The following is a 69,879-nucleotide window of genomic DNA, read 5'->3' on the forward strand; positions in this document are numbered from 1 at the left end:
TGATGAGTAAAGTGGCAACCCCAGACTCAGATCAGTTCCCCAAGGACGTCTCCCATGTCAGTGGGAAGGAGGCAGATGCATGGCCATTTCCTGTTCTCCAGTCCTGCTTGGTGTCCTCCATGTTGGGGAGCGTATGGGGTGCCAGGGGCAGCTGTGGAGCAGAGGTCCTGCTGCTTCTAGAGTACCACAGGACTGAATCTCTTGGAGGTCAGAGAGGCCACTGCACCTTTGTTTCCCATCCCCAGGTCAATGACCCAATACTCACAGCTTTCCTAGTTGAGAAGCTGAGTCAGAGGAAACCTATGTGACACGAAAGAGCCCAGGAGATACAACATAAATAGGAGGGCGTGGGTTTGAAAATCAGGATGAGCTCATCAGCAGTGGTGTTGCATGGGTACATGACAGAGAGCAGTGGGGAAATGTGCTGAGGATGTGGTGGGGGCTCCAAGAAAATCGCCCAGCACAGCAGCCCATTGATCACTGACATCCCAATGTACAGGCACGGTGTACACAGGCTGTCTCACCTGGGAGATGCAGATAGGTTGTGGGGAGCATTTTCCCAGGCTGCCTGTCAAATCCCACGCACAGAGGATCTAAGGTATGGAGGTGCTTTGTCTCCACCCTGGCTGTGGGCCTCTCTGACTGCAGTCCTGAGGGAACAGGAGCCGGAGCAAACCAGCGAAGGACAGGAAATTTGTCAGTGTTTGCAATTTCTGCTGCCTGAAGTTCCTAAGAACCTCGAGTGTGGTCTCCCTCTTCTGGGCAGACAGATAGAACTATTATGAAGCCAGGCTCTGGAAACAGTGGTGGTGTCAGCTCACCCTACCATGTAGATGCAGATGACACCAGTGGACGCTTTACCTGCCGTGCACACCACCCATGCTGCCCTGGGCTTCCTGATAAGGTGTATTGATGTGGGGAAGCAGGTGTGGGTCAGGAAGAGAAGGCCGTTTGTGTCATTATAATGTGCAGTGTGGGAGCTTCACAAGTGGTTCAGTATTTGGGAATCGTCCATAACTGTGAGTCTGAGAGGGCTTCCGGAGCAAAGTTGTCAAGTTACCTTACTCGACAGGCTACAAGTCAAAGCAGTGTCCGTGATCCCTGTCCTACTGACTGCCTTTATTAGTCAAGGGGCTACTGAGGATGAAGGGTCCTCACCATTCCTTGAATGGAGCCACTGTCAAAAAGGCCCATGTATTCCATTCTCCTGGTATTTTCCTTCTCCCCGAAGTTGGGATTTTCCAACCTTGAGTTCTTTCCTGCCTAGGGATTTATCTACAGATCACTGGGCAGCAAGCTAATGCTGGCATACATGGTGAAGCTCTCACTTGTGAAGTGGAGCTCAAGTCAGCTGGGCGGCATCAGGTCAGCAGTCAGGATGTTACATTGCTTCATTTGCTTAGGACACCCTGAGCTCACATCAGGTACTGGAGCAATTTTCGCCCGGGATGCATCTCGCACGTGGAAGAAAGGATTCAGAAATAGTGAGGTGGGAAGGACCCAGGAGACCTTCTAGGCCTGTCCCTGAGCAGGGAACATAGCTAATGCTCACTAAGGATGTGAAAGAGAAGGTAGGATTATATTCCTACAGTTATTTTTATTTTCCTGAGCTTCAGAAGGAACTCAAGGCCCCGTGCAGCCTGGGCCTGTGGTCCCCCTCTGATGTCCACCCTCAGTCCTCTAAGCTGTTCCAGTCTTAAGAAAGTAGATTGCAGGACATAATCTGCTTTGTTGAGTGTACCAAACTGTGCAGCTTGCCTGCTACAATCTAAGTGTCAGCACCATAGATATTTATATGGTGTGTTTCTTCCTTTGTGGTGACAATTTATGTTTTCTGTCTACTTAGACAATCAGTTTTGCCCTCTGCCCTCAGGCTTGGTTTAAGACTCGGAGAGCCAAATACAGGAAAGCTCAGAGGGAAGCTCTGCTCAGGAGTGTACCACCTGATCCCCAGGACCCCACTGTCACTGAGAAGGAGGAAGAGCTGCTCTAGGATGCCGTCCTTTTTGAAGAGGCAGACTGTGCTTGGAGTTTTGGTGTTCTTGTTGTTTTTATTGCCAACAATATTTGTTGATTCTGTAGTTCCTTCATATCACTTGTATTCTCACTAAAGTTGTGTATTCTTAACATTTGTGTTTTCCTGTTCTTTACGGGGTTTGTTACAGCTGGATAAAATGTGCTCAGCAAACGTCATTTCAACAGAATGATGATGAGGTCTCCTGTGATGAAATGCCTTCTTGAGTCACCATCAAGAGGCCTTGGAAATCAGTCTTCTAAGTGTCGTGGAGAGTTATTCATGACACATATTTTATAACTCATTCTCTATCTCTGAAAGACCACCTTCGGTCTCCCCAAGACACTGTGCTGTCATTTCCCAGCCTCGAGTGTATGTAAGAGAGGTTGGGAAGGGGCCTGGTGAGTGGATTCTGGGTGCACAGAGTGCTGGGTCTCACCCATCCTAAGGAGTTCAGTGGAAACCTCGGACTCTGAGAGTAGATCCTCAAGTGGTGACTCCTGAGTGAGTGGCAAGGTGGCAGAGGCACAGCCATGTCCTGTCCTCCCAGTCCTGCTCTGTTTCCTCCTGCATGGGGAGCACATAGGGTGCCAGGGGCTGCTGTGGAGCAGAGGTCCTGCTGCTTCTATGGAACCACAGAACTGAATCCCACGGAGGCCAGAGAGACCACTGTACCTTTCTGTCCCATCCCCAGCCAGTGGCCAAATCTTCAACCTGGCAGAGATGCTGAGAATCTCTCCTCATCTTGTCCTTGGTCTTTGTGAGCCGTGTTGCGGATCTCCACTTCCTGGTGGCTTCAAGTTGAAAGCAGGTCATTTCACCAGAGCCACTGAAAGCCAGAATAAGAAAGCAGGGGCTGGGGATTTAGCTCAGCAGCCTAAGCACCTGCCTTGCAAGCAGGGGGTCGTGAGTTCGATCCCCGGTACTGATACAAAGAAGAAAAAAAAAAAAGAAAGAAAGCAGCTCCATGAGCACTGGTTTGGGGAAAGCAGCCTTTGGAATCAACTGCTGGCTGCAGGAGTTCTCATCCTCTGGTTTGGGTAAAACTACAAATGTAGAGACAGAATCAGAGGAGGGGTAGGCAGAGGTGAGTACCACTGTGCTAAAGCAGTAAGGTGTTCTGAGATGAACCTTTGCTTTCAGGTAATCTTTGGCAGGGTGAGAGTCCTGCAAGGAGTTTTATGTTAAAGGTCACAAAGTGTGGAAAGCCCAGTTCCAAGGGACAGTGAGTGCAGGACCACACACAAGGTACAGTGGTGACTGCAGGTGCCCTCTGCGAGTGGCTGTGTGTTCTGTGCAGCCTTTCCTTTTTGTTCTCAAAGGTCTGTTAGTCCTAAGCCATCAACAATCTCTGAATGATTCTCGGACTTTCAGCTTCTCAGGGGCCCCGGTGGGTGACTGTCTTGGTCCATGATCCAGTCTCCCAGTGAGCTAAGAGTTAGGACCGTTGGACTCTGGAAGATTCTCTCTGGGTTGGATGCCTTCCCCCATGGGGTTAGAGCCTCTCCCAAGATGCCTGTTCACTGGCCCTGCGGTGCGAACAGTGTGTATATAAGGGACGATGCAGTTTGCTTTCTCAAAGCCTCTGATGGGGGAATTGGTCTGGTGGTTTGCACTTCACTTTGCCTTGCTCTGTAGCTCCTCCCCGTTTAATGACCCACCTGTGCAATGGCTGCTCTGACCCCTGGGTTCCTTTTGTCCAGGTTTGTACACCTTCTGCATAGAGCCTCAATGTCTCTTCTGTGCAGAACACGTTATTCATACGGCGATGTAGTTTTTGCTGAGTGTACCGTACAGTGTGGTACCATAGTTTTATGTTCTATTATATGCTGCAGTACCGAATTTAGGATTCATAGTTCAAAGCAAATCCATCGAGTTGGAGTTTCCTTTGAGCATTTCCTTGTCTGAATATTGGAACACACATCGTGTACCCAACTCCTCATTTGGAAACCAATTCCATGAACATCCTTGTCAAGGAAACAGAACGTTGTCCTTAAATCAGGAGGGTCTGTGTGTGGATCTTGGTTCCTGTGACTTCACCCCTCAGCTTTGGAGCCCAGGAGCTTTCTGGTGCCCATCTTCTGAAGGTCCCATGAGAACCAGGCAGCCAGGATTGAATCATCCCTCCAGTGACCTTGATGAGTTTTGCAAGGATGTTGCTGGAGATCAAACCCAGGACATCATGCATTCTGGGCAAGTCCTCTATCATTGAAGTACACCCTATTCCTAGTGTTCTCCATTGTGAATATCAATGTTTAAAATTTCTTTTTTGCCTTATAATCCCATACTTGATATAGTATTACATAATTTGAGGGAACACCACCCAGAGTTTGATGCCACTGACTCCTCCTTACTCCTCATTTTACGCATAGTAGTTCCTTCAGGGAAGAATTACCTTTATTTAAGAGTTCACTGAAAGTCTTCCAATGTTCCCTTCCATGTAGCCAGAGCAGTAGAGTTCTCCCCAGATAAGAGAATCCTTCCCTCATCAACAACTTTTTCTTAGTACACTTACCCTGATTTTCCTTTGTGTAATGTACACAAGATCATTATTATTTGGCCACTGAGATAAATGTACATGGATCTTGCAGCGATTCCTAGGAAGGAGGTTCATCATTTTATCCTGCTTTTGCAAGCAGAAACCTTTTTCTTTTGGGAGACTTCTGTGTTACATGAATATGATACTATCCTCTTTCTGTACTCTAGGGCGTTTTGAATAACAGCCAGCATGCTGTCATTTTTTTTTTCTTTTTGGAGGACTGGCTTTTGCTATGTAGTATATGTGGGCCTTGAATTTACTAAGTGGATTTGGCTGGCCTGTGACTCACAGAGATCCTCCTGCCTCAGCCTCCAGAGTGCTGGATTGACATCTTATGTTATTGCGCCAGGCCTCTGTTCTTTTGATCGACAAGGGTGTATAAGTCTATAGCAGTGTGGTGGCTTGGGAGGGAAAACAGAGAATTCACTCAGAATAATGTAATCTCTTAGTGACTGAACCCTCCCCTAGGCCTTGGATCACTTGCACTGGGCTGTGTGCAGCAGCCATGTTAAACTCCTCTGGCCTTTCTCAGCACTCCCTGCCGATCCCACACAGGGCTCAGCTGGAAGGGGCTGCAGTCTCTGACCTCGCACTCAAGCCCCACAGCTGGGTCACATCATCTGTAGGAAAACAACCAGCCTCCCTGGAAAATCACTCAGTATTCCCATGTCTGTGCTTCCAGGTCTAGAGGGGTTCAGCCATTTTCACCCTGTTTTAAAGCCCAGGTGTGTTTTCTCTACCAGGTCTCATGTCCCCCAACATCCTTGCAAACCCAGTCTTCTGGCCATACATAAACCAGGAGCAAAAGTCATCGGTGTCTTTGTTGTGCATTAAGCCTTTAGGAAGCAGGCTCGTCCCATCGATAGTCACTTACAATTTGGAATTTTATGTTTTACTTAATCAGTGTCACACTCCTTTGTGTGTTTGTTTGTGTTTTTATGACAGGGTCTTGCTATGCACTTCAGGGTAGACTCGAGGTTACTTTTTAGCCTTGACTGCTCTCAAACTTGCAGAGATCCACCTGTCTCAGCCTCTTCAGTGTTCCATACTCAGTCATGTTAGAGTGTGTGTGTGTGTGTGTGTATGTTTGCCTTTTTGAGACAGGGTCTTGCTATGCAGTTAAGGCTGGTCTCAGTCTTACTTTGTAACCCAGGCTGGTCCCAAACTTGCACTGATCCTCCTGACTCAGCCTCCCTGGTGTGCCACAGACATTCTTGCCCATCATTCCAGAACTATGGGCAAGGTTAGAGCTCCGGAGTAGAGCTGTGAGGCCAATGGTCTACATATTATTTTCAGTAGTACCTCAATGAATTCTGTTTACTGAAATACAAATCTTAAAGAGATTTTCAAGGGTGACATAGAAGGGCTTTTGCAGTGAGCCAAGTTCAGAGCTTGGACTGTCCAGCATGTGTTCCTTGTGGCTTGAGGTGCTGCACCTTTGTGCCGAAAACCTCCTGAAGGAGTACACACGATGTAACCACTTGGACCTGCTAAAGCCTGTGTTCAGAGCAAAGGACACAATTCAAGGCCATGGAATCAAGTATAAAATGTACTTTAGTTACACTGTAGGAAACAGTGGGATTATTGAACCTGTGAGCTTTGAAATAGCAAATCTCAGAGGCAATCATTAAGGTACAAGCAGAGGAATAATGGTCATTGTTTAGATGATTTTGTCCAGCGCACTGAACTCAGGACCTTGTTCCTGCTAAGTAGGTGCTTCTGTTGAGGAGCGATATCCATGGCATTAGTCGTTGCTTTTCTTCTGTCACTGCTGTTTTGTGTTGAGACACGGTCTCTCTACATAGTTCAGAGTGAACCTGAACTCATTAGAAGCCCAAGCTCTTCTTGGACTCATGGTGATCCTGCTACCTGAGCATCTCTAGTTGGGATTAGAGCCATAGGCTTCCAGGCCTGGCTGGATAACTTTAAATGGTTTCTGGAATATATGTTTGATAAGTCTGGATGCAAACAAATGGTTCCTACTTTGGTTTGTATCATCAGACAGACTAATGAAGCCTAATTCTACTGTAAACTCGCTAAAATTTGGGTAATGAAGGAAAAAAACCGAGAAAAATCAAGCTGCTTCTATTCTAGGTGCACAATGAAACTGATGTATGTGGGTGTAATGTGGAGAGCCGTAATTCTAGAAATCCATAATACATGGGCCAGCACTTTTGATATATATCCACTAAGTTAACGTCACCAGTTTGTAGATCTGGGTCCTGCAGGTTGACCTTTTTATTCACTCATTCTGGGGCTTACTGTGTTCTTTACAATATTCAAAAGGGGGCAGGAAGTTGCAAGATTGAAAAGGGTTTGTTGGTAGGACATTATTGGAAGTCAAGCCTACCTAAGAAGTTTGGTAAACATGCATGAGAGATATTTCATTCCTCACTTTTTTCTTCAGGTGTTTTTCTATTCTTTGTGGCACTGGGCATAAAATCCTGTGCCTCACACGCAAAAGTCTCAGGCGCTACCACTGAGCTGCACGGCCATCCCCAAATGCACACATAGTGAGAGGCGAGAGTAGGTTTTCAAACAAAGTACTGTTCAAATGTCTGAGAGTGTTTAAGGAAGTTAGCTGAAATGGTCAGTGTCCTCGTCTTGCATTCCTTACAAGTTTTGGTAAGGAGAGGGAGAGCGGGGAAGCTCACAATTTACATTTCACTACACGCAGCACAAAATCCATGTCAATCAATTGCCCCAAATACAATCTTGCTGCAATAGGGAGTATGACTGCAAGGTTTGGAAATGGATTGAAGGAATTAAACAGGCAAAAAGGGTAGTATAGAATTGCTATTGGTTAACCTCAGAAAGATGAAAAGTGTAGAGAAAAATGAAAAATAGCCAAAGATGCTCATAATTAAATTCATAAGGGAGTCTCCTGTGAGTATAGTATTCTTTTTGGCTTGGAAAAGTATTCTTTTCTTTCACTGTGGTACTATTTTGTGAGGGTGGTTTTTGTTGAACAATCAGTGGAGTGGCCCTCATTTGAAAGTAGATGTGAACCAGCCTTAATTTCAAGCACCTCATACTCTTTCTGGCAGTGCTGAGCAACTTAAGAGTAGGTTGTGGGGTCAGAGGAAACTTATGTGAGACGGAAAACCCAGGAGATACAGCATAAACAGCAGGGCATGGGTGAGAAAATCAGGATGAGCTCATGGACAGCGCTGTTGCAGAGTGCATGACGGACAGCAGTGGGGAAATGGGATGAGGATGTGTGAGGGGACTCCAGGAAAGCAGCCCAGCACAGCAGGCCACTGGGAACTGGCATCCTAAAGCTCAGGTTATGTCCATGCAAGCTGTCTCAGCTGGGAGCAGTGGGCTGGTGGGGGAGAGCGTTTTCTCAAGGTGCCTGAGAAATCAAAAGCCCTGAGGACTGAGGTGGGGTGTGGCTTTCTCCCCACCCTGGCTGTGGGCTTCTCCCACTGAAGTCCTGAGGGAACAGGAGCCACAGCAAACAAGTGATGGAGAGGGAAGTTCTCATGTGCCCAATCTCTGCAGCATGAAGTTCAAGAACCTCATGCGTGGTCTCCCCTCTTGTGTAGGGTGATAGGACGGGTAGGAATCTATGCTGTAGAAACAGACCTGATGTGAGCTCCCATGTGACAGTGAGCTGTGCATGCTGCTGTGTAGATGCAGATGCCAGCAGTGGACAATTTGCACCTTGTGTAAGCAGCTCTGCTGCTATGGGCTGCTTGAGAGCTGTATTCATATCACAAAGCAGGTGAGAGCCTGGGAGAGAGAAAGCCTCTTGTGTCATCACAAGTTTGCATTGTGTGAGCTTCACAAATAGTTAAGCCCTTGGGAATCGACCGTGCAGAACTGGGTGTCTGAGAAGGTATTCAGAGCAAAGAGATATGTGACACAGTTCTTGGTCAGCTTGCAAAGGAATCGGTGGCAGAGCTTTGCACAGGAGCACTTCTATGACTCTGTCACTGCATGGAGGGGTCTGTCTTCCTGGAAAGCCCTTCCACCTTTGTTCCTTGGGAACCAGGGCTGGGCTGTGCATGTCTGGGTGATGCAACAAGAGCAGAGCTGCTGCTGAGCAAATACAATGGCAGTGGCCTGTGAGCAGCTGCTCTGTCCTTCCCTTGCCCTGGCTCAGCTGTAACACTCCTGTGAGGTCAGCAGGGGGCGCTAAAGCATACCTGAGCAGAGAGGGACTTCCCACCCATCTCTGTGTTCACTCTCCTTTTCATTCTTGCTTCACTCAGAGCTCAGGAGTGGCAGCTGTTGAGTCCCGTGACCTTGGAAAGCATTTAGATTTTTCTCTGAAGCCCTTGACGTTTAGGGATGGTTCCCTTTACAGAACTGATCATTTTATTTCTAAAACTAGGATGAAGAGAAATTCATTACCGAACTTTGTAAATTCATTTGTTCGTAGTATCCACAAGGATGATACAGTTATATGGAGATACTTAGACCAAGATACTGAGAAGGTTTCAGGATGCTAAGATATTCACAGGCAGCATGGAGTGAGTGGTGGGTGCAGTCTCCCAGCATTCCCAGAAGACATGTGGTGTCAGTGTGAGTTCTCAGCCCCTCCCCTTCACTTCCTAATCAGCTTACAGGGCCAGCTAGTCCCTTCCTCACATGCCTCTGTGAGGCATCCAGTGCATTGAGCTAGCTCTGGGATTAGCTGCATGCTTCTTGTGCACACGTCCAATAACAGTACTTGTTTTTCCATCTCTGGCCCCTTTGCTGGCCACACCCCTTCTGTTTTTGCTACACTGTGATGTGAAGCATTGAGGCGGGGTGGTAACCAGACAGCCTCGGGCAGACATCACGAGAGCTCGTGCAGACTGAACCCTCCAGGTGGGGGGGCAACATTCCTGTAACCAATTGCAACCTCAGGCTCCACCCCTTTTCCGTGACGCTGTTGCCAAGAGACTCTGCCTTTAAACGCGGTTGCGGAGTAGGAGGCCTCGTGAAATGGCGGCCATGGAAGAGGAATACCAAGACGGTGTTATCCGCTCCCTCAGCCCAGAGTACTGGAAAATGGAAGTCGAAGTGGATCCTGCACCAGAGGTTCCCGCAGCAGCCGAGGGTGCTGCCTGCAGTGCAGGAGCTGCCGACTTTGCAGCGGATGACCCCCTCAAGGGCCACCTGGATGAGGATGAGGATGACGACGATGAAGATGGCCACATTCTGACCCAAAAGGTCCACGTGAGCCAGGGAAGTGACACCAAACACGACATGGATCAGGATGAAGCTGAGCCCGATCAACTGCAGCCGGCTGCGCAACGTCTGGCCGATGCTGGGGGTCGAAAGAGGGGCCGACCAAGGCGGCGACGAAAGCAGTTTAGCTTCACAGACGGGCAGGTGGAGGTACTGGAAACTGTTTTCCAAGACACGCAGTACCCAGATGGCCTCAGGAGGTAAGCTGATATCTTGGGGGTGCACCCAGGCTTTAGGGGGAATGGGCTCTGTTCCAGCTGACTTTCTCTGTCTCTCCTGCTGCCCTCTTTCTGCTCTTGAGCTGAGAGCACCTGGGCTCTTCTCCTGCCTGTGTTTGAGCTTTAGTGGGATGTCGCCTTGTGAAGCAAGTTCAGACCCTTCTTATAGTATTGTTGTGATTCCAGGTTGGAAACTGGTTGGTGGAGACTCCACTTTGTTTTGCTTGCATTTTGTGGTATGAGACGCACACACTAGGACTTTGCTGTGAGAACCACTGTGAAGCATAGACATCAGCAGTGCTGGGTATTTTCATGTCATGGTTTAGTTGTCAGCAGTGTCAGCTATGTTCATCTTGCTGTGAAACAGATCTCCGGAACACTGGTCACCTTACAAAAGCAAACTATGCACCTGAAACGCCTCCCATTTCCTCCATCCCCTCAGTTCCTTACAATCATGATTGTAGATTTTTGGACTGTAAGTTTGAGTTCTCAGAAACTGGATCTAAGTGCAACCACAGCCTGTTAGTGCTTTTGTGCCTGCTTGTTTCAGTTCATTTAACCCTACTGTGCAGCCTTGCTTCAGCATGTGATGGCCATTCCTTTTAAATGGCAAGAAATATTCCCCTGCATATAAACCACCTTGTTGCTCATTTCTTTGGATTGAAGTTGATTTTGTGAATAGTTGATTTTGTGAACTTGTCTGACAAAGAACTGTGAACATCCAGATTTCAGTGTTTTGGAGACATGCTCAGAAATGTCAACACTGAATCATAGAATTGTGTATTTCTGTGTTTAGGCCTCAGCCACCATTTTCCAGAGTGGCAGTGGAAGCTGACATTTCTTGTCACGAAGACTGAGGGTTCCAGTTTCTCTCTGAGATCAGCACATTTATGTTTTCCCAGCCTTTGTTAGTGGTTCACATGATGGGGTGGTGGACATACCTGTGGGTGGTATAACCCTTAGAGGCTAGTCATTTGTAGAGGGTAGTAATTTGGAGAGTGATTTCTTCTGTTTCCTGCTCCTTCCTCGAGCTTCTTTTGGAGAAATAGCTCACTGAGCCCTTGCTGATGCCCAATCCTGGTGGGTGTGTTTTAGTTATTGACTTTGGGGGATGTTACTGCATGTCTGTATGAAGTGCGTTTTGCATATATTTTTTCCCTTCCTGTAGATTTCTTTTCAATGTCTTGATCTGTTGACTCACAGTAATCGTTATCTTCCAAACTGTCAATTTTTAATAACTTCTTCTTCCTCCTCCTCCTCCACCTCTTCCTCCTGCTTCTTCTTCTTCTTTTTTGTCACTTTTGAGACAGGGTCTCGCCGTGCAGTTCATGGTGATCTTGGCCTCACTTTGTAACCCAGACTGGTCTTGAACTGGCAAAGATACTTCTGCCTCAGCATCCAAGTGCTAGGATTACAGCCATGCACCACCAGGCTTGGCTTTGCATTTCTTGCTTGCATGGCTTGTATTGTAAATCAAATTCCCTCAGAGAAAGAGTTGGTAGAACAGATACTCCTGTGCTACAGGCTTGCTCCTCACAAGGAGAGAGGAGCTAGGGTGGGGGAGGGGGAAAGTGAGGAAGAGGAAGAAAACAATACAAGACAGTTCTACTAGGAGTTTGTATTAGTTCACAGAATGAAAGTGTTGTCCATTGTCATTTGGAGAATTAGTTTTGCCAATGTGTTTTAGTGTGTGAAACTACTTTGAAGATAATAATACCCAATGTTTTAACTATTGTTAGTCTATGAAGTTTTTCAGCTTTTGTTTTAATTTTCCATAACATAAAATTTCTATTCTTTTTTATCATAGATTTTTGCTTTCAGTTTTATTTTTTCTATATAATACATTAAAATATCCATGACACGGTAGCAATAAGTATGACCAGAGAAAGCCTTGCTGATGAGAGGCTTTTCTTCGGGAAAGAGAAAAAAGTTCTTGGGGCACTGGGAGGGTGATTGCAGTGTGCAGCCCACCACACAGTGGGTGTGTGATATTCCAGTCGTGCAGAACACTGCCTGCCTCATCCAGATCACTGAACGTGGAACATTTGTGGTTTTGTCTCCACAGAATGGAGCTGGCAAGCGTCCTGAGTGTGCCTGAATCCAGAGTGAAGGTCAGTAAGTCCAAGAACAGCCCATTGGCAGGGCAGCCAGTCTCCATCGTGTTTCAGGACATGGCTTTTCCTGGACGCTGCGAAACTGGTGTCATTTCTTGTCCTATCTTACTTGCAAACAAGATTTGAACTTAGGAGGACTCATAGAGAGAATATCAAATGAGTAGACGTGGGCTTATGGTTCCTTCCCATTACCAGAGGGAACATGCTTTTGTAAAGGAAAAACAAAGCCTCAAGCTGACTCTCTTGTCCTGTGTGAGCAGTGAAATGTGTATCTGGGCACAGAAAATAGAGCAGTGTAATCAGACAGATCTTAATACATGGACATGTGTGCAGATACTCCTTATTTAATGGCCTACTTGTTTAATGACTGGATTTAGGCCTGGGGCACGTACTTGGTCTTATGTCCTGTCAGGTTCTGGTACAGTTTCCTCCATTTTCTTTACAGTGTTTCAGTGATTTCCTCTTGTGCAGTGCACCTTTTGCATAGCAGACAGTAATATTTGCCAATCGTGCTGTGTGGTATTGTGTTTAGATGTTCTGTTATCCCTTACTGCATGTAATAGTTATGCACAGAAAAGCAAAGACCTCAGGTTAGGTATTGTTTTGCCCTGAATATTGCAGTGTACATACAATAACAAATTCCCTACATAGCAAATAATTCATTTCACAACCTAATCAAATGCATATATCTGACATGGTAATTGAGAAACGTCTGTATGTCTGGTTTTGCTAAACCAGATGATCCTCACTGGAGGACTGGTGTGCTTTAGGGTGCATTTTGGCATACAGTCATGTTGGGGGTAAGTCTCACCTTGAAAGTATCCAAATAGGTCCAGGGAGAGACAAGGTTAATGGAGGGTTCCGTTGTAGTCAACTATTTGAAACTAAGCCTAAGAACATAGGTAAGCATGAGTGTGGTAAGAATCATTTAATGGTTGCGTCTTTATGCCCTTTGATTTTCTTTTTGGTGCTGGACGTAGAATCCAGGAGGTCACACGTCAATGCCTAGGGCCCTAACACTGAGTTCTTTCTCTAAAGCTAGCATTCATAAATACTGGGAAGAGAGCCTAAATGCACACAGAAAACCTTCTCTGAGCAAGTAACAGACGTCTAGTTGAGCTGAAAGTTTTGAAGGAAGTTAGTGTGAAGATTAGTTTCCTGGTTTTCTTTTCTTTGTAAGTTTTGGTAAGGTCAGGAGAGAGGAGAAAGTCACAATTTACCCTTCTCTGCCTACAGTGCAATTTCCATGTGAAAATCTTTCTCAAATAGAGGATGACTGAGTAGTGGCTCTAGGAGTGTAGGTTTAAAAATCGATATCAAGAATGCTTCGAGGAAAAACATTGCTATGGTACAAAGTTTGGATAACTCAAGAAAGATGAAATGGATAGAGAGAAATTCAAGCAGTCAAGTGATGCCTTGAAATTCACAATTAAATTCGAAAGTGAAACGTGTTTGAGAATAATTTTTAACATGCAGAGGTGTGGTTTTCCTTTTATGGTGCAATGATTCAGGGAATGGGTTTTGTAGAACAATAGGTGGCAGGGTCCTCATTTCAGGGTTGACTGGAACCAGACATAATTTCACGGAGCTCGCCCTCCTTGAGACAATGCTGAGCAGAATGAATGTAGGTTCTGGGGCACAGGAAACCTATGTGAGACGGAAGAGCCCAGGACACCACATGAACATCAGGGTGTGTGTGAGAAAGTAAGGATGAACTCATCAGCAGCGCTGTTGCAGCATGGATGACAGAGAGCAGTGGGGAAATGGGCTGAGCATGTGCTTCCGGGGCTCAGGGAAAGCAGCTCAGCACAGCGGGACACTGCGCGCTGACATCCCAATGCACAGCCCTGGTCCACACAGGCTGTCCCAGCTTGGATATGCCGAGAGGGCGTGGGGAGCATTTTCTCAGGTGCCTGAAGAATCCCAAGACAGACGATCTCGGTGTGGAGGGGCTTTCTCCCCACCCTGCTGTGGGCCTCTCTGACTGGAGTCCTGAGGGAACAGGGGCTGCAGCGAATCAGTGAAGCAGGGGAAAGTTGTCAGTGTGTGACATTTCTGCTACCTGAAATTCCCGACAACCTTATTCACGGTCCCAGTCTCCTGTGCATGGTGTTACACTGGTAGGAAGTGAGGTACTTGATGTAGACCTGATGTTAGCTCACCTGTGACACTGCACTGTGCACGCTGCTGTGTAGATGCAGGAGCCACCAGGGGACAGTGTACCTGCCATGGACACCAGCCCTGCTGTCCTGGGCTTCTTGAGAGGTGTAACCTTGTGGGGAGGCAGGTGTGAGGCAGGGAAAAGAGACCATTTGTGTCATTAACATGTGCAGTACTGCAGCTTCACAAATGTTTAAGTCCTCGTGAATCGTGCAGAACCGGGAGTCCTAGAGGGCCCCAGAGCACAGTGACATATGGCTCAGTTGTTGGTCTGGCTGCAGAGGACTGTGTAGCAGAGGTTTAGAGAGGAGCAGTGCTGTGGCCCCTTCTGCTCCTCATCACTGCTGGGGACTCCTTTTCCTGGAAGCCCTTTCACTTTTGTGTCTTGGGACCAGGGCCGGGCCGTGCTTGCCCAGGTGGGGCAGTGGGACTGTGGATGCCAGGCAGGCTGATCCAGGACTTGGAAGAGTTGATGAAATGCTGTGAGCTGACTTTGTCTTAGGGGTGTGGCAGACTGGAGGGAGAAAATAGAATGTTGGTTACTATGGTTATGTTTTCCTCCTATAGCCTTGAATGCCAAGGACTTGGGAGTTTTAGTTCACTTGGAATGATGGGTTGTCAACTCGCCCTATTGGACAGGTACAAGTCAAAGCACTGTCCAGGCTCCCTGTCCCACTGACTGCCTTTAGCTGTCAAAGGGCTACATGGGATGGAGGGCCCTGACCTTTCCTTGAGTGGAGCCTCTTTCAAAATGGCCCACATATTCCATCCTGCCGGTACTTTCCTTCTCACTAAGGTGGGATTGCCAAACTGGGAGCTGTCTCTCTGCTTAGGATATTAACTACAGATCTCAGGGTGACATGCTAAAGCCCCCACGCCTAGTGGAGCTCCTCCTTCCTAGCAGGAGCCAGCTGGCCAGCATCAGGTCCGAAGTCAGGCTGCTAAGTTGCTTTATCTCTTAGGAGCCCTGGAGTTCTAACCCATCACTGGAGCCACTTTTCATTGGCTTATGTCCCACAGCTGGAAGAAACCATTCAGGAATATTGAGCTGGGGAGCACAGGGCAGATGTTCCTGTTCTGTTCCTGCCCAGGGCATGGAGCTGGTGCTCAAAAAGGATGTGGAAGAAGAGGTGTGATTATGTTCCTACAGTTATTTTTATTGTCCTGACCTTCAGATGGAACTCACGGCCCTGTGCAGACTGGACCTGTTTCCCCCTGTGCTGTCCACCCTCACTCCCCTAAGCTGTTCCAGTCTGAAGAAAGAAGCTTGCCTCCTGCAGTCTTAAGTGTCAGTTGCATAGGAAGTTTTATGGTTGGTTTGTTTTTTTCTTTATGACACTGATTCCTGTGTACTAACCCTGTCAGTTTTCCCCTCTGCCCTCAGGTTTGGTTTAACAATCGGAGAGCCAAATACCGGAAAGCCGCGAGGGATGCTCTGCTCGGGAGCTCACCTCCTGATTCTCAGGACCACGCTGTCACTGAGGAGGAGTAAGAGCTTCTCTAGGATGCTGTCCTGTTTGAAGTCGCAGATTGTGCTTTGAGTTTTTTTTTTGTTGTTGTTCCCAAAACTGTTTCTCTATTCCATCATAGTGCTCATGGCACTGGTATTTGCAATAAAGTTGTGTGTTCTTAACATTGGTGTTCTCCTAATCTTTACGGTGTTTCTTACACCTGGATAAATTGTGCAGAGCTAAGGTCATTTCAGCACAATGTTGATGAGGACTCCTATGACGAAATGTCTTCTTCAGTTAACTTAAAGAGGCCTTGGAAATCAGTCTTCTACATGCTATGGTGAGTTATGAATGACCCATATTTAATACTTAATTCTCTTTTCCCGGAAGCTGGGCAATTGCTACCTCAAGAGTGTTGTGTCATTTGGGAACCTCTACTGTGTGCCAGAGAGAGCAGGCAGTTTCCTGGTGAGAGGACACCATGTGCGCGCCTCGCTGGGTCTCATCCACACTAAGGAGTTCAGTGGCAACACAGGACTGTGAGAGCGGCTCCCCAAGAGAGGAGTCCTGGGTGAGTGGAAAGGTGGCAGAAGCACAGGCATGTGCTTTGCTCAAAAGTGTGCTTGGTGTCCTCCTGGCTGGGAGCACATAGTGTCCCAGGGGCAGCTGTGGAGCACATGTCCTGCTGTTTGTTTGGAAAGTCAGGACTCTGTCCCACGGAGGCCAGAAAGGTTGCTGCGCCATTTCTGTCCCATCCCCAGGCCAGTGGCCAAATCTTTGCCATGGCAGAGATGCTGAGAACCTCTCCTCATCTTGTTCTTTGTGAGCAGTGTTGCGGATCTCCACTTCCTGGTGCCTTCAAGTTGAAAGCAGGTCATTTCACCAGAGCCACTGAAAGCCAGAGTGATAATGCAGGTCCATGAGCACAGGTCCTGGGAAAGCAGCCTTTGGAATCAACTGCTGGCTGTAGGAGTTTCATCCTTGGAGTCAGGTAAAACTACAAGTGTAGAGTCAAAATCAGCAGAGGGGTACGCAGAGGCTAGTACCACTGTGCTAAAGCATTAAGGTGTTCTGAGATGAATCATTGTTTTTAGGGAATCTTTGGCAGGGTGAGTGTCCTGCAAGGAGTTTCACGTTAAAGGTCACGAAGTGGGAAAGCGCAGTCCTGAGGAACGTTGAGTGCAGGGCCCCATACTAGGTACAGTGGTGACTGCAGGTGCCTTCTGCGAGTGGCTGTGTGTTCTGTGGGGCCTTTCCTTTGTGTTCTCAAAGGCCTGTTGGTTCTAAGTCAATCAACAATCTCTGAATGATTCTCTGGCTTTCAGTTTCTCAGGGGCCCTGTCAGTGACTACCTTGGTCCATGACTGAGTCTCCCACTGAGCTAAGGCTTAGGACAGGTGGGCACTGGATTATTCGTTCTGGGCTCGATGCATTCCCCCATGGGGTTTGATCTTCTCCCAGGATGGCTCCTTCACTGGCCCTGTGGTGGGAGCAGTGCAGAGTACAAGGGAAGATGCAGTTTGCTTTCTCAAAGCCTCTGACTGGGGAATTCTGGTGGTTTGCCCTTCACTTTGCCTTGTTCTGTGGCTCTTCCCCGTTTAATGACCTCTCTGTGAAATGGTTGCTCTGACTTCCGGGTGCCTTTTGTCCACGTTTGTACATCTTCTGCATAGAGCCTCAATGTTTCTTCTGTGCAGCACACCTTGTTCATACGGTGGTGTAGTTTTTGCTGAGTGTACCGTACAGTGTGGTACCGTAGTTTTATGTTCTATTATATGCTGCAGTACCGAATTTAGGATTCATAGTTCAAAGCAAAACCATCGAGTTGGAGTTTCCTTTGAGCATTTCCTTGTCTGAATATTGGAACACACATCGTGTACCCAACTCCTCATTTGGAAACCAATTCCATGAACATCCTTGTCACGGAAAAAGAATGTTGTCCTTAAATCAGGAGTATCTGTGTGTGGATCTTGGTTCCCGTGACTTCACCCCTCAGCTTTGGAGCCCAGGAGCTTTCTGGTGCCCATCTTCTGAAGGTCCCATGAGAACCAGGCAGCCAGGATGGAATCATCCCTCCAGTGACCTTGATGGGTTTTGCAAGGATGTTGCTGGAGATCAAACCCAGGACATCATGCATTCTGGGCAAGTCCTGTACCATTGAAGTACACCGCATTCCCAGTCTTCTCCATTGTGAATAGCAGTGTCTAAAGTTTCTTTTTTGCCTTATAATCCCATACTTGATATAGTGTTACATAATTTGAGGGAACACCACCCAGAGTTTGATGCCACTGACTCCTCCTTACTCCTCATTTTACGCATAGTAGTTCCTTCAGGGAAGAATTACCTTTATTTAAGAGTTCACTGAAAGTCTTCCAATGTTCCCTTCCATGTAGCCAGAGCAGTAGAGTTCTCCCCAGATAAGAGAATCCTTCCCTCATCAGCAACTTTTTCTTAGCAAACTCACCCTGATTTTCCTTTGTGTAATGCACACAAGATCATTATTATTTGGCCAGTGAGATAAATGTGCATGGATCTTGCAGCGATTCCTAGGAAGGAGGTTCATCATTTCATCCTGCTTTTGCAAGCAGAAACCTTTTTCTTTTGGGAGACTTCTGTGTTACATGAATATGATACTATCCTCTTTCTGTACTCTAGGGCGTTTTGAATAACAGCCAGCATGCTGTCATTTTTGTTTTTCTTTTTGGAGGACTGGCTTTTGCTATGTAGTATATGTGGGCTTTGAATTTACTAAGTGGATTTGGCTGGCCTGTGACTCACAGAGATCCTCCTGCCTCAGCCTCCAGAGTGCTGGATTGACATCTTATGTTATTGCCAGGCCTCTGTTCTTTTGATCGACAAGGGTGTATAAGTCTATAGCAGTGTGGTGGCTTGGGAGGGAAAACAGAGAATTCACTCAGAAAAATGTAATCTCTTAGTGACTGAACCCTCCCCTAGGCCTTGGATCACTTGCACTGGGCTGTGTGCAGCAGCCATGTTAAACTCCTCTGGCCTTTCTCAGCACTCCCTGCCGATCCCACACAGGGCTCAGCTGGAAGGGGCTGCAGTCTCTGACCTCGCACTCAAGCCCCACAGTTGGGTCACATCATCTGTAGGAAAACAACCAGCCTCCCTGGAAAGCACTCAGTATTCCCATGTCTGTGCTTCCAGGTCTAGAGGGGTTCAGCCATTTTCACCCTGTTTTAAAGCCCAGGTGTGTTTTCTCTACCAGGTCTCATGTCCCCCATCATCCTTGCAAACCCAGTCTTCTGGCCATACATAAACCAGGAGCAAAAGTCATCGGTGTCTTTGTTGTGCATTAAGCCTTTAGGAAGCAGGCTCGTTGTCCCATCGATCGTCACTTACAATTTGGAATCTTATGTTTTACTTAATCAGTGTCACACTCCTTTGTGTGTTTGTTTGTGTTTTTATGACAGGGTCTTGCTATGCACTTGAGGGTATACTCTAGGTTACTTTTTAGCCTTGACTGCTCTGGAACTTGCAGAGATCCACCTGTCTCAGCCTCTTCAGTGTTCCACACTCAGTCATGTTAGAGTGTGTGTGTGTGTGTGTGTGTGTGTGTGTGTGTGTGTGTGTTTGCCTTTTTGAGACAGGGTCTTGCTATGCAGTTAAGGCTGGTCTCAGTCTTACTTTGTAACCCAGGCTGGTCCCAAACTTGCACTGATCCTCCTGACTCAGCCTCCCTGGTGTGCCACAGACATTCTTGCCCATCATTCCAGAACTATGGGCAAGGTTAGAGCTCCGGAGTAGAGCTGTGAGGCCAATGGTCTATATATTATTTTCAGTAGTACCTGAATGACTTCTGTCTAGTGAAATACAATCTTAAAGAGGAGACTTTCTGTGTCCCCAAACTGACATGCCAATATTTTACATGTATGACTGAAAAAGACTCCACTTGAAAGCATACTGCTGTCTTCCTCAAAAAAGAATTTAACCGGGTTTCACAAACAAGGGACACAAAGTAGTCATGAAGTTGCATTCAGGGCCTGGCAGCATGATTGGTCCTCCTGAACCCCAAGAATCATAGCTTCCAAACAAAGCCAGATCCACAAAGAGAAGGACAGAACGGAAATTAACTTTTCTCACCCTCCAAATCCAAGAATCTTGTCTCTGTCTACTTGTCATTCTTCTCTTCCCCCTCTTTTCCTACTTGTCAGTGTCAAACATGTGCAACACGGTTGCTTATTGCACAAAGCAGAGAGACACACTTAATTTCAACAAGCATCCAAAGAGGGAATACTTTTATATGGGAAGTGCAGGAGAAAACGCAGGGGAAAAGAAGTCCAGCATCAGAGCTGGCCCAGGGATGCTGCAGGGCTGTGGGAAGCTGAGTGTTGCGAGGGAGAGGGCAGGTGGGTAGTATTTCTGGGAGGCAGCCAGGGGAGCAGGAGTGGTTTTGGACAGATGAACTTTACAAACCCAGTGAAAGAGGCAGGCACCCCAGGAGGCCAGTGGTGCTGCAGGGAAGAGATAGGGGGGAAGCAGAAGCAGAAGGGAGGGCAGGCCTGCAGGGAGAGCTTCTCTATGTGGTGGCAGTGTGTGGAGCCTGGATGTGCACCTCCTGTGCTCTGGTGCTGCCTGCTCCTATGGTGCTGTGTCTTGTGCATGTGTTGAAATGGACTCCCATAGGTAGTTCAGACTGTCACTGAACTCACTGTGTAGTCAAAGTCACAGAGACAAAGTCACAGGGACTCCCTTGCCTCAGTCTACTGGGTACTGAGTCTACTGGTGTGGGCACATTAGCGGGTCTTTTGCAAGGGGAGACCTGCCTGCTGCTCATTTTCTCCCTGGTTTGGCAGCGGCACAATGAGTTCCCCTATCTCTTCCTTGTGTCTGCCAGGATGCTCAGTGTGTGGAGCCCCTGAAGGCCATTCCTTCCTGAAAAATGTGTCACCCTGGGCGGTCCACAGAAAGCACACAAGGCCTGATGGTCACAGGTGAACCTTGGAAATTGCATGGCCCCATCCAATGGGGAGAGAGGAGAGAACCAGGACAGACTGTCTGAGGAGGAGTGTGCAGAAGGGAGGCCCTTGCCCTGAAGATTAGTCTTCCAGGCTGAGGGCGCTTGCCTGCCATGGAAGGGATGCAGTTGCACAGACCAGAGCAAGGAGGTGCAGAGGCCGGCCTGCTGCTTCCCACCTGCGGTGACTGCGGTCTCCTGGAGTTGAAGTGCTCCTTGGGAAGAAATTCAGCCAGTACAGTGCTGCTCAGACAGCCACAGAGGACAGTTACTCCAGCACAGAGCCCGGGTGTCAGCACTGCCAGGCCTCCAGCAACCATGGGAAGTGGAAGTTTTCAAGGGTGACCTAGAAGGGCTTTTGCAGGGGACGAAGCTCAGACTTGGAACTGTTCAGCATGTGTTCCTTGTGACCTCAGATGCTGCACCTGTGTGCTCAAGACCTCTTGAAGGAGGAGACACGATGTGACACCTCGAACTGCTAAAGCTTGTGTGCAGAGCAAAGGACAGAATCCAAGACCATGGCATCAAGTATAAAGTTTACTTTAGTTGCTCTGCAGGGAACAGGGGGATTATTGCCTCTATGAGCTCTGAAATTAACAAATCTCAGAAACAATCATTAAAGTACAAGCAGAGGAGTAAAGGTAATTGTTTACATGATTTTGTACAGGGTTCTGAACTCAGGACCTTGGTAGGCAGGTGCTTTTGTTGAGGAGTGATATCCCTCTCATTAGTTGTTGCTTTTTTTCTGTCACTTTTGTTTTGTGTTGAGACAGGGTCTCTCTACATACTTCAAAGTGAACCTGAGCTCATTAGAAGCCCAGGCCCTCCTGGGACTCATAGTGATCCTTCTGTCTGAGCCTGTCTAGTTTAGATTAGAGTCATAGGCCCCCAGGCCTGGATGATTAACTTTAAATGGTTTCTTGAATTATTCGTTTTTGCATCAATTCTGAATGTCAACAAATAATTTCTACTTTGTTGTACGTAGCCAGAGAAACTAATAAAGCATATGTTTGCTGTTAATTCGCTAAGATCTGTTTGATGCAGGAAAACAAAACAAAAATCAAGCTGCTTCTCCTATTCTAGGAGCACAATTAATTTTATATATGTGTATATCATACAGAGAGTTATAAGTATATAAATCCATAATAAGTGGGCTAGCAGATTTTATTATATACACTAAGTTAAGTTCACTTCTTTGTAGAGCTGTGTCCTATAGGGTGCACTTCTGTGTGCATTCATGTTGTGGTTTCGAGGAGTTTTTAAATTATTCAAAAATGTGCATGAAGATGTGAGGTTATAAAGCGGTTAGTTCTCAGTGTGTGCAATTTCTGCAGCATGAAGTTCCCCAGACCTGGCACGTGGTCTCCCATCTCCTGTGCCAGGTGCTAGGACTGGTAGGTAGTGAGGCTCCAGAAACAGACCTGATGTCAGCTCACCTGTGGCAGTGCGCTGTGTACCCTGCTGTTTAGTTGCACATGTCAGCATTGACCACTGTTAGTCCTCTCCACATTAGCCTGCTGTGGCTTCTCTCTCTTTTTTTTTTTATTTAAAAAAAGGAAACGAAAAAAAAATACATGGAGATTTAAAAAAAGGGTAGAAATAATTCTAAATTACAGACAAACAAAAGGTAAGAAATTGCCAGTTGATAAGTTACAAATTGTCATCTTCGAAATGGCTGTTCAGGTTATAGAATTAAAGTATATAGAATGACATTCAAAAAAAAAATGACCCTACAAAACCATTCTGCTCTATGGCCGAACAAAAGCTCCGTAATATGATTATCAGTCCCACCTATTTGTTTTACATCTCTAAGAGGATAAGGTTAACCATATCAAAACAGAACAGAACATTTAAAAAAAAATAAAAAACAATTTAAAGAAATACAGATTTCAAAGCAAGTCCACTGGAGATCTACCTTATCTAACTGTCTCTAGCTTCTTACAAATAGTTGTCCCTAACTTCACCCACTTTATATACTTATTGCATATTATAGAACTAATCAAATCATTACAGGATGATGGAGTCTTTTTAGGTCCTCAAGTTCCAAATTAGGGAAGACAATACCAACTACCATCGCATCTCTCATTCTCTTTGTGATAGCCGTCCCCATCTCTGCATATGCTGAAGTTGAGCTGAAGAAACCAGTCCAGAGTCATTTTAATCAGCAAGCAATAGATTGCTAGAATTTATATTATAATGCTACAAAATAAGCCTCGGGTTTTTCAGGTCTCTTCCTCAGAGTATTTGTTCCTATCCTCTCTGTATTATAGGGAAAACCAAGTCATAACAAGACAACGAAACAATTTCCTAGATAAACATGCAATGGATAGGACTTATAAAACTATAATATAAATGATCTTCCGTAGCTACTATGTTTTCTCTTGTTATTTTCAATAGATTTGTCGACAACACTGGCTTATTATATTTAAACATACTATCACCTATTTTTATAAAAACTTATCTTTGACTGCATTGTAGTATTTGAGAGCTGTTACTGATTCATACCAGTATGGATATCCTTTACATCTTGTCATGCTCAGAGTAGTTTCCTCTACTTTTAGGGTTGATTCTAACACGCATACCGATTTCAAATAGGATCAGTCAAGGCCAACCAATAGTCTTATGATTCAGATACAATTAAGATCAGTCATAGTAAGACAATGTAAGTAATACAGAATTTCAGCCTAAGTCAATAGGAAAGTAAGGATAGTTGCCGTGGTATAACCTGCTATTTTTGGTTCTAGAGGTCTGTGTCCTCAAATCTGATATGAGTGGACAGACCAGAACAAATTTAATTCAATCTAAATATGTCACTAGGACTATTGTGTCTTTTAAATCGTTATACACCATTAGCAATGACCTCTGCTTTTTTTTTTTTAATATAGTTTCAGAGCTGTCTCTACTAAAGACTAGCTTACCGTCTCTGCCTCATGTCTGCTACTCCACTTTTCTGCTATAATTTGTCCACCTTATTCCCTCATTCCATGGTCTGCCCCGTTCACTGAGGCTTCTCTGCCACTGTAGCTGTAATCCTGATATCTCTTCCTCTCTTTCTCTGTAATGTCCTTCAGCGCTCTCTGTAGGGTTGGATTGGTGGCCACGAACTCCCACAGTTCCTCCTTGTCTTGAAAGTATCTTATTTCTTCATTAATTTTTAGAGAGAGTTTTGATGGATATATGAACTTAGGTTGCATATTTTTTTCCTTCAGGACTTGGAATATTTCTCCCCACTCCCTTCTTGACTTAAGAGTTTGTGTTGATAAGTCTGCTGTTATTTTGATAGATTTCCCGTTATAGGTAACCTGCATCCTTTCTCTGGCTGCTTTTAATATTCTGTTTTTTTGGTGGATTTCTGGGATCTCGATTATTATATGCCTAGGCGTAGATCTGTTTTGGTTGTAGGTAGCTGGCGTTCTGTATGCTTCTTTTATCTGGATATCATTTCTTTTTGCTATACGTGGGAAATTTTGCTTTAATATCTCTGTGAATATTTTTTGTATTTCATTTTTGGATGTTCCTGCTTCCTCACTCACATTCTTTATCCTTATGTTATGTATCTTTTTATCATCTTCCAGTTTTAGAATTGCTTCTTTCTGGTTCCTTGTTATTTTTAAGAGGCTTTTTCTTTCACGTTCATAAGCCCTAAATCTCTCTTCAAGTTTCAGAAGGTTGTCTTTAGTTTCTGTCAAGGCATTTTGCCAATGTTCAATGGAGTTCTGAGTTTCCTGATATTCTCGTTGGATCTGTTTCATGTATTCTAAGTTATGCTTAAATTCTTCTTCAGATGCTTCTCTTTCTTTTCTGATTTCCTCAGTTCTTCCATCTGTGTTCTCTTGGGCGGGGCTTGTCATTTCTTTAATTAATCTCTTTATATCTTGCCTCACTTGGATCAGGAGTACATCTTTAAATTCCTCTATGAGATCATGTAAGTACTTTTTAATTTCGGCTGATGCTGTGTCGAGTAGAGGATGGTTACTGTGCTTGTTCTCTTCAGTGTTTAGTTCTCTTGGGTTTAATTTCTCCTGTTGAACAGCTGGAGGTTTTTTTTTATTTTTATCTCTTGTCATGTTTCTGGTTTCTTTCAGACTGTCCTGGAGTTCTCTGGCCCTCTCTGAATTGCTTAGGGCCTTTCAGAAGCGTGCTGGCTTGAGTTTTTGCTGTCCTCCCCAATTTGCTGTTATCTGGGGTAGGCTGGGATGTAGGGGCGGTACAGTCTAGACTCTAGCCTCTGTGTCAGTTAGTTCATAAATTAGGCTGTGCTTTCTGGTTGTCACTGAGTTGTGACTATTTTGTATCTGCTTATTTGGCCCCAAGCAGAGGCTTGGTTTAGCCCCAGTAGCTCCTGCCAGTTCTCTTTGAATCAGAAGCAGCTGAGTAATGGTACAGGATTCTGCCCAGGTCCCAGCCGTTCTCTTCCAAACCTCTCTGTGATAGGTGCACCAGAAAAGCAGATCTGCCCAAAACAAAGATGGCTCCCACTAAGTTCTCTGTGTGGAGCTGAAGCCAACAAGTAATCAGGCTCTGCCAGGACTCAAGATGTCTTCCACCAGCCCTCCCTACAGGGCGACCTGGTGATGTCACTAAGCTGCGATTTCTGCCGCCAGGCTAATATGTCTGCACCAGATTCTGTGTTATTGATTTCCCCGTGGTGGCGGGCCAGCTGTTCTCTGGTCAAACCCAGCAGCGGCGGGGTTCTCTGTACTCACCAGAGTCCGGTGCAAGTCCTCGTTCCGGGACCGCCGCACACCAAGCTGTCCACTTTTCCCCCACTCGCGGCTCAGCGCTGACCGGTCAGATTTCTGTGCACCGTTTAGATTTGAATTGCCAGAGCTTTGTACATCCGCTCTGGTGCAGCGGTGCAGAACTGGCTGCTACTTGGAGTCTCGATCTGGGTCTCAGTTTCCCGCGGTCTCCAAAAGCAACTCAGCTTTTCGTGCTGGGTCCACGAGTCTGTTTGTTGATTTAAGGGCGCGGGATTTGTAGCCTCCGGTCTCAGCACGACTTTAAATCCTCCAGTTGTACTGTCTTGGTTAATAAGAATCGCTATCGATTTGTCTGGTCCTCTCCATGCTGTCTTTTTTTATCTTTGAGTTTGAATTCTCTGGAGAGATTCTTCGCTCGATCCCCTAGCTCGCCGCCATTTTCCAATCCGTGTCCCTCCTTTGATTTTGTCAGCCTTTGTCCAAAGTGTACGTGATTCTGAAGAGCCTGCTGTGGCTTCTCAATACAGAGTGTTGATGTCAGTAAGCCCACGTTAGGCTGGGAGAGAAGGCCCTTTGTGTCACTACAGTTTTCAGTGTGGGAGCTTCGCAAATGATTAAGCCCGCTGGAATTGTCCAGAACTGGGCATCTGTGAGGGAGTCCAGAGTACAGAAATATGTGGCACCGATCTTGGTCTCCCTGCAGAGGAATGGGTAGCAGAGGTTTAGAGGGAGCAGTTGTGTGAGCCCTTCCACTGGTCACTGCATGGTGGGGGCCCTCTTCCTGGAGAGCACTTCCCCTTTTGTGTCTTGGGAAGGAGGCCGGGCTGTGGGTGCCCAGGTGGAGCAACAAGAGCAGAGCTGCTGCTGTGCAAATAAAATGGCCGAGGCGTGTGAGGTTCCATGAGGAGCCTTCATTGTGACAGCGACTCTTCTGTGCACTAACCCAGGCCTCTTGTCCCGAGTGCAGAGTTGGTTCAAGAATCGGAGGGCCAAGCACAGGAAACTTCAGCGGGAAGTAGTGCTAAGTGAAGCCCCACCTGCTGACCAGCACCAGGGGGACGTCCAGGACCCGCAGTAGCGCTCGCCTGTTCCCCTTCTCTGAGGCCACAGTGCACATGGATTTTGTTCTTGGCATTAAGTCTGGGCCATGTGTTGCTGCCTATGTCAAGTTGAGGTTTAGTAATCAGCACTTATATTACCAATAAACACTGAGTTTTCAGTAGGTTTATTTTTCTGGCAACTCTAGGGAGAGTAAAATATAAATATCAGTTGACCTGGGAATGTGACTTCATCAGAGTGATGATGAGATCTCTTGTCATGAAGACACTCCCTTGAGCCACCATCAAAAGGCCTTGGAAATCCACATTCTTAGTGCCATCGTGTCTTAGTTACTTTTTACTCGTTAAGACAAAATACCTGATGACCAACATTAGGAAAGGAAAGGTTTATTTCTTACACTTTTTGAAGGTTTCAGTCCATACTCAGTTGGCTCCATGGCAGGCTGGCATGGCTGAGCCGCAGTTCATGGCAGCTGCAAACAACAAGGCAAAAACCCGCAAAAGAGCAAGACACACCTACTTCTTGCCATTACATTACATCCTGGCTCCACCCCCAGATGGGTGTAACACTGACACCATCAATCCAAGCGCTAGACAATGAACCATCATAAATGCACAATGCAAACTCATGAGGCATGGGGGCCAATGACATAAACCACAACACATGGAAAGTTTTTAATGATCTGTATTGTAGACTTAATTCTCTGTCCCCTGTGGCCCCATGGCTTTCTCATCAGTGTGCCGTCATTTGGGGATCCCCACTGGGTCCAAGGGAGCCCAGGAAGGACCCTGGTTAGAAGACACAGTGTGTTCTAACACCACAGGCTGGGTTTCACCCAGGCTGAGGAATCTGTGGCAACCCTGGACTCTGAGAGCAGCTCCCTAAGGGCATCTCCTGGGCCAGTGGGAAGGTGGCAGTGGCACAGCCAGGTCCTGCACACCCAGTCCTGCTTGGTGTCCTCCTAGTTGAGGAGCACATGGGGTGCCGGGGCACCTGTGGAGCAGAGGTCCTGCTGCTTTTGAGAACCACAGGACTCAATCCCACAAAAACCAGAGAGGCCATTGTGTCTGTCTGTCCTATTGCCAAGCAAGGGGCTCAATCCTTACAGCTTCCCCAGCTGAGAAGCTGAGTCTGTACTTCCCTTGCCCTGGCTTAGTTGTAACACTCCTGTGAGGTCAGCAGGGGGCGCTAAAGCATACCTGAGCAGAGAGGGACTTGCCCCTCATCTCTGCGTTCACTCTCCTTTCCATCCTTCATTCCCTCAGAGCTCAGCAGTGGCAGCTGTTTGAGTCCCGTGACCTTGGAAAGCATTTAGATTTTTCTCTGAAGCCCTTGACGTTTAGGGATGGTTCCCTTTACAGAACTGATCATTTTATTTCTAAAACTAGGATGAAGAGAAATTCATTACCGAACTTTGTAAATTCATTTGTTCGTAGTGTCCACAAGGATGACACAGTTATATGGAGATACTTAGACCAAGATACTGAGAAGGTTTCAGGATGCTAAGATATTCACAGGCAGCATGGAGTGAGTGGTGGGTGCAGTCTCCCAGCATTCCCAGAAGACATGTGGTGTCAGTGTGAGTTCTCAGCCCCTCCCCTTCACTTCCTAATCAGCTTACAGGGCCAGCTAGTCCCTTCCTCACATGCCTCTGTGAGGCATCCAGTGCACTGAGCTAGCTCTGGGATTAGCTGCATGCTTCTTGTGCACACGTCCAATAACAGTACTTGTTTTTCCATCTCTGGCCCCTTTGCTGGCCACACCCCTTGAGTTTTTGCTACACTGTGATGTGAAGCATTGAGGCGGGGTGGTAACCAGACAGCCTCGGGCAGACATCACGAGAGCTCGTGCAGACTGAACCCTCCAGGTGGGGGGGCAACATTCCTGTAACCAATTGCAACCTCAGGCTCCACCCCTTTTCCGTGACGCTGTTGCCAAGAGACTCCGCCTTTAAACGCGGTTTCGGAGTAGGAGGCCTCGTGAAATGGCGGCCATGGAAGAGGAATACCAAGACGGTGTTATCCGCTCCCTCAGCCCAGAGTACTGGAAAATGGAAGTCGAAGTGGATCCTGCACCAGAGGTTCCCGCAGCAGCCGAGGGTGCTGCCTGCAGTGCAGGAGCTGCCGACTTTGCAGCGGATGACCCCCTCAAGGGCCACCTGGATGAGGATGAGGATGACGACGATGAAGATGGCCACATTCTGACCCAAAAGGTCCACGTGAGCCAGGGAAGTGACACCAAACACGACATGGATCAGGATGAAGCTGAGCCCGAGCAACTGCAGCCGGCTGCGCAACGTCTGGCCGATGCTGGGGGTCGAAAGAGGGGCCGACCAAGGCGGCGACGAAAGCAGTTTAGCTTCACAGACGGGCAGGTGGAGGTACTGGAAACTGTTTTCCAAGACACGCAGTACCCAGATGGCCTCAGGAGGTAAGCTGATATCTTGGGGGTGCACCCAGGCTTTAGGGGGAATGGGCTCTGTTCCAGCTGACTTTCTCTGTCTCTCCTGCTGCCCTCTTTCTGCTCTTGAGCTGAGAGCACCTGGGCTCTTCTCCTGCCTGTGTTTGAGCTTTAGTGGGATGTCGCCTTGTGAAGCAAGTTCAGACCCTTCTTATAGTATTGTTGTGATTCCAGGTTGGAAACTGGTTGGTGGAGACTCCACTTTGTTTTGCTTGCATTTTGTGGTATGAGACGCACACACTAGGACTTTGCTGTGAGAACCACTGTGAAGCATAGACATCAGCAGTGCTGGGTATTTTCATGTCATGGTTTAGTTGTCAGCAGTGTCAGCTATGTTCATCTTGCTGTGAAACAGATCTCCGGAACACTGGTCACCTTACAAAAGCAAACTATGCACCTGAAACGCCTCCCATTTCCTCCATCCCCTCAGTTCCTTACAATCATGATTGTAGATTTTTGGACTGTAAGTTTGAGTTCTCAGAAACTGGATCTAAGTGCAACCACAGCCTGTTAGTGCTTTTGTGCCTGCTTGTTTCAGTTCATTTAACCCTACTGTGCAGCCTTGCTTCAGCATGTGATGGCCATTCCTTTTAAATGGCAAGAAATATTCCCCTGCATATAAACCACCTTGTTGCTCATTTCTTTGGATTGAAGTTGATTTTGTGAATAGTTGATTTTGTGAACTTGTCTGACAAAGAACTGTGAACATCCAGATTTCAGTGTTTTGGAGACATGCTCAGAAATGTCAACACTGAATCATAGAATTGTGTATTTCTGTGTTTAGGCCTCAGCCACCATTTTCCAGAGTGGCAGTGGAAGCTGACATTTCTTGTCACGAAGACTGAGGGTTCCAGTTTCTCTCTGAGATCAGCACATTTATGTTTTCCCAGCCTTTGTTAGTGGTTCACATGATGGGGTGGTGGACATACCTGTGGGTGGTATAACCCTTAGAGGCTAGTCATTTGTAGAGGGTAGTAATTTGGAGAGTGATTTCTTCTGTTTCCTGCTCCTTCCTCGAGCTTCTTTTGGAGAAATAGCTCACTGAGCCCTTGCTGATGCCCAATCCTGGTGGGTGTGTTTTAGTTATTGACTTTGGGGGATGTTACTGCATGTCTGTATGAAGTGCGTTTTGCATATATTTTTTCCCTTCCTGTAGATTTCTTTTCAATGTCTTGATCTGTTGACTCACAGTAATCGTTATCTTCCAAACTGTCAATTTTTAATAACTTCTTCTTCCTCCTCCTCCTCCACCTCTTCCTCCTGCTTCTTCTTCTTCTTTTTTGTCACTTTTGAGACAGGGTCTCGCCGTGCAGTTCATGGTGATCTTGGCCTCACTTTGTAACCCAGACTGGTCTTGAACTGGCAAAGATACTTCTGCCTCAGCATCCAAGTGCTAGGATTACAGCCATGCACCACCAGGCTTGGCTTTGCATTTCTTGCTTGCATGGCTTGTATTGTAAATCAAATTCCCTCAGAGAAAGAGTTGGTAGAACAGATACTCCTGTGCTACAGGCTTGCTCCTCACAAGGAGAGAGGAGCTAGGGTGGGGGAGGGGGAAAGTGAGGAAGAGGAAGAAAACAATACAAGACAGTTCTACTAGGAGTTTGTATTAGTTCACAGAATGAAAGTGTTGTCCATTGTCATTTGGAGAATTAGTTTTGCCAATGTGTTTTAGTGTGTGAAACTACTTTGAAGATAATAATACCCAATGTTTTAACTATTGTTAGTCTATGAAGTTTTTCAGCTTTTGTTTTAATTTTCCATAACATAAAATTTCTATTCTTTTTTATCATAGATTTTTGCTTTCAGTTTTATTTTTTCTATATAATACATTAAAATATCCATGACACGGTAGCAATAAGTATGACCAGAGAAAGCCTTGCTGATGAGAGGCTTTTCTTCGGGAAAGAGAAAAAAGTTCTTGGGGCACTGGGAGGGTGATTGCAGTGTGCAGCCCACCACACAGTGGGTGTGTGATATTCCAGTCGTGCAGAACACTGCCTGCCTCATCCAGATCACTGAACGTGGAACATTTGTGGTTTTGTCTCCACAGAATGGAGCTGGCAAGCGTCCTGAGTGTGCCTGAATCCAGAGTGAAGGTCAGTAAGTCCAAGAACAGCCCATTGGCAGGGCAGCCAGTCTCCATCGTGTTTCAGGACATGGCTTTTCCTGGACGCTGCGAAACTGGTGTCATTTCTTGTCCTATCTTACTTGCAAACAAGATTTGAACTTAGGAGGACTCATAGAGAGAATATCAAATGAGTAGACGTGGGCTTATGGTTCCTTCCCATTACCAGAGGGAACATGCTTTTGTAAAGGAAAAACAAAGCCTCAAGCTGACTCTCTTGTCCTGTGTGAGCAGTGAAATGTGTATCTGGGCACAGAAAATAGAGCAGTGTAATCAGACAGATCTTAATACATGGACATGTGTGCAGATACTCCTTATTTAATGGCCTACTTGTTTAATGACTGGATTTAGGCCTGGGGCACGTACTTGGTCTTATGTCCTGTCAGGTTCTGGTACAGTTTCCTCCATTTTCTTTACAGTGTTTCAGTGATTTCCTCTTGTGCAGTGCACCTTTTGCATAGCAGACAGTAATATTTGCCAATCGTGCTGTGTGGTATTGTGTTTAGATGTTCTGTTATCCCTTACTGCATGTAATAGTTATGCACAGAAAAGCAAAGACCTCAGGTTAGGTATTGTTTTGCTCTGAATATTGCAGTGTACATACAATAACAAATTCCCTACATAGCAAATAATTCATTTCACAACCTAATCAAATGCATATATCTGACATGGTAATTGAGAAACGTCTGTATGTCTGGTTTTGCTAAACCAGATGATCCTCACTGGAGGACTGGTGTGCTTTAGGGTGCATTTTGGCATACAGTCATGTTGGGGGTAAGTCTCACCTTGAAAGTATCCAAATAGGTCCAGGGAGAGACAAGGTTAATGGAGGGTTCCGTTGTAGTCAACTATTTGAAACTAAGCCTAAGAACATAGGTAAGCATGAGTGTGGTAAGAATCATTTAATGGTTGCGTCTTTATGCCCTTTGATTTTCTTTTTGGTGCTGGACGTAGAATCCAGGAGGTCACACGTCAATGCCTAGGGCCCTAACACTGAGTTCTTTCTCTAAAGCTAGCATTCATAAATACTGGGAAGAGAGCCTAAATGCACACAGAAAACCTTCTCTGAGCAAGTAACAGACGTCTAGTTGAGCTGAAAGTTTTGAAGGAAGTTAGTGTGAAGATTAGTTTCCTGGTTTTCTTTTCTTTGTAAGTTTTGGTAAGGTCAGGAGAGAGGAGAAAGTCACAATTTACCCTTCTCTGCCTACAGTGCAATTTCCATGTGAAAATCTTTCTCAAATAGAGGATGACTGAGTAGTGGCTCTAGGAGTGTAGGTTTAAAAATCGATATCAAGAATGCTTCGAGGAAAAACATTGCTATGGTACAAAGTTTGGATAACTCAAGAAAGATGAAATGGATAGAGAGAAATTCAAGCAGTCAAGTGATGCCTTGAAATTCACAATTAAATTCGAAAGTGAAACGTGTTTGAGAATAATTTTTAACATGCAGAGGTGTGGTTTTCCTTTTATGGTGCAATGATTCAGGGAATGGGTTTTGTAGAACAATAGGTGGCAGGGTCCTCATTTCAGGGTTGACTGGAACCAGACATAATTTCACGGAGCTCGCCCTCCTTGAGACAATGCTGAGCAGAATGAATGTAGGTTCTGGGGCACAGGAAACCTATGTGAGACGGAAGAGCCCAGGACACCACATGAACATCAGGGTGTGTGTGAGAAAGTAAGGATGAACTCATCAGCAGCGCTGTTGCAGCATGGATGACAGAGAGCAGTGGGGAAATGGGCTGAGCATGTGCTTCCGGGGCTCAGGGAAAGCAGCTCAGCACAGCGGGACACTGCGCGCTGACATCCCAATGCACAGCCCTGGTCCACACAGGCTGTCCCAGCTTGGATATGCCGAGAGGGCGTGGGGAGCATTTTCTCAGGTGCCTGAAGAATCCCAAGACAGACGATCTCGGTGTGGAGGGGCTTTCTCCCCACCCTGCTGTGGGCCTCTCTGACTGGAGTCCTGAGGGAACAGGGGCTGCAGCGAATCAGTGAAGCAGGGGAAAGTTGTCAGTGTGTGACATTTCTGCTACCTGAAATTCCCGACAACCTTATTCACGGTCCCAGTCTCCTGTGCATGGTGTTACACTGGTAGGAAGTGAGGTACTTGATGTAGACCTGATGTTAGCTCACCTGTGACACTGCACTGTGCACGCTGCTGTGTAGATGCAGGAGCCACCAGGGGACAGTGTACCTGCCATGGACACCAGCCCTGCTGTCCTGGGCTTCTTGAGAGGTGTAACCTTGTGGGGAGGCAGGTGTGAGGCAGGGAAAAGAGACCATTTGTGTCATTAACATGTGCAGTACTGCAGCTTCACAAATGTTTAAGTCCTCGTGAATCGTGCAGAACCGGGAGTCCTAGAGGGCCCCAGAGCACAGTGACATATGGCTCAGTTGTTGGTCTGGCTGCAGAGGACTGTGTAGCAGAGGTTTAGAGAGGAGCAGTGCTGTGGCCCCTTCTGCTCCTCATCACTGCTGGGGACTCCTTTTCCTGGAAGCCCTTTCACTTTTGTGTCTTGGGACCAGGGCCGGGCCGTGCTTGCCCAGGTGGGGCAGTGGGATGTGGGTGCCAGGCAGGCTGATCCAGGACTTGGAAGAGTTGATGAAATGCTGTGAGCTGACTTTGTCTTAGGGGTGTGGCAGACTGGAGGGAGAAAATAGAATGTTGGTTACTATGGTTATGTTTTCCTCCTAAAGCCTTGAATGCCAAGGACTTGGGAGTTTTAGTTCACTTGGAATGATGGGTTGTCAACTCGCCCTATTGGACAGGTACAAGTCAAAGCACTGTCCAGGCTCCCTGTCCCACTGACTGCCTTTAGCTGTCAAAGGGCTACATGGGATGGAGGGCCCTGACCTTTCCTTGAGTGGAGCCTCTTTCAAAATGGCCCACATATTCCATCCTGCCGGTACTTTCCTTCTCACTAAGGTGGGATTGCCAAACTGGGAGCTGTCTCTCTGCTTAGGATATTAACTACAGATCTCAGGGTGACATGCTAAAGCCCCCACGCCTAGTGGAGCTCCTCCTTCCTAGCAGGAGCCAGCTGGCCAGCATCAGGTCCGCAGTCAGGCTGCTAAGTTGCTTTATCTCTTAGGAGCCCTGGAGTTCTAACCCATCTCTGGAGCCACTTTTCATTGGCCTATGTCCCACAGCTGGAAGAAACCATTCAGGAATATTGAGCTGGGGAGCACAGGGCAGATGTTCCTGTTCTGTTCCTGCCCAGGGCATGGAGCTGGTGCTCAAAAAGGATGTGGAAGAAGAGGTGTGATTATGTTCCTACAGTTATTTTTATTGTCCTGACCTTCAGATGGAACTCACGGCCCTGTGCAGACTGGGCCTGTTTCCCCCTGTGCTGTCCACCCTCACTCCCCTAAGCTGTTCCAGTCTGAAGAAAGAAGCTTGCCTCCTGCAGTCTTAAGTGTCAGTTGCATAGGAAGTTTTATGGTTGGTTTGTTTGTTTCTTTATGACACTGATTCCTGTGTACTAACCCTGTCAGTTTTCCCCTCTGCCCTCAGGTTTGGTTTAACAATCGGAGAGCCAAATACCGGAAAGCCGCGAGGGATGCTCTGCTCGGGAGCTCACCTCCTGATTCTCAGGACCACGCTGTCACTGAGGAGGAGTAAGAGCTTCTCTAGGATGCTGTCCTGTTTGAAGTCGCAGATTGTGCTTTGAGTTTTTTTTTTGTTGTTGTTCCCAAAACTGTTTCTCTATTCCATCATAGTGCTCATGGCACTGGTATTTGCAATAAAGTTGTGTGTTCTTAACATTGGTGTTCTCCTAATCTTTACGGTGTTTCTTACACCTGGATAAATTGTGCAGAGCTAAGGTCATTTCAGCACAATGTTGATGAGGACTCCTATGACGAAATGTCTTCTTCAGTTAACTTAAAGAGGCCTTGGAAATCAGTCTTCTACATGCTATGGTGAGTTATGAATGACCCATATTTAATACTTAATTCTCTTTTCCCGGAAGCTGGGCAATTGCTACCTCAAGAGTGTTGTGTCATTTGGGAACCTCTACTGTGTGCCAGAGAGAGCAGGCAGTTTCCTGGTGAGAGGACACCATGTGCGCGCCTCGCTGGGTCTCATCCACACTAAGGAGTTCAGTGGCAACACAGGACTGTGAGAGCGGCTCCCCAAGAGAGGAGTCCTGGGTGAGTGGAAAGGTGGCAGAAGCACAGGCATGTGCTTTGCTCAAAAGTGTGCTTGGTGTCCTCCTGGCTGGGAGCACATAGTGTCCCAGGGGCAGCTGTGGAGCACATGTCCTGCTGTTTGTTTGGAAAGTCAGGACTCTGTCCCACGGAGGCCAGAAAGGTTGCTGCGCCATTTCTGTCCCATCCCCAGGCCAGTGGCCAAATCTTTGCCATGGCAGAGATGCTGAGAACCTCTCCTCATCTTGTTCTTTGTGAGCAGTGTTGCGGATCTCCACTTCCTGGTGCCTTCAAGTTGAAAGCAGGTCATTTCACCAGAGCCACTGAAAGCCAGAGTGATAATGCAGGTCCATGAGCACAGGTCCTGGGAAAGCAGCCTTTGGAATCAACTGCTGGCTGTAGGAGTTTCATCCTTGGAGTCAGGTAAAACTACAAGTGTAGAGTCAAAATCAGCAGAGGGGTACGCAGAGGCTAGTACCACTGTGCTAAAGCATTAAGGTGTTCTGAGATGAATCATTGTTTTTAGGGAATCTTTGGCAGGGTGAGTGTCCTGCAAGGAGTTTCACGTTAAAGGTCACGAAGTGGGAAAGCGCAGTCCTGAGGAACGTTGAGTGCAGGGCCCCATACTAGGTACAGTGGTGACTGCAGGTGCCTTCTGCGAGTGGCTGTGTGTTCTGTGGGGCCTTTCCTTTGTGTTCTCAAAGGCCTGTTGGTCCTAAGTCAATCAACAGTCTCTGAATGATTCTCTGGCTTTCAGTTTCTCAGGTACCCCTGTGGGTGACTAACTTGATCCGTGATCCAGTCTCCCAGTGAGCTAAGGGTTAGGACAGGTGGGCACTGGATTATTTGTTCTGGGCTCGATGCATTCCCCCATGGGGTTTGATCTTCTCCCAGGATGGCTCCTTCACTGGCCCTGTGGTGGGAGCAGTGCAGAGTACAAGGGAAGATGCAGTTTGCTTTCTCAAAGCCTCTGACTGGGGAATTCTGGTGGTTTGCCCTTCACTTTGCCTTGTTCTGTGGCTCTTCCCCGTTTAATGACCTCTCTGAAATGGCTGCTCTGACTTCCGGGTGCCTTTTGTCCACGTTTGTACATCTTCTGCATAGAGCCTCAATGTTTCTTCTGTGCAGCACACCTTGTTCATACGGTGGTGTAGTTTTTGCTGAGTGTACCGTACAGTGTGGTACCGTAGTTTTATGTTCTATTATATGCTGCAGTACCGAATTTAGGATTCATAGTTCAAAGCAAAACCATCGAGTTGGAGTTTCCTTTGAGCATTTCCTTGTCTGAATATTGGAACACACATCGTGTACCCACCTCCTCATTTGGAAACCAATTCCATGAACATCCTTGTCACGGAAAAAGAATGTTGTCCTTAAATCAGGAGTGTCTGTGTGTGGATCTTGGTTCCCGTGACTGCACCCCTCAGCTTTGGAGCCCAGGAGCTTTCTGGTGCCCATCTTCTGAAGGTCCCATGAGAACCAGGCAGCCAGGATGGAATCATCCCTCCAGTGACCTTGATGAGTTTTGCAAGGATGTTGCTGGAGATCAAACCCAGGACATCATGCATTCTGGGCAAGTCCTCTATCATTGAAGTACACCCTATTCCTAGTGTTCTCCATTGTGAATATCAATGTTTAAAATTTCTTTTTTGCCTTATAATCCCATACTTGATATAGTATTACATAATTTGAGGGAACACCACCCAGAGTTTGATGCCACTGACTCCTCCTTACTCCTCATTTTACGCATAGTAGTTCCTTCAGGGAAGAATTACCTTTATTTAAGAGTTCACTGAAAGTCTTCCAATGTTCCCTTCCATGTAGCCAGAGCAGTAGAGTTCTCCCCAGATAAGAGAATCCTTCCCTCATCAGCAACTTTTTCTTAGCAAACTCACCCTGATTTTCCTTTGTGTAATGCACACAAGATCATTATTATTTGGCCAGTGAGATAAATGTACATGGATCTTGCAGCGATTCCTAGGAAGGAGGTTCATCATTTCATCCTGCTTTTGCAAGCAGAAACCTTTTTCTTTTGGGAGACTTCTGTGTTACATGAATATGATACTATCCTCTTTCTGTACTCTAGGGCGTTTTGAATAACAGCCAGCATACTGTCATTTTTTTTTTGTTTTTGGAGGACTGGCTTTTGCTATGTAGTATATGTGGGCCTTGAATTTAGTAAGTGGATTTGGCTGGCCTGTGACTCACAGAGATCCTCCTGCCTCAGCCTCCAGAGTGCTGGATTGACATCTTATGTTATTGCGCCAGGCCTCTGTTCTTTTGATCGACAAGGGTGTATAAGTCTATAGCAGTGTGGTGGCTTGGGAGGGAAAACAGAGAATTCACTCAGAATAATGTAATCTCTTAGTGACTGAACCCTCCCCTAGGCCTTGGATCACTTGCACTGGGCTGTGTGCAGCAGCCATGTTAAACTCCTCTGGCCTTTCTCAGCACTTCCTGCGGATCCCACACAGGGCTCAGCTGGAAGGGGCTGCAGTCTCTGACCTCGCACTCAAGCCCCACAGTTGGGTCACATCATCTGTAGGAAAACAACCAGCCTCCCTGGAAAATCACTCAGTATTCCCATGTCTGTGCTTCCAGGTCTAGAGGGGTTCAGCCATTTTCACCCTGTTTTAAAGCCCAGGTGTGTTTTCTCTACCAGGTCTCATGTCCCCCAACATCCTTGCAAACCCAGTCTTCTGGCCATACATAAACCAGGAGCAAAAGTCATCGGTGTCTTTGTTGTGCATTAAGCCTTTAGGAAGCAGGCTCGTTGTCCCATCGATCGTCACTTACAATTTGGAATCTTATGTTTTACTTAATCAGTGTCACACTCCTTTGTGTGTTTGTTTGTGTTTTTATGACAGGGTCTTGCTATGCACTTGAGGGTAGACTCAAGGTTACTTTTTAGCCTTGACTGCTCTCAAACTTGCAGAGATCCACCTGTCTCAGCCTCTTCAGTGTTCCATACTCAGTCATGTTAGAGTGTGTGTGTGTGTGTGTGTGTGTGTGTGTGTGTTTGCCTTTTTGAGACAGGGTCTTGCTATGCAGTTAAGGCTGGTCTCAGTCTTACTTTGTAACCCAGGCTGGTCCCAAACTTGCACTGATCCTCCTGACTCAGCCTCCCTGGTGTGCCACAGACATTCTTGCCCATCATTCCAGAACTATGGGCAAGGTTAGAGCTCCGGAGTAGAGCTGTGAGGCCAATGGTCTATATATTATTTTCAGTAGTACCTCAATGACTTCTGTTTACTGAAATACAAATCTTAAAGAGGTTTTCAAGGGTGACATAGAAGGGCTTTTGCAGTGAGCCAAGTTCAGACCTGGGACTGTCCAGCATGTGTTCCTTGTGGCTTGAGGTGCTGCACCTTTGTGCCGAAGACCTCCTGAAGGAGTACACACGATGTAACCACTTGGACCTGCTAAAGCCTGTGTTCAGAGCAAAGGACACAATTCAAGGCCATGGAATCAAGTATAAAATGTACTTTAGTTACACTGTAGGAAACAGTGGGATTATTGAACCTGTGAGCTTTGAAATAGCAAATCTCAGAGGCAATCATTAAGGTACAAGCAGAGGAATAATGGTCATTGTTTAGATGATTTTGTCCAGCGCACTGAACTCAGGACCTTGTTCCTGCTAAGTAGGTGCTTCTGTTGAGGAGCGATATCCATGGCATTAGTCGTTGCTTTTCTTCTGTCACTGCTGTTTTGTGTTGAGACACGGTCTCTCTACATAGTTCAGAGTGAACCTGAACTCATTAGAAGCCCAAGCTCTTCTTGGACTCATGGTGATCCTGCTACCTGAGCATCTCTAGTTGGGATTAGAGCCATAGGCTTCCAGGCCTGGCTGGATAACTTTAAATGGTTTCTGGACTATATGTTTGATAAGTCTGGATGCAAACAAATGGTTCCTACTTTGGTTTGTATCATCAGACAGACTAATGAAGCCTAATTCTACTGTAAACTCGTTAAAATTTGGGTAATGAAGGAAAAAAACCGAGAAAAATCAAGCTGCTTCTATTCTAGGTGCACAATGAAACTGATGTATGTGGGTGTAATGTGGAGAGCCGTAATTCTAGAAATCCATAATACATGGGCCAGCACTTTTGATATATATCCACTAAGTTAACGTCACCAGTTTGTAGATCTGGGTCCTGCAGGTTGACCTTTTTATTCACTCATTCTGGGGCTTACTGTGTTCTTTACAATATTCAAAAGGGGGCAGGAAGTTGCAAGATTGAAAAGGGTTTGTTGGTAGGACATTATTGGAAGTCAAGCCTAAGAAGTTTGGTAAACATGCATGAGAGATATTTCATTCCTCACTTTTTTCTTCAGGTGTTTTTCTATTCTTTGTGGCACTGGGCATAGAATCCTGTGCCTCACACGCAAAAGTCTCAGGCGCTACCACTGAGCTGCACGGCCATCCCCAAATGCACACATAGTGAGAGGCGAGAGTAGGTTTTCAAACAAAGTACTGTTCAAATGTCTGACAGTGTTTAAGGAAGTTAGCTGAAATGGTTAGTGTCCTTGTCTTGTGTTCTTTACAAGTTTTGGTAAGGAGAGGGAGAGCGGGGAAGCTCACAATTTACATTTCACTACACGCAGCACAAAATCCATGTCAATCAATTGCCCCAAATACTCACAATCTTGTTGCAATAGGGAGTATGACTGCAGGGTTTGGAGATGGATTCAAGGAATTAAACAGGCAAAAAGGGTAGTATAGAATTGCTATTGGTTAACCTCAGAAAGATGAAAAGTGTAGAGAAAAATGATAAATAGCCAAAGATGCTCATAATTAAATTCATAAGGGAGTCTCCTGTGAGTATAGTATTCTTTTTGGCTTGGAAAAGTATTCTTTTCTTTCTCTGTGGTACTATTTTGTGAGGGTGGTTTTTGTTGAACAATCAGTGGAGTGGCCCTCATTTGAAAGTAGATGTGAACCAGCCTTAATTTCAAGGACCTCATACTCTTTTTGGCAGTGCTGAGCAACTTAAGAGTAGGTTGTGGGGTCAGAGGAAACTTATGTGAGACGGAAAACCCAGGAGATACAGCATAAACAGCAGGGCATGGGTGAGAAAATCAGGATGAGCTCATGGACAGCGCTGTTGCAGAGTGCATGATGGAGAGCAGTGGGGAAATGGGATGAGAATGTGTGAGGGGACTCCAGGAAAGCAGCCCAGCACAGCAGGCCACTGGGAACTGGCATCCTAAAGCTCAGGTTATGTCCATGCAAGCTGTCTCAGCTGGGAGCAGTGGGCTGGTGGGGGAGAGCGTTTTCTCAAGGTGCCTGAGAAATCAAAAGCCCTGAGGACTCAGGTGGGGCGGGGCTGTCTCCCCACCCTGGCTGTGGGCTTCTCCCACTGAAGTCCTGAGGGAACAGGAGCCACAGCAAACAAGTGATGGAGAGGAAAGTTCTCATGTGCCCAATCTCTGCAGCATGAAGTTCAAGAACCTCATGCATGGTCTCCCCTCTTGTGCAGGGTGATAGGACAGGTAGGAATCTATGCTGTAGAAACAGACCTGATGTGAGCTCCCATGTGACAGTGAGCTGTGCATGCTGCTGTGTAGATGCAGATGCCAGCAGTGGACAATTTGCACCCTGTGTAAGCAGCTCTGCTGCTATGGGCTGCTTGAGAGCTGTATTCATATCACAAAGCAGGCGAGAGCCTGGGAGAGAGAAAGCCTCTTGTGTCATCACAAGTTTGCATTGTGTGAGCTTCACAAATAGTTATGCCCTTGTGAATCGACCGTGCAGAACTGGGAGTCTGAGAAGGTATTCAGAGCAAAGAGATATGTGACACAGTTCTTGGTCAGCTTGCAAAGGAATCGGTGGCAGAGCTTTGCACAGGAGCACTTCTATGACTCTGTCACTGCATGGAGGGGTCTGTCTTCCTGGAAAGCCCTTCCACCTTTGTTCCTTGGGAACCAGGGCTGGGCTGTGCATGTCTGGGTGATGCAACAAGAGCAGAGCTGCTGCTGAGCAGATACCATGTCAGTGGCCTGGGAGAAGCTGAGTCTCTGTCCTTCCCTTGCCCTGGCTCAGCTGTAACACTCCTGTGAGGTCAGCAGGGGGCGCTAAAGCATACGTGAGTAGAGAGGGACTTCCCCCTCATCTCTGTGTTCACTCTCCTTTCCATTCTTCCTTCTCTCAGAGCTCAGGAGTGGCAGCTGTTCTAGTCCCGTAATCTTGGAAAGCATTTATATTCCTCATTGCAGTCTTTGACCTTTAGGGATTATGCAGGTTGAGAGCTGATCATTTATGTCAAAGCAGGGTGAAAGGAATTTCCTTAAGTGACTTCATGAATGTATTAGTGAATATCATCCACACTATTGCAGGTGATAGCTATTTTGTTGAGCTATGGGAAAGCAACTCAGGGTATTTTTCTAAAATAGAATCCTTGCTCTGGAAATCCTCGAGCAAGTCATGAACTTCTAGAGCTGAAAAAAGCTCACTGCTGACATTCATGAGGGGGAAAATTGTGGGTGATAAGGGAACCATCCCGTGGACATCTCTGTCCACTGGGCCCTGAAGCAGAAAGGGGCAACGGACGCAGGAAGCAGTGTAATAAGACTTGGATACAGTGCACACTCTTAACAGCTGGACCTGAGGAACGCAGCAGAGGTGGCGCACTCCTGCCATCCTGGCTACATGGGAGGCTGAGGCAGGGGGATTGCAGGCTCAGGGCCAGCCTGGGGAACCTAGTGCCACTGCACCACGATAAAAACAATGGAAGAAGCTGCTGGAACACAGCTGAACAGTAGAGCACTGGTGAGCAGGATGAGGCCCTGAGCTGGGTAAACAGTACCACAAGGAAAGGGCTACATGTCAGTTACATTTGCTCTTAGGAGAAGGAGAAGATTGGAGATGCAAAGAACTACCAAAAATAAGGAATTGAGGATATCTTTTGTTGGTCTAACAGGATGTTAGCTCCTTATAGAGAAGAGAAATTTGAGAGATGGTAGCGGGAAAGGAAGGAAGTGAAAGAAAAAAATGATAAAAAAGGATAAAATGGCAACAAAGCTTTACCAATGGTGGAGGGGAAGGGGTTGAAGGCAGGGCAGGGGATTGGGGAAAAAGGAATCAAAATATATAGAGGAGCAAATTCCCTGTGATGAATAAGATCACTGTGTATATCTAAATGGTACCAGGAAAAATATATCCCTGTTCCGCTTCTCTAAGGTACTTGACCTCCCCCTGTCCCCTTCCTCCTTGAGTAACGCACAGGCTTCTACTTATCCTTGAGGAGAGCTGCCAAATGTCCCATGGACAAAGATCAATAGGGGGCCCCGCTGAACCTCTCGGCATCCTGGACACTTGTGATGCCTTGGTGCTCCCTGCCGGGAAGTCAGAGACCAGAAGGCAGACAGGGAGAAGGAAGAGCCAGGTGGAAAAGGGAGGAGGAGGGAGGCCGGGCAGAGGGAAGCCCAGAGGGTGAGCAGGACGAATGGAGGGACTGGGGGCAAAGCCCTGGCACTTTAGCAGTGCTGCTGAGTGTGCTCGTCCTGTGCACGGCCAGGTAATGCCTCCATTCCCGCCTTTCAGACTGATTCCCTGCAAGTGTCCCTCACGTGGGTGTGCAGGAATGTGTATGTGCCGCTGCTCACGCACACAGATATGTAGACAGTGCCTTAATTATTCCTGTGATGTGGCCTGGGCCATTTGTGGATACATTATATACTGCACATTTATGTGTGTGCTGTGTGCAGGGAGAAGTGAAAGTATTTTCTCAGCTTTTGCTCTTTGCTGTCAGGAACACTCTGTTTATGAGGAGTTTCCAAAGCTGTTCCCTCATCCCGTTTTTCATTTATAAAGGTTGTGAAATCCAAACTCCTTTGTTAGACAGAGAAACGGGAAGACAAGCAGCCCAACTTCAGAACACTTAGGATAAATGTGTCTGATTTGTACGGCAGGTTTAGCAGGGCAGCGCTGCCAATGACCTTCACAGACACAGTGATCTTCATGTTACTGTCAGTCCCAGTCAGTCATGCCATGTGCAAGCCTCCCATTTTATTATTATTATTATTATTATTACTGTTATTGTCTCCTTTTTGGTTTTGGTCCTACTATATAGTTGTGGATGGCTTTGAACTCATGATGTAGCCCAGGCTCGCCTGAATGTGGCAGGAATCCTCCTGCCTCAGCCTCCTGAATGCTAAGTTTACAGGTGTATGTCATAGCGTCCAGTTCCATTCTTGATTTTCAAATGCCTGTCCAATATTAACTGGTTTTCCTGAATATTTTTCTACAATAGCTAGATTCTGTCTTCCTTTTTCAAAGGTTTTCGTTCCACACTTCATTCACAGCGGCATTTATAACCAAGTACATCTCAGGAGCACAATTGTTAGCACTATTATTTTTATTATTGCCTCCTTTTAGGTTTTTTGAGACAAGGTCTTACGATGTAGTTCAGGCTGGCTTTGAACTCACTATGTAGCCCAGGCTGGCACGGATGTGGCAATGATTTTCCTGCCTCAGCCTCCTAAGTGCTGGGGTTTCAGGCATACATCTCAGCGAACAGCTCCATTCTTGCTTTTCAAATGCATTTCCAATGTCATTTGATTTCTCTGAATATTACTCTGCAATAGCCAGATTCTGGCTCCCATTTTTGAAGATTTTCCTTCCACACTTCACTAACTGGAGGACTTATAACCAAGCATACCACAGGAAAAATATCCTTGGCACTATTTTGAAAGTCACATTGCTCCGTGTGAATCATCAAAAGTGTATATAGAAAGCCACGACCTGACACTGCACTTGCAGCCCCATCTGTGCTCCTGCATCTGCTCAGCACCTGCTTCCAACCTCTTTCTCTTGTCACAAACCCCATCTGAGAGCAAGGATTCCCTACTGTGTTCATTGAAATCCTGGGAGCACATCTTCCTGGGTGTCCTGTGGGCCCTGTCTCCACCCTGATGCCCAAGGGCTCCAGACCCAACAGCCTGGCTTCCCCTAGGTGGCCTTTGGGTCAGGGCGGGCGGGCAGAGGCCCTAGGAGAGAGAATGAGGCCTGGGCAGCCCCTGCCCCCTGAGATCCGTGCTGCCTTGGAGGTGGAGGCGGCACTCAGCCTGTAGCCGGGCTCCGGTGTGGAAGCCTTGCAGGAAGCTCTGTCCAGGCTGCAGGAGCGGGGAGATGAAGGCAGTGAGGTGGGGGTGCTGCCTGGGCCATCTGAGTGCATGGCACAGCCTGGGCTCCACAATCTGGTTCCCCTGTGCCAGGACCACTGGGTCAGCATGGGCTGCTGCTTTTTCCTGACCTTTGGATGGTTTGTTTCCTTCTCTTAATAGGATCACCAAATTTAGGGGGTCGGGCTCCCAGACTTTAAGGAAGAAATGCAAGTGGACCAGAGCTCTAGAGACCTGGGTGTGCTAGGCAGCAGAGGAATCCAGGGGTCACAGACTGTGAGTAGCAGAAGTAGGAAGACAGAGCTGTCCCACGTGCAAGGAGTTCGGGAGCCCACGGGGCACCACGGCTGTCCTGGCACTGATGGTGGAGTTCTTCATGGCCTCCTCCCTCCCAGGCTGTGCAGCACAGAGTTGAACAGGTCGTTTCTGCTTAAGCTCAATTCCCTGGGTGCAGTCCCAGTTTGTGTGTCTTTGCAAATTCTGGTCTGTGATCTGCAGGGATGTGGAGCTGGCTCTGATTCTCTCTGGGGCCTGGTCTGGGTGACAGCGTGTCTGTCTCTCCCTAGTGCATCGGTAAGGAATCTAGGACTTCAGGATTCGTTTTCTCCAGGATCCAGGTGCTTGGTACAGGACATGCAGGGATGTACTTGCCCAAGTTCACGGCCTCTCACATTACGGATCGGGCTGAGCATAAGGTGACCTGGGTGCAGACCTGCAGGAGAGGAACTCTTTGGCAGCACAGCTGGCCACACTGCATGGGGTAGGGCACCTGTCCAGAGCCAAGGGCTTTGCCGAACTTTGTAGGAAAATGTAGGCTGATTTGATTTAAACCCGGAACCTCAGGTCCCCTTACCAGTAATGCAGCCCTGGTGAGAAAGCAGAAAGGAAAGCACTTGTGAAGAGGCACTTGGCTGGATGCTTGCAGGGATTCCACCCTTACAGCTCTGTACACTGCCAGGAACTGAGGGAGGGAATCATTGGCTGAGTGTGCCCAGCCAGCACTAAGAGTACCTAGATGCCTGTGCCAGAAATTCAGGGCTTCCTGAGAAAGTACAGACACTTGAGAGTGTCATCAAGGAACATCCCAGATTGCAAGCCTAGACCTCTGCTCAGAACACCCAGAAATCCTCCCAATGCACAGGCTTTGGAGGCCCCAGTGGCTCCCACAGGCTGTGCTGGGCCCCACCTGTGCACTTCTGGATGCAGGGCCTCCACACAGGCTCAGGGCTTGTGTGTGCTGGGTGCTTGCTGTGCACCTGGATGAGTGCCCACCATCCCCTACCTCCTGCTCCATCCTTGTCCTTGTCCATGCTGTATCTCTAGAAATATCCATTGGATCTTCCGTGGCAAAATAAAAACATTTTACAGCAAACAGTAGGGTTTCAGGACAGCTTAAGGCAGCTGTAGTTCTCCCCGCAACAAGACTTTTGTACATGCTATGAGAGGTGTTAATATGCTGAATGTTCAAAACAAATTTTAACAGATGGATGCATTTATTTCATCAGGTGAAAAAGGACCTTGGAGTCTTGAACTAAGCTATTTCCCCACAGTTTCTTTTTCCCTGTGTGACAGTCCTGCACTGCATTGCTGAGCCTCGCCCTCCACTTGCAATCTTCCCTCATCAGGAACCCATAGAGCTAGGAGTACAGGAATAGGCCACTGTCAGGCTACGGACCCAGGGGACCCTCATCCTTATACACAAGAATGAGACTGGAAAACACCAATAGTTAGTGTCAAAAGTGCACATAGAAAGCTTTAGCAAGAGTAAAATGCCCCTTTTGCTAAAGGGAAGTGTGAGTTGTTCACCCTGAGAGGAGTCTGCACACTCTCCCTCCTGACAGACTCCCTGGGCTTCCCTCAGTGAGTGAAGCTATTACGGTGCAGGGAGCCTGTGTATTTGGGAGGCACTGTCAGCTCCACCTCCATAGACATTCCCAGGGCAGGTGGAGAGGTTGCCTGCTGTTCCCTTGCTGGGCCACTGAAGCTCCCTCCCTGTCATTTTTTGTTTTGCTTTTTCTCTTCTTTTTCTTCTTTTCTCTCCTCACTTCTCCCTTCACTTTTTTATCTCTTTTCCTTTTTCATTTTTTTCCTTTGAGGATCCTGTGCTCTTATTTTTCAGTCACCTGGGTGGGTGCAGTGTGCAATTTGAAGTGCTGTCTGTCTGTCTTTCTACCACTCCATTTTGGATGAGTACTGTCTCTCTTCTGTAGTCAAGTAGATCTCTGACCAAGACATTCAGACTGGTGTTGTTTCACCCAAACTTCTTCTCAATTAATCAGGGGCCTCCTTCATGGCCCTTAATCAAAGATAAGCTCTCTGGACATCACCAGGCCAGAGCTAAAGGGCACCTGGGAGTGAATGTGGTTCAAGGGTGTCACTACTGTGAATATTGACGACTGTATCTGAGTTACACAGAGACATTCGCAGGACACACGGCAGGACTCTAGAATCCAATCCCCCGAACACCATTTATGTGCTTAGAAGCCTTTCCTGCCAAAAGGAGAAAAAATCTTGGTGGCCTGTGATATTCTGTTTCCACTGCCCATCCCCAACCCCACTGCAAAGCCTTCTATCCATGATGCCAGTGGTTTCCTCCACTGGGCACAGAATTCTGCTTCTTTGTTCATTCCTTCCTCCCTGTACACTGTTAGAGGGTCCAGCTATAGCCCTAAGTACTTGCTGAGAATGAACTCCTATATCCTCACTACAACAGGAAGAAGGGAGACTGCAGCGCAGTGAGGACTCCTGTGTGGGATGAGCAAGGACAGGGTTCACATTTCACCAGTGGAATCTTTGGCTCCAATGTGCAGCAGGTAGACTTGCTCAAGGGATCAGGTTTGAAATGGAGGGCACTTCTGGTACACGCCGCAGCAGGGAAGCACCGTGAGGATTCGTGAAGTGAAATCTCCTGGCACAAAAACACTGGCAGGCTCCAATTGCACTTAGATCCCATTCATAGACAACTCACTCTCACAGAGTACAATTACATAACGATGCTGACAGTAAGGAGCAGGGAATGGGGCAAATAGAGGTGTTTCAAGCGGATAGTTAGACTTTGCCAGATGCAGAGATTTCTGGAGATGTGTTGCAGAGCAACGTGGTGAAAAATGTTAGCACTGCTGAACTCCTCTCAGCAGGCACAGAGCCACAAATCCCCAGGGATACCATGTGCCTCTGGAGGAGCTTAGCAGGCTCTGCTTTCAGGCATACTGGGAACCAGAAGCCAGCAGAACTTGGGGTGAGAGCAGCGGAATCCAAAGCTCTAGCTCTGTGCAGACAGCGCAGCATGCAGGAAAGGGCAAGCAAACGTCTCCCAGCCTTCCCACCAGAGATCCTGTGCACAGTGTGAGTTCTCACCTCCTCCCCTCCATTTCCCTTATTAGTTTGCGGACCAGCCACTCTCTTCCTTAGTTATCTCCAAGGTTTCAGGGAACAGTAAGCTGACAGCAGTGCTGACTGCCTTCAGCGCATGCCCAGTATCAATAACTTTGCTCTTGGTGGCAGGCTTCATTGCTCGCCACGCCCCCTCTTTCCTGTCTCAGTTTTGCCATTCTGTAATCACCTTGTACAGCAACTGGTTTAAAGCAGACAGCCAATAGCAGCCTTCAGGGAGGGTCTAGGAGATCTGAGCTTGCCCAATCAGGTACAGGAACTATTGTAACCAATTGCAAGACCAGGCGCCATCTTTCGCTACCACGCTGTTTCCAAGAGACGTTGCGTTTGTGCTCGCTTTTGTGAAGAAGCAGTCCTTGTGGCTGTTGGTGCCTTGCAGCCATGGAGGAGGAGCGCAACTATGAACCCAGCTACCTCCCCCTGCAGTACTGGATGCAGGAAACCAGTACCTGGCTTATAGTAAGTGACCCCACAGAAGGCGAGAGTGCCCAGCGCAGTACAGAAGCTCTGAGCCTGGTGGTGGCCTACAACAGCCACAGCGTCCTCCTGGACCACGGGCAACAAGTCCACGTGAGCCTGGGAGCTGACAATGGCAGCCGCGTACCTCAGGACCAGCAGCCTGAGCAACTGCCGCTGGCCGAGCAGGGTCCTTCGGATGCCAGCGGTCACCAGCAGACGCAGCCCAGGCGGTCCCGAACCTCCTTCAGAAAGCGTGAGGTGAAACAACTGGAAAGCGTTTTTGAATTCACTCAGTACCCGGATGTGTTCGCAAGGTGAGGTGCTGCCTCGGGGAGTCGCCGGGCTTTAGGGGGGATGGGCTCTTTTCCTGCTGCCTTTTTCTGTCTCTTGCTGCCCTCTTTCCCCTCTTGACCTGAGAGCACTTGGGCTCTTTACCTGCTTGTCTTTGGGCAGGGGTTGGATGGCACCTCAAGGGGACCACGGTCGAGATTTTACTATGATACAGGGAATCCAGTCTGCAAACTGCTTGGTGGCTACTACTTTGTTTTGTTTGTATTTTGTGGTATGAGATGCACACACTGGGACTTTGCTAAAAGAACCACTTTTAGGTACAGAGATCAGCAGTGGTAACATTTTTCATCACGTTGCTCTGCAACACATCTCCGGAAACCTCTGCATCTGGCAAAGTCTAACTATCCACTTGAAATACCTCTGTTTGCCCCATTCCCTGCTCCTTACTGTCAGCATCGTTATGTAATTGCACTCTGTGAGAGTGAGTTGTCTATGAACGGGATCTAAGTGCAATTGCAGCCTGCCAGTGTTTTTGTGCCAGGAGATTTCACTTCACGAATCCTCACGGTGCTTCCCTGCTGCGGCGTGTACCAGAAGTGCCCTCCTTTTCAAAGCCTAGTAATATTCCCTTCAGTGGACACACTTTTGTTTCTCATTCATCTGTGGAAAGGTTGCCTTTGTGAATAGTGCTTTTGTGAACTTCCTTTTCTAATAGCTGAGAAAGCCAGAGTTCAGTGTTTTGGGGGTATCCTCAGAAATGGATTCTCTGCGTCATAGGATTATGTGTTTCTGCTTCTCACAGTGTCCGAGGCTCCAGGTTTTCCCTGAGCTCAGCATGTTTGTCATTTCCCAGGTTTGCTAGTGGTCCAGATGATGGGGTGATGGGCTTCCCCGTGGTTAGGATGTACGTTAGAGGCTAGTCATTTGGAGCCTGTTTCTTCCTGCTTCCTCCTCATCTCTCTAGCTTCATGGAGAAATGCCTCACTCAGTCCTTCCTGATGCCCAAACCTGGAGGGTGTGATTTGCTTTTTGACTTGAGATTAGTGTTTCTGTGTCTGTATTAGTCCTCTTTTAGCAATGCAGATTTTTCCGATAGGATCTTTTTTTTCAGCGTCTTGTTTTGTCTGTTGACTCAGAAATATTTCTCTTTGACCAGATCCACTTTATTTGTGCTGTATTCTCTTAATCAGTGGCTGTGTCTATAAATAAATTTTCTTTGGACTCTGGATCAATAGCATGAGAGTCTCATGCTATAGATGTCATATATTTAAAATTTCTACTATTTTTTCATTTTCAATGATTGCATTGTTTTTTATTATTCAAAATGTTGTACTAAATTAGCTCTGAATTGTTAGTGCCACCTTATAGTTGGTGAGGAGGTGAACACATTTGTAAAGAGTAATCTTTGATTTTGAGATGGAGAAAAGTATGCATGGGTCACCGTGAGGTCTGTTTCTAAACTTGAAAAGCAGTGCAGAGTATATATATGATGTTTCATTCACGCAGAATACTGAATCTTTAATCTGCAACATGGAATGCAGTACATTTGTGATTTTCTCTCCACAGACGAGAGCTTGCAAGAGAGCTGAGCCTGCCTGAATCCAGAGTGAAGGTCAGTAAATCCCAGAAAAGCCATTTGGCATGGCAGGCAGTCTCCATCCTGCTTCAGGACATGGCTTTTCCTGGGTGTCGTGAATTTGGTGTGTTTTTTGTCATTTCTTACTGTGATGAGCAAGATTTGTTCTTAGGAACATTCACAGGTACAAAAGTGAACAGTAAACCTAGGCATATAGTTCTTTGCCATTACCAGAGAGGATAAGATTTAATAAAGGAAGACAAAAGAAAAAAAGAACAACCTTCTTCCCCTTTTCTAGGTGCAAAATTAATTTTATATGTGTGTATATAATACGGAGAGCTACAATTATATAAATGCATAATTCTGGGACTAGCACACATTATGTATATGTACTATGTTCATCGCTTTGTAAAGCTGTACCCACCTAAGTTGCACTTCTGTGCACACTCGTCTTTGAACTTAGTGTGAGTCTGAAAGTATTCAAAACTGTGCATGAAGATGCAAGGTTAAAAAGGGGTTACTTGTTAGTGTGTCCAATGTCTGCAGCACGAAGTTCCCAAGACCTGGCACATGGTCTCCAGTCTCCTGTGCCAGGTGCTAGGACTGGTAGGTAGTGAGGCTTCAGAAACAGACCTGATGTCAGCCTCACTCGTGACAGTGCACTGTGTACCATGCTGTTTAGATGCAGATGTGACCATTGACCACCATTAGTCCTCTCCACATTAGCCCTCTTGCTGTGGGCTTTTGGATAAAGTGTGTTGATGTCATTAAGCCCATGTGAGGCTGGGAGAGAAGCACCTTTGTGTCATTACAGTTTTCATTGTGCAAGCTTCACAAATGGTTAAGTCCTTGGGCATCCTCCAGAACTGGGCCTCTGGGAGGGAGTACAGAGCCCAGAGATATGTGATACAGATCTTGTTCTGGCTGTAGAGGAATGGGTAGCAGAGGTGTAGAAGTGAGCAGTTGTGTGATTCCTTCCACTAGTCACTGCATGGTGGGGGCCCTCTTCCTGGAGAGCACTTCCCCTTTTGTTTCTTGGGAAGGAGGCCGGGCTGTGGGTACCCGGGTGGATCAACAAGAGCAGAGCTGCTGCTGTGCAAATAAAATGGCGGAGGCATGTGAGGTTCCATGAGGGGCCTTCATTGTGATAGCAACTCTTCTGTGCACTAACCCAGTCCCTCTTGTCCCCTGAGTGCAGAGTTGGTTCTAGAATCGGAGGGCCAAGCACAGGAAACTTCAGCGGGAAGCCATGCTCAGCGGTGCCCCACCTGCTGTCCAGCACCAGGGGGACGTCCAGGACCAGCAGCAGCGCTCCCGTGTTTCCCTTCTGTGAGGCCACAGTGCACATGGGTTTTGTTCTTGGCACTAAGTCTGGGCCATATGTTGGTGCCCGTGCCAATATGAGGTTTTGTTCTGAGCACTTATCTTACTAATAAAGTAATGAATGTGCAGTACGTTTCTTTTTCTGGCAACTCTGGGGATAGTGGAATGTAAATGTCACATGACCTGAGAATGTCATTTCAACAAGTGATGATGAGGTGTCTTGTCTTGAAACCACTCCCCTGAGTTTCCATCAAGAGGCCTAGAAAAGCAGTATTCCAAGTGCCATGGTAAGTTTTTAATAATCCATATTTTATACATAATTTTCTGTCCCCTGAAAACTGTCCATGTTTTCCTCAGCAGTGTGCTGTTATTTGGGCACCTCCACTGTGTGCAGTATAGGCCGGGGCAGGTGCCTGGTGAGGAGACAGGTGTACAGGGAGGGCTGGGTCTCAACCAGGCTGATGAGTCAAGTGGCAACCCCAGACTCAGAGCAGCTCCCCAAGGACGTCTCCCATGTCAGTGGGAAGGAGGCAGATGCATGGCCATTTCCTGTTCTCCAGTCCTGCTTGGTGTCCTCCATGTTGGGGAGCGTATGGGGTGCCAGGGGCAGCTGTGGAGCAGAGGTCCTGCTGCTTCTAGAGTACCACAGGACTGAATCTCTTGGAGGTCAGAGAGGCCACTGCACCTTTGTTTCCCATCCCCAGGTCAATGACCCAATACTCACAGCTTTCCTAGTTGAGAAGCTGAGTCAGAGGAAACCTATGTGACACGAAAGAGCCCAGGAGATACAACATAAATAGGAGGGCGTGGGTTTGAAAATCAGGATGAGCTCATCAGCAGTGGTGTTGCATGGGTACATGACAGAGAGCAGTGGGGAAATGTGCTGAGGATGTGGTGGGGGCTCCAAGAAAATCGCCCAGCACAGCAGCCCATTGATCACTGACATCCCAATGTACAGGCACGGTGTACACAGGCTGTCTCACCTGGGAGATGCAGATAGGTTGTGGGGAGCATTTTCCCAGGCTGCCTGTCAAATCCCACGCACAGAGGATCTAAGGTATGGAGGTGCTTTGTCTCCACCCTGGCTGTGGGCCTCTCTGACTGCAGTCCTGAGGGAACAGGAGCCGGAGCAAACCAGCGAAGGACAGGAAATTTGTCAGTGTTTGCAATTTCTGCTGCCTGAAGTTCCTAAGAACCTCGAGTGTGGTCTCCCTCTTCTGGGCAGACAGATAGAACTATTATGAAGCCAGGCTCTGGAAACAGTGGTGGTGTCAGCTCACCCTACCATGTAGATGCAGATGACACCAGTGGACGCTTTACCTGCCGTGCACACCACCCATGCTGCCCTGGGCTTCCTGATAAGGTGTATTGATGTGGGGAAGCAGGTGTGGGTCAGGAAGAGAAGGCCGTTTGTGTCATTATAATGTGCAGTGTGGGAGCTTCACAAGTGGTTCAGTATTTGGGAATCGTCCATAACTGTGAGTCTGAGAGGGCTTCCGGAGCAAAGTTGTCAAGTTACCTTACTCGACAGGCTACAAGTCAAAGCAGTGTCCGTGATCCCTGTCCTACTGACTGCCTTTATTAGTCAAGGGGCTACTGAGGATGAAGGGTCCTCACCATTCCTTGAATGGAGCCACTGTCAAAAAGGCCCATGTATTCCATTCTCCTGGTATTTTCCTTCTCCCCGAAGTTGGGATTTTCCAACCTTGAGTTCTTTCCTGCCTAGGGATTTATCTACAGATCACTGGGCAGCAAGCTAATGCTGGCATACATGGTGAAGCTCTCACTTGTGAAGTGGAGCTCAAGTCAGCTGGGCGGCATCAGGTCAGCAGTCAGGATGTTACATTGCTTCATTTGCTTAGGACACCCTGAGCTCACATCAGGTACTGGAGCAATTTTCGCCCGGGATGCATCTCGCACGTGGAAGAAAGGATTCAGAAATAGTGAGGTGGGAAGGACCCAGGAGACCTTCTAGGCCTGTCCCTGAGCAGGGAACATAGCTAATGCTCACTAAGGATGTGAAAGAGAAGGTAGGATTATATTCCTACAGTTATTTTTATTTTCCTGAGCTTCAGAAGGAACTCAAGGCCCCGTGCAGCCTGGGCCTGTGGTCCCCCTCTGATGTCCACCCTCAGTCCTCTAAGCTGTTCCAGTCTTAAGAAAGTAGATTGCAGGACATAATCTGCTTTGTTGAGTGTACCAAACTGTGCAGCTTGCCTGCTACAATCTAAGTGTCAGCACCATAGATATTTATATGGTGTGTTTCTTCCTTTGTGGTGACAATTTATGTTTTCTGTCTACTTAGACAATCAGTTTTGCCCTCTGCCCTCAGGCTTGGTTTAAGACTCGGAGAGCCAAATACAGGAAAGCTCAGAGGGAAGCTCTGCTCAGGAGTGTACCACCTGATCCCCAGGACCCCACTGTCACTGAGAAGGAGGAAGAGCTGCTCTAGGATGCCGTCCTTTTTGAAGAGGCAGACTGTGCTTGGAGTTTTGGTGTTCTTGTTGTTTTTATTGCCAACAATATTTGTTGATTCTGTAGTTCCTTCATATCACTTGTATTCTCACTAAAGTTGTGTATTCTTAACATTTGTGTTTTCCTGTTCTTTACGGGGTTTGTTACAGCTGGATAAAATGTGCTCAGCAAACGTCATTTCAACAGAATGATGATGAGGTCTCCTGTGATGAAATGCCTTCTTGAGTCACCATCAAGAGGCCTTGGAAATCAGTCTTCTAAGTGTCGTGGAGAGTTATTCATGACACATATTTTATAACTCATTCTCTATCTCTGAAAGACCACCTTCGGTCTCCCCAAGACACTGTGCTGTCATTTCCCAGCCTCGAGTGTATGTAAGAGAGGTTGGGAAGGGGCCTGGTGAGTGGACTCTGGGTGCACAGAGTGCTGGGTCTCACCCATCCTAAGGAGTTCAGTGGAAACCTCGGACTCTGAGAGTAGATCCTCAAGTGGTGACTCCTGAGTGAGTGGCAAGGTGGCAGAGGCACAGCCATGTCCTGTCCTCCCAGTCCTGCTCTGTTTCCTCCTGCATGGGGAGCACATAGGGTGCCAGGGGCTGCTGTGGAGCAGAGGTCCTGCTGCTTCTATGGAACCACAGAACTGAATCCCACGGAGGCCAGAGAGACCACTGTACCTTTCTGTCCCATCCCCAGCCAGTGGCCAAATCTTCAACCTGGCAGAGATGCTGAGAATCTCTCCTCATCTTGTCCTTGGTCTTTGTGAGCCGTGTTGCGGATCTCCACTTCCTGGTGGCTTCAAGTTGAAAGCAGGTCATTTCACCAGAGCCACTGAAAGCCAGAATAAGAAAGCAGGGGCTGGGGATTTAGCTCAGCAGCCTAAGCACCTGCCTTGCAAGCAGGGGGTCGTGAGTTCGATCCCCGGTACTGATACAAAGAAGAAAAAAAAAAAAAGAAAGAAAGCAGCTCCATGAGCACTGGTTTGGGGAAAGCAGCCTTTGGAATCAACTGCTGGCTGCAGGAGTTCTCATCCTCTGGTTTGGGTAAAACTACAAATGTAGAGACAGAATCAGAGGAGGGGTAGGCAGAGGTGAGTACCACTGTGCTAAAGCAGTAAGGTGTTCTGAGATGAACCTTTGCTTTCAGGTAATCTTTGGCAGGGTGAGAGTCCTGCAAGGAGTTTTATGTTAAAGGTCACAAAGTGTGGAAAGCCCAGTTCCAAGGGACAGTGAGTGCAGGACCACACACAAGGTACAGTGGTGACTGCAGGTGCCCTCTGCGAGTGGCTGTGTGTTCTGTGCAGCCTTTCCTTTTTGTTCTCAAAGGTCTGTTAGTCCTAAGCCATCAACAATCTCTGAATGATTCTCGGACTTTCAGCTTCTCAGGGGCCCCGGTGGGTGACTGTCTTGGTCCATGATCCAGTCTCCCAGTGAGCTAAGAGTTAGGACCGTTGGACTCTGGAAGATTCTCTCTGGGTTGGATGCCTTCCCCCATGGGGTTAGAGCCTCTCCCAAGATGCCTGTTCACTGGCCCTGCGGTGCGAACAGTGTGTATATAAGGGACGATGCAGTTTGCTTTCTCAAAGCCTCTGATGGGGGAATTGGTCTGGTGGTTTGCACTTCACTTTGCCTTGCTCTGTAGCTCCTCCCCGTTTAATGACCCACCTGTGCAATGGCTGCTCTGACCCCTGGGTTCCTTTTGTCCAGGTTTGTACACCTTCTGCATAGAGCCTCAATGTCTCTTCTGTGCAGAACACGTTATTCATACGGCGATGTAGTTTTTGCTGAGTGTACCGTACAGTGTGGTACCATAGTTTTATGTTCTATTATATGCTGCAGTACCGAATTTAGGATTCATAGTTCAAAGCAAATCCATCGAGTTGGAGTTTCCTTTGAGCATTTCCTTGTCTGAATATTGGAACACACATCGTGTACCCAACTCCTCATTTGGAAACCAATTCCATGAACATCCTTGTCAAGGAAACAGAACGTTGTCCTTAAATCAGGAGGGTCTGTGTGTGGATCTTGGTTCCTGTGACTTCACCCCTCAGCTTTGGAGCCCAGGAGCTTTCTGGTGCCCATCTTCTGAAGGTCCCATGAGAACCAGGCAGCCAGGATTGAATCATCCCTCCAGTGACCTTGATGAGTTTTGCAAGGATGTTGCTGGAGATCAAACCCAGGACATCATGCATTCTGGGCAAGTCCTCTATCATTGAAGTACACCCTATTCCTAGTGTTCTCCATTGTGAATATCAATGTTTAAAATTTCTTTTTTGCCTTATAATCCCATACTTGATATAGTATTACATAATTTGAGGGAACACCACCCAGAGTTTGATGCCACTGACTCCTCCTTACTCCTCATTTTACGCATAGTAGTTCCTTCAGGGAAGAATTACCTTTATTTAAGAGTTCACTGAAAGTCTTCCAATGTTCCCTTCCATGTAGCCAGAGCAGTAGAGTTCTCCCCAGATAAGAGAATCCTTCCCTCATCAACAACTTTTTCTTAGTACACTTACCCTGATTTTCCTTTGTGTAATGTACACAAGATCATTATTATTTGGCCACTGAGATAAATGTACATGGATCTTGCAGCGATTCCTAGGAAGGAGGTTCATCATTTTATCCTGCTTTTGCAAGCAGAAACCTTTTTCTTTTGGGAGACTTCTGTGTTACATGAATATGATACTATCCTCTTTCTGTACTCTAGGGCGTTTTGAATAACAGCCAGCATGCTGTCATTTTTTTTTTCTTTTTGGAGGACTGGCTTTTGCTATGTAGTATATGTGGGCCTTGAATTTACTAAGTGGATTTGGCTGGCCTGTGACTCACAGAGATCCTCCTGCCTCAGCCTCCAGAGTGCTGGATTGACATCTTATGTTATTGCGCCAGGCCTCTGTTCTTTTGATCGACAAGGGTGTATAAGTCTATAGCAGTGTGGTGGCTTGGGAGGGAAAACAGAGAATTCACTCAGAATAATGTAATCTCTTAGTGACTGAACCCTCCCCTAGGCCTTGGATCACTTGCACTGGGCTGTGTGCAGCAGCCATGTTAAACTCCTCTGGCCTTTCTCAGCACTCCCTGCCGATCCCACACAGGGCTCAGCTGGAAGGGGCTGCAGTCTCTGACCTCGCACTCAAGCCCCACAGCTGGGTCACATCATCTGTAGGAAAACAACCAGCCTCCCTGGAAAATCACTCAGTATTCCCATGTCTGTGCTTCCAGGTCTAGAGGGGTTCAGCCATTTTCACCCTGTTTTAAAGCCCAGGTGTGTTTTCTCTACCAGGTCTCATGTCCCCCAACATCCTTGCAAACCCAGTCTTCTGGCCATACATAAACCAGGAGCAAAAGTCATCGGTGTCTTTGTTGTGCATTAAGCCTTTAGGAAGCAGGCTCGTCCCATCGATAGTCACTTACAATTTGGAATTTTATGTTTTACTTAATCAGTGTCACACTCCTTTGTGTGTTTGTTTGTGTTTTTATGACAGGGTCTTGCTATGCACTTCAGGGTAGACTCGAGGTTACTTTTTAGCCTTGACTGCTCTCAAACTTGCAGAGATCCACCTGTCTCAGCCTCTTCAGTGTTCCATACTCAGTCATGTTAGAGTGTGTGTGTGTGTGTGTGTATGTTTGCCTTTTTGAGACAGGGTCTTGCTATGCAGTTAAGGCTGGTCTCAGTCTTACTTTGTAACCCAGGCTGGTCCCAAACTTGCACTGATCCTCCTGACTCAGCCTCCCTGGTGTGCCACAGACATTCTTGCCCATCATTCCAGAACTATGGGCAAGGTTAGAGCTCCGGAGTAGAGCTGTGAGGCCAATGGTCTACATATTATTTTCAGTAGTACCTCAATGAATTCTGTTTACTGAAATACAAATCTTAAAGAGATTTTCAAGGGTGACATAGAAGGGCTTTTGCAGTGAGCCAAGTTCAGAGCTTGGACTGTCCAGCATGTGTTCCTTGTGGCTTGAGGTGCTGCACCTTTGTGCCGAAAACCTCCTGAAGGAGTACACACGATGTAACCACTTGGACCTGCTAAAGCCTGTGTTCAGAGCAAAGGACACAATTCAAGGCCATGGAATCAAGTATAAAATGTACTTTAGTTACACTGTAGGAAACAGTGGGATTATTGAACCTGTGAGCTTTGAAATAGCAAATCTCAGAGGCAATCATTAAGGTACAAGCAGAGGAATAATGGTCATTGTTTAGATGATTTTGTCCAGCGCACTGAACTCAGGACCTTGTTCCTGCTAAGTAGGTGCTTCTGTTGAGGAGCGATATCCATGGCATTAGTCGTTGCTTTTCTTCTGTCACTGCTGTTTTGTGTTGAGACACGGTCTCTCTACATAGTTCAGAGTGAACCTGAACTCATTAGAAGCCCAAGCTCTTCTTGGACTCATGGTGATCCTGCTACCTGAGCATCTCTAGTTGGGATTAGAGCCATAGGCTTCCAGGCCTGGCTGGATAACTTTAAATGGTTTCTGGAATATATGTTTGATAAGTCTGGATGCAAACAAATGGTTCCTACTTTGGTTTGTATCATCAGACAGACTAATGAAGCCTAATTCTACTGTAAACTCGCTAAAATTTGGGTAATGAAGGAAAAAAACCGAGAAAAATCAAGCTGCTTCTATTCTAGGTGCACAATGAAACTGATGTATGTGGGTGTAATGTGGAGAGCCGTAATTCTAGAAATCCATAATACATGGGCCAGCACTTTTGATATATATCCACTAAGTTAACGTCACCAGTTTGTAGATCTGGGTCCTGCAGGTTGACCTTTTTATTCACTCATTCTGGGGCTTACTGTGTTCTTTACAATATTCAAAAGGGGGCAGGAAGTTGCAAGATTGAAAAGGGTTTGTTGGTAGGACATTATTGGAAGTCAAGCCTACCTAAGAAGTTTGGTAAACATGCATGAGAGATATTTCATTCCTCACTTTTTTCTTCAGGTGTTTTTCTATTCTTTGTGGCACTGGGCATAGAATCCTGTGCCTCACACGCAAAAGTCTCAGGCGCTACCACTGAGCTGCACGGCCATCCCCAAATGCACACATAGTGAGAGGCGAGAGTAGGTTTTCAAACAAAGTACTGTTCAAATGTCTGAGAGTGTTTAAGGAAGTTAGCTGAAATGGTCAGTGTCCTCGTCTTGCATTCCTTACAAGTTTTGGTAAGGAGAGGGAGAGCGGGGAAGCTCACAATTTACATTTCACTACACGCAGCACAAAATCCATGTCAATCAATTGCCCCAAATACAATCTTGCTGCAATAGGGAGTATGACTGCAAGGTTTGGAAATGGATTGAAGGAATTAAACAGGCAAAAAGGGTAGTATAGAATTGCTATTGGTTAACCTCAGAAAGATGAAAAGTGTAGAGAAAAATGAAAAATAGCCAAAGATGCTCATAATTAAATTCATAAGGGAGTCTCCTGTGAGTATAGTATTCTTTTTGGCTTGGAAAAGTATTCTTTTCTTTCACTGTGGTACTATTTTGTGAGGGTGGTTTTTGTTGAACAATCAGTGGAGTGGCCCTCATTTGAAAGTAGATGTGAACCAGCCTTAATTTCAAGCACCTCATACTCTTTCTGGCAGTGCTGAGCAACTTAAGAGTAGGTTGTGGGGTCAGAGGAAACTTATGTGAGACGGAAAACCCAGGAGATACAGCATAAACAGCAGGGCATGGGTGAGAAAATCAGGATGAGCTCATGGACAGCGCTGTTGCAGAGTGCATGACGGACAGCAGTGGGGAAATGGGATGAGGATGTGTGAGGGGACTCCAGGAAAGCAGCCCAGCACAGCAGGCCACTGGGAACTGGCATCCTAAAGCTCAGGTTATGTCCATGCAAGCTGTCTCAGCTGGGAGCAGTGGGCTGGTGGGGGAGAGCGTTTTCTCAAGGTGCCTGAGAAATCAAAAGCCCTGAGGACTGAGGTGGGGTGTGGCTTTCTCCCCACCCTGGCTGTGGGCTTCTCCCACTGAAGTCCTGAGGGAACAGGAGCCACAGCAAACAAGTGATGGAGAGGGAAGTTCTCATGTGCCCAATCTCTGCAGCATGAAGTTCAAGAACCTCATGCGTGGTCTCCCCTCTTGTGTAGGGTGATAGGACGGGTAGGAATCTATGCTGTAGAAACAGACCTGATGTGAGCTCCCATGTGACAGTGAGCTGTGCATGCTGCTGTGTAGATGCAGATGCCAGCAGTGGACAATTTGCACCTTGTGTAAGCAGCTCTGCTGCTATGGGCTGCTTGAGAGCTGTATTCATATCACAAAGCAGGTGAGAGCCTGGGAGAGAGAAAGCCTCTTGTGTCATCACAAGTTTGCATTGTGTGAGCTTCACAAATAGTTAAGCCCTTGGGAATCGACCGTGCAGAACTGGGTGTCTGAGAAGGTATTCAGAGCAAAGAGATATGTGACACAGTTCTTGGTCAGCTTGCAAAGGAATCGGTGGCAGAGCTTTGCACAGGAGCACTTCTATGACTCTGTCACTGCATGGAGGGGTCTGTCTTCCTGGAAAGCCCTTCCACCTTTGTTCCTTGGGAACCAGGGCTGGGCTGTGCATGTCTGGGTGATGCAACAAGAGCAGAGCTGCTGCTGAGCAAATACAATGGCAGTGGCCTGTGAGCAGCTGCTCTGTCCTTCCCTTGCCCTGGCTCAGCTGTAACACTCCTGTGAGGTCAGCAGGGGGCGCTAAAGCATACCTGAGCAGAGAGGGACTTCCCACCCATCTCTGTGTTCACTCTCCTTTTCATTCTTGCTTCACTCAGAGCTCAGGAGTGGCAGCTGTTGAGTCCCGTGACCTTGGAAAGCATTTAGATTTTTCTCTGAAGCCCTTGACGTTTAGGGATGGTTCCCTTTACAGAACTGATCATTTTATTTCTAAAACTAGGATGAAGAGAAATTCATTACCGAACTTTGTAAATTCATTTGTTCGTAGTATCCACAAGGATGATACAGTTATATGGAGATACTTAGACCAAGATACTGAGAAGGTTTCAGGATGCTAAGATATTCACAGGCAGCATGGAGTGAGTGGTGGGTGCAGTCTCCCAGCATTCCCAGAAGACATGTGGTGTCAGTGTGAGTTCTCAGCCCCTCCCCTTCACTTCCTAATCAGCTTACAGGGCCAGCTAGTCCCTTCCTCACATGCCTCTGTGAGGCATCCAGTGCATTGAGCTAGCTCTGGGATTAGCTGCATGCTTCTTGTGCACACGTCCAATAACAGTACTTGTTTTTCCATCTCTGGCCCCTTTGCTGGCCACACCCCTTCTGTTTTTGCTACACTGTGATGTGAAGCATTGAGGCGGGGTGGTAACCAGACAGCCTCGGGCAGACATCACGAGAGCTCGTGCAGACTGAACCCTCCAGGTGGGGGGGCAACATTCCTGTAACCAATTGCAACCTCAGGCTCCACCCCTTTTCCATGACGCTGTTGCCAAGAGACTCTGCCTTTAAACGCGGTTGCGGAGTAGGAGGCCTCGTGAAATGGCGGCCATGGAAGAGGAATACCAAGACGGTGTTATCCGCTCCCTCAGCCCAGAGTACTGGAAAATGGAAGTCGAAGTGGATCCTGCACCAGAGGTTCCCGCAGCAGCCGAGGGTGCTGCCTGCAGTGCAGGAGCTGCCGACTTTGCAGCGGATGACCCCCTCAAGGGCCACCTGGATGAGGATGAGGATGACGACGATGAAGATGGCCACATTCTGACCCAAAAGGTCCACGTGAGCCAGGGAAGTGACACCAAACACGACATGGATCAGGATGAAGCTGAGCCCGATCAACTGCAGCCGGCTGCGCAACGTCTGGCCGATGCTGGGGGTCGAAAGAGGGGCCGACCAAGGCGGCGACGAAAGCAGTTTAGCTTCACAGACGGGCAGGTGGAGGTACTGGAAACTGTTTTCCAAGACACGCAGTACCCAGATGGCCTCAGGAGGTAAGCTGATATCTTGGGGGTGCACCCAGGCTTTAGGGGGAATGGGCTCTGTTCCAGCTGACTTTCTCTGTCTCTCCTGCTGCCCTCTTTCTGCTCTTGAGCTGAGAGCACCTGGGCTCTTCTCCTGCCTGTGTTTGAGCTTTAGTGGGATGTCGCCTTGTGAAGCAAGTTCAGACCCTTCTTATAGTATTGTTGTGATTCCAGGTTGGAAACTGGTTGGTGGAGACTCCACTTTGTTTTGCTTGCATTTTGTGGTATGAGACGCACACACTAGGACTTTGCTGTGAGAACCACTGTGAAGCATAGACATCAGCAGTGCTGGGTATTTTCATGTCATGGTTTAGTTGTCAGCAGTGTCAGCTATGTTCATCTTGCTGTGAAACAGATCTCCGGAACACTGGTCACCTTACAAAAGCAAACTATGCACCTGAAACGCCTCCCATTTCCTCCATCCCCTCAGTTCCTTACAATCATGATTGTAGATTTTTGGACTGTAAGTTTGAGTTCTCAGAAACTGGATCTAAGTGCAACCACAGCCTGTTAGTGCTTTTGTGCCTGCTTGTTTTAGTTCATTTAACCCTACTGTGCAGCCTTGCTTCAGCATGTGATGGCCATTCCTTTTAAATGGCAAGAAATATTCCCCTGCATATAAACCACCTTGTTGCTCATTTCTTTGGATTGAAGTTGATTTTGTGAATAGTTGATTTTGTGAACTTGTCTGACAAAGAACTGTGAACATCCAGATTTCAGTGTTTTGGAGACATGCTCAGAAATGTCAACACTGAATCATAGAATTGTGTATTTCTGTGTTTAGGCCTCAGCCACCATTTTCCAGAGTGGCAGTGGAAGCTGACATTTCTTGTCACGAAGACTGAGGGTTCCAGTTTCTCTCTGAGATCAGCACATTTATGTTTTCCCAGCCTTTGTTAGTGGTTCACATGATGGGGTGGTGGACATACCTGTGGGTGGTATAACCCTTAGAGGCTAGTCATTTGTAGAGGGTAGTAATTTGGAGAGTGATTTCTTCTGTTTCCTGCTCCTTCCTCGAGCTTCTTTTGGAGAAATAGCTCACTGAGCCCTTGCTGATGCCCAATCCTGGTGGGTGTGTTTTAGTTATTGACTTTGGGGGATGTTACTGCATGTCTGTATGAAGTGCGTTTTGCATATATTTTTTCCCTTCCTGTAGATTTCTTTTCAATGTCTTGATCTGTTGACTCACAGTAATCGTTATCTTCCAAACTGTCAATTTTTAATAACTTCTTCTTCCTCCTCCTCCTCCACCTCTTCCTCCTGCTTCTTCTTCTTCTTTTTTGTCACTTTTGAGACAGGGTCTCGCCGTGCAGTTCATGGTGATCTTGGCCTCACTTTGTAACCCAGACTGGTCTTGAACTGGCAAAGATACTTCTGCCTCAGCATCCAAGTGCTAGGATTACAGCCATGCACCACCAGGCTTGGCTTTGCATTTCTTGCTTGCATGGCTTGTATTGTAAATCAAATTCCCTCAGAGAAAGAGTTGGTAGAACAGATACTCCTGTGCTACAGGCTTGCTCCTCACAAGGAGAGAGGAGCTAGGGTGGGGGAGGGGGAAAGTGAGGAAGAGGAAGAAAACAATACAAGACAGTTCTACTAGGAGTTTGTATTAGTTCACAGAATGAAAGTGTTGTCCATTGTCATTTGGAGAATTAGTTTTGCCAATGTGTTTTAGTGTGTGAAACTACTTTGAAGATAATAATACCCAATGTTTTAACTATTGTTAGTCTATGAAGTTTTTCAGCTTTTGTTTTAATTTTCCATAACATAAAATTTCTATTCTTTTTTATCATAGATTTTTGCTTTCAGTTTTATTTTTTCTATATAATACATTAAAATATCCATGACACGGTAGCAATAAGTATGACCAGAGAAAGCCTTGCTGATGAGAGGCTTTTCTTCGGGAAAGAGAAAAAAGTTCTTGGGGCACTGGGAGGGTGATTGCAGTGTGCAGCCCACCACACAGTGGGTGTGTGATATTCCAGTCGTGCAGAACACTGCCTGCCTCATCCAGATCACTGAACGTGGAACATTTGTGGTTTTGTCTCCACAGAATGGAGCTGGCAAGCGTCCTGAGTGTGCCTGAATCCAGAGTGAAGGTCAGTAAGTCCAAGAACAGCCCATTGGCAGGGCAGCCAGTCTCCATCGTGTTTCAGGACATGGCTTTTCCTGGACGCTGCGAAACTGGTGTCATTTCTTGTCCTATCTTACTTGCAAACAAGATTTGAACTTAGGAGGACTCATAGAGAGAATATCAAATGAGTAGACGTGGGCTTATGGTTCCTTCCCATTACCAGAGGGAACATGCTTTTGTAAAGGAAAAACAAAGCCTCAAGCTGACTCTCTTGTCCTGTGTGAGCAGTGAAATGTGTATCTGGGCACAGAAAATAGAGCAGTGTAATCAGACAGATCTTAATACATGGACATGTGTGCAGATACTCCTTATTTAATGGCCTACTTGTTTAATGACTGGATTTAGGCCTGGGGCACGTACTTGGTCTTATGTCCTGTCAGGTTCTGGTACAGTTTCCTCCATTTTCTTTACAGTGTTTCAGTGATTTCCTCTTGTGCAGTGCACCTTTTGCATAGCAGACAGTAATATTTGCCAATCGTGCTGTGTGGTATTGTGTTTAGATGTTCTGTTATCCCTTACTGCATGTAATAGTTATGCACAGAAAAGCAAAGACCTCAGGTTAGGTATTGTTTTGCCCTGAATATTGCAGTGTACATACAATAACAAATTCCCTACATAGCAAATAATTCATTTCACAACCTAATCAAATGCATATATCTGACATGGTAATTGAGAAACGTCTGTATGTCTGGTTTTGCTAAACCAGATGATCCTCACTGGAGGACTGGTGTGCTTTAGGGTGCATTTTGGCATACAGTCATGTTGGGGGTAAGTCTCACCTTGAAAGTATCCAAATAGGTCCAGGGAGAGACAAGGTTAATGGAGGGTTCCGTTGTAGTCAACTATTTGAAACTAAGCCTAAGAACATAGGTAAGCATGAGTGTGGTAAGAATCATTTAATGGTTGCGTCTTTATGCCCTTTGATTTTCTTTTTGGTGCTGGACGTAGAATCCAGGAGGTCACACGTCAATGCCTAGGGCCCTAACACTGAGTTCTTTCTCTAAAGCTAGCATTCATAAATACTGGGAAGAGAGCCTAAATGCACACAGAAAACCTTCTCTGAGCAAGTAACAGACGTCTAGTTGAGCTGAAAGTTTTGAAGGAAGTTAGTGTGAAGATTAGTTTCCTGGTTTTCTTTTCTTTGTAAGTTTTGGTAAGGTCAGGAGAGAGGAGAAAGTCACAATTTACCCTTCTCTGCCTACAGTGCAATTTCCATGTGAAAATCTTTCTCAAATAGAGGATGACTGAGTAGTGGCTCTAGGAGTGTAGGTTTAAAAATCGATATCAAGAATGCTTCGAGGAAAAACATTGCTATGGTACAAAGTTTGGATAACTCAAGAAAGATGAAATGGATAGAGAGAAATTCAAGCAGTCAAGTGATGCCTTGAAATTCACAATTAAATTCGAAAGTGAAACGTGTTTGAGAATAATTTTTAACATGCAGAGGTGTGGTTTTCCTTTTATGGTGCAATGATTCAGGGAATGGGTTTTGTAGAACAATAGGTGGCAGGGTCCTCATTTCAGGGTTGACTGGAACCAGACATAATTTCACGGAGCTCGCCCTCCTTGAGACAATGCTGAGCAGAATGAATGTAGGTTCTGGGGCACAGGAAACCTATGTGAGACGGAAGAGCCCAGGACACCACATGAACATCAGGGTGTGTGTGAGAAAGTAAGGATGAACTCATCAGCAGCGCTGTTGCAGCATGGATGACAGAGAGCAGTGGGGAAATGGGCTGAGCATGTGCTTCCGGGGCTCAGGGAAAGCAGCTCAGCACAGCGGGACACTGCGCGCTGACATCCCAATGCACAGCCCTGGTCCACACAGGCTGTCCCAGCTTGGATATGCCGAGAGGGCGTGGGGAGCATTTTCTCAGGTGCCTGAAGAATCCCAAGACAGACGATCTCGGTGTGGAGGGGCTTTCTCCCCACCCTGCTGTGGGCCTCTCTGACTGGAGTCCTGAGGGAACAGGGGCTGCAGCGAATCAGTGAAGCAGGGGAAAGTTGTCAGTGTGTGACATTTCTGCTACCTGAAATTCCCGACAACCTTATTCACGGTCCCAGTCTCCTGTGCATGGTGTTACACTGGTAGGAAGTGAGGTACTTGATGTAGACCTGATGTTAGCTCACCTGTGACACTGCACTGTGCACGCTGCTGTGTAGATGCAGGAGCCACCAGGGGACAGTGTACCTGCCATGGACACCAGCCCTGCTGTCCTGGGCTTCTTGAGAGGTGTAACCTTGTGGGGAGGCAGGTGTGAGGCAGGGAAAAGAGACCATTTGTGTCATTAACATGTGCAGTACTGCAGCTTCACAAATGTTTAAGTCCTCGTGAATCGTGCAGAACCGGGAGTCCTAGAGGGCCCCAGAGCACAGTGACATATGGCTCAGTTGTTGGTCTGGCTGCAGAGGACTGTGTAGCAGAGGTTTAGAGAGGAGCAGTGCTGTGGCCCCTTCTGCTCCTCATCACTGCTGGGGACTCCTTTTCCTGGAAGCCCTTTCACTTTTGTGTCTTGGGACCAGGGCCGGGCCGTGCTTGCCCAGGTGGGGCAGTGGGACTGTGGATGCCAGGCAGGCTGATCCAGGACTTGGAAGAGTTGATGAAATGCTGTGAGCTGACTTTGTCTTAGGGGTGTGGCAGACTGGAGGGAGAAAATAGAATGTTGGTTACTATGGTTATGTTTTCCTCCTATAGCCTTGAATGCCAAGGACTTGGGAGTTTTAGTTCACTTGGAATGATGGGTTGTCAACTCGCCCTATTGGACAGGTACAAGTCAAAGCACTGTCCAGGCTCCCTGTCCCACTGACTGCCTTTAGCTGTCAAAGGGCTACATGGGATGGAGGGCCCTGACCTTTCCTTGAGTGGAGCCTCTTTCAAAATGGCCCACATATTCCATCCTGCCGGTACTTTCCTTCTCACTAAGGTGGGATTGCCAAACTGGGAGCTGTCTCTCTGCTTAGGATATTAACTACAGATCTCAGGGTGACATGCTAAAGCCCCCACGCCTAGTGGAGCTCCTCCTTCCTAGCAGGAGCCAGCTGGCCAGCATCAGGTCCGAAGTCAGGCTGCTAAGTTGCTTTATCTCTTAGGAGCCCTGGAGTTCTAACCCATCACTGGAGCCACTTTTCATTGGCTTATGTCCCACAGCTGGAAGAAACCATTCAGGAATATTGAGCTGGGGAGCACAGGGCAGATGTTCCTGTTCTGTTCCTGCCCAGGGCATGGAGCTGGTGCTCAAAAAGGATGTGGAAGAAGAGGTGTGATTATGTTCCTACAGTTATTTTTATTGTCCTGACCTTCAGATGGAACTCACGGCCCTGTGCAGACTGGACCTGTTTCCCCCTGTGCTGTCCACCCTCACTCCCCTAAGCTGTTCCAGTCTGAAGAAAGAAGCTTGCCTCCTGCAGTCTTAAGTGTCAGTTGCATAGGAAGTTTTATGGTTGGTTTGTTTTTTTCTTTATGACACTGATTCCTGTGTACTAACCCTGTCAGTTTTCCCCTCTGCCCTCAGGTTTGGTTTAACAATCGGAGAGCCAAATACCGGAAAGCCGCGAGGGATGCTCTGCTCGGGAGCTCACCTCCTGATTCTCAGGACCACGCTGTCACTGAGGAGGAGTAAGAGCTTCTCTAGGATGCTGTCCTGTTTGAAGTCGCAGATTGTGCTTTGAGTTTTTTTTTTGTTGTTGTTCCCAAAACTGTTTCTCTATTCCATCATAGTGCTCATGGCACTGGTATTTGCAATAAAGTTGTGTGTTCTTAACATTGGTGTTCTCCTAATCTTTACGGTGTTTCTTACACCTGGATAAATTGTGCAGAGCTAAGGTCATTTCAGCACAATGTTGATGAGGACTCCTATGACGAAATGTCTTCTTCAGTTAACTTAAAGAGGCCTTGGAAATCAGTCTTCTACATGCTATGGTGAGTTATGAATGACCCATATTTAATACTTAATTCTCTTTTCCCGGAAGCTGGGCAATTGCTACCTCAAGAGTGTTGTGTCATTTGGGAACCTCTACTGTGTGCCAGAGAGAGCAGGCAGTTTCCTGGTGAGAGGACACCATGTGCGCGCCTGGCTGGGTCTCATCCACACTAAGGAGTTCAGTGGCAACACAGGACTGTGAGAGCGGCTCCCCAAGAGAGGAGTCCTGGGTGAGTGGAAAGGTGGCAGAAGCACAGGCATGTGCTTTGCTCAAAAGTGTGCTTGGTGTCCTCCTGGCTGGGAGCACATAGTGTCCCAGGGGCAGCTGTGGAGCACATGTCCTGCTGTTTGTTTGGAAAGTCAGGACTCTGTCCCACGGAGGCCAGAAAGGTTGCTGCGCCATTTCTGTCCCATCCCCAGGCCAGTGGCCAAATCTTTGCCATGGCAGAGATGCTGAGAACCTCTCCTCATCTTGTTCTTTGTGAGCAGTGTTGCGGATCTCCACTTCCTGGTGCCTTCAAGTTGAAAGCAGGTCATTTCACCAGAGCCACTGAAAGCCAGAGTGATAATGCAGGTCCATGAGCACAGGTCCTGGGAAAGCAGCCTTTGGAATCAACTGCTGGCTGTAGGAGTTTCATCCTTGGAGTCAGGTAAAACTACAAGTGTAGAGTCAAAATCAGCAGAGGGGTACGCAGAGGCTAGTACCACTGTGCTAAAGCATTAAGGTGTTCTGAGATGAATCATTGTTTTTAGGGAATCTTTGGCAGGGTGAGTGTCCTGCAAGGAGTTTCACGTTAAAGGTCACGAAGTGGGAAAGCGCAGTCCTGAGGAACGTTGAGTGCAGGGCCCCATACTAGGTACAGTGGTGACTGCAGGTGCCTTCTGCGAGTGGCTGTGTGTTCTGTGGGGCCTTTCCTTTGTGTTCTCAAAGGCCTGTTGGTTCTAAGTCAATCAACAATCTCTGAATGATTCTCTGGCTTTCAGTTTCTCAGGGGCCCTGTCAGTGACTACCTTGGTCCATGACTGAGTCTCCCACTGAGCTAAGGCTTAGGACAGGTGGGCACTGGATTATTTGTTCTGGGCTCGATGCATTCCCCCATGGGGTTTGATCTTCTCCCAGGATGGCTCCTTCACTGGCCCTGTGGTGGGAGCAGTGCAGAGTACAAGGGAAGATGCAGTTTGCTTTCTCAAAGCCTCTGACTGGGGAATTCTGGTGGTTTGCCCTTCACTTTGCCTTGTTCTGTGGCTCTTCCCCGTTTAATGACCTCTCTGAAATGGCTGCTCTGACTTCCGGGTGCCTTTTGTCCACGTTTGTACATCTTCTGCATAGAGCCTCAATGTTTCTTCTGTGCAGCACACCTTGTTCATACGGTGGTGTAGTTTTTGCTGAGTGTACCGTACAGTGTGGTACCGTAGTTTTATGTTCTATTATATGCTGCAGTACCGAATTTAGGATTCATAGTTCAAAGCAAAACCATCGAGTTGGAGTTTCCTTTGAGCATTTCCTTGTCTGAATATTGGAACACACATCGTGTACCCAACTCCTCATTTGGAAACCAATTCCATGAACATCCTTGTCACGGAAAAAGAATGTTGTCCTTAAATCAGGAGTATCTGTGTGTGGATCTTGGTTCCCGTGACTTCACCCCTCAGCTTTGGAGCCCAGGAGCTTTCTGGTGCCCATCTTCTGAAGGTCCCATGAGAACCAGGCAGCCAGGATGGAATCATCCCTCCAGTGACCTTGATGGGTTTTGCAAGGATGTTGCTGGAGATCAAACCCAGGACATCATGCATTCTGGGCAAGTCCTGTACCATTGAAGTACACCGCATTCCCAGTCTTCTCCATTGTGAATAGCAGTGTCTAAAGTTTCTTTTTTGCCTTATAATCCCATACTTGATATAGTGTTACATAATTTGAGGGAACACCACCCAGAGTTTGATGCCACTGACTCCTCCTTACTCCTCATTTTACGCATAGTAGTTCCTTCAGGGAAGAATTACCTTTATTTAAGAGTTCACTGAAAGTCTTCCAATGTTCCCTTCCATGTAGCCAGAGCAGTAGAGTTCTCCCCAGATAAG

The 69,879-nt window shown here is 47.1% G+C and overlaps 3 protein-coding genes across 3 annotated transcripts; all 3 read left to right on the top strand.

Moving 5' to 3' along the window:
• The first annotated feature begins 9,458 nt into the window (after window positions 1-9,458).
• Window positions 9,459-15,823, top strand: LOC134475361 (homeobox protein Rhox13-like). Its single transcript, XM_063245632.1, has 3 exons — window positions 9,459-9,934; window positions 12,018-12,063; window positions 15,611-15,823. The coding sequence occupies exons 1-3, from the start codon at window positions 9,489-9,491 to the stop codon at window positions 15,716-15,718; spliced, it is 600 nt and encodes a 199-aa protein (XP_063101702.1). The 5' UTR covers window positions 9,459-9,488; the 3' UTR covers window positions 15,719-15,823.
• A 12,576-nt stretch (window positions 15,824-28,399) lies between these two features.
• On the top strand, window positions 28,400-34,735 carry LOC134475362 (homeobox protein Rhox13-like). Its single transcript, XM_063245633.1, has 3 exons — window positions 28,400-28,847; window positions 30,931-30,976; window positions 34,523-34,735. The coding sequence occupies exons 1-3, from the start codon at window positions 28,402-28,404 to the stop codon at window positions 34,628-34,630; spliced, it is 600 nt and encodes a 199-aa protein (XP_063101703.1). The 5' UTR covers window positions 28,400-28,401; the 3' UTR covers window positions 34,631-34,735.
• A 26,520-nt stretch (window positions 34,736-61,255) lies between these two features.
• LOC134475363 (homeobox protein Rhox13-like) lies at window positions 61,256-67,605 on the top strand. The gene is made up of 3 exons (XM_063245635.1): window positions 61,256-61,716; window positions 63,800-63,845; window positions 67,393-67,605. Exons 1-3 carry the CDS (start codon window positions 61,271-61,273, stop codon window positions 67,498-67,500), a joined length of 600 nt encoding a protein of 199 aa, XP_063101705.1. The 5' UTR covers window positions 61,256-61,270; the 3' UTR covers window positions 67,501-67,605.
• The last annotated feature ends 2,274 nt before the right edge of the window (window positions 67,606-69,879 follow it).

Source organism: Cavia porcellus, unplaced genomic scaffold (assembly GCF_034190915.1).
Source record: "Cavia porcellus strain 051 isolate PalLab524CR breed Dunkin Hartley unplaced genomic scaffold, mCavPor4.1 scaffold_3, whole genome shotgun sequence".
NCBI classification, from domain to species: Eukaryota; Metazoa; Chordata; class Mammalia; order Rodentia; family Caviidae; genus Cavia; species Cavia porcellus.

Coding starts and splice junctions, on each gene's coding strand:
- LOC134475363 (XM_063245635.1), top strand. CDS start 61,271: ATGGCGGCCATGGAAGAGGAATACCAAGACGGTGTTATCCGCTCCCTC. Junction 61,717..63,799: donor TACCCAGATGGCCTCAGGAG/GTAAGCTGATAT, acceptor TTGTCTCCACAG/AATGGAGCTGGCAAGCGTCC. Junction 63,846..67,392: donor TGCCTGAATCCAGAGTGAAG/GTCAGTAAGTCC, acceptor CTCTGCCCTCAG/GTTTGGTTTAACAATCGGAG.
- LOC134475361 (XM_063245632.1), top strand. CDS start 9,489: ATGGCGGCCATGGAAGAGGAATACCAAGACGGTGTTATCCGCTCCCTC. Junction 9,935..12,017: donor TACCCAGATGGCCTCAGGAG/GTAAGCTGATAT, acceptor TTGTCTCCACAG/AATGGAGCTGGCAAGCGTCC. Junction 12,064..15,610: donor TGCCTGAATCCAGAGTGAAG/GTCAGTAAGTCC, acceptor CTCTGCCCTCAG/GTTTGGTTTAACAATCGGAG.
- LOC134475362 (XM_063245633.1), top strand. CDS start 28,402: ATGGCGGCCATGGAAGAGGAATACCAAGACGGTGTTATCCGCTCCCTC. Junction 28,848..30,930: donor TACCCAGATGGCCTCAGGAG/GTAAGCTGATAT, acceptor TTGTCTCCACAG/AATGGAGCTGGCAAGCGTCC. Junction 30,977..34,522: donor TGCCTGAATCCAGAGTGAAG/GTCAGTAAGTCC, acceptor CTCTGCCCTCAG/GTTTGGTTTAACAATCGGAG.